Source organism: Enhydra lutris, unplaced genomic scaffold (genome assembly GCF_002288905.1).
Source record: "Enhydra lutris kenyoni isolate GAN:26980312 unplaced genomic scaffold, ASM228890v2 scaffoldscaffold26, whole genome shotgun sequence".
Taxonomy (NCBI): Eukaryota; Metazoa; Chordata; class Mammalia; order Carnivora; family Mustelidae; genus Enhydra; species Enhydra lutris.
This window is the reverse complement of record NW_019154110.1, coordinates 25,902,651-25,974,739: the sequence shown is the minus strand read 5'-3', so window position 1 is coordinate 25,974,739 and position 72,089 is coordinate 25,902,651. Positions and strand designations below refer to the sequence as shown.

The following is a 72,089-nucleotide window of genomic DNA, read 5'->3' as shown; positions in this document are numbered from 1 at the left end:
TGTCCTTATCCTACAATCTTTGAATATGTTAGGCTACATGACAAAGGGGAAGGCCACTAATCAGCTGACATTAAAATAGAAGATTATCCTAGATGATATGCATGGGCCCAATATAATCACAAGGTCCTTAAGTGTGGAAGAGGGAAGCAGAAGAGTCAGTGTCAGAGTCATGCCATGTGAAAAAGATCTGCCACATGCTGGCTTTGAAGATGGAAGGGGCCACGAGCTAAGGAGCATGGGCAGCCTCTAGAAGCTGGAAAAGTCAAGGAAATTATTCTCTCCTAGAGCCTCCATAAAGGATCAGGAACAAATAACTTTCTTCAGAAAATGCTGAGAAGGTATTCTTGAGAAAGAAAACACATGCCTTTCAACTGATCATGTTTAAATAGCAAATATAAGTCAACACCATGATAAATTTTTAGCTAACATAATTCCACAAGCAAACACTGAGTGCTAGAAATGTCATAAAATGTCATAAAATTTCCAAGAAATTTCTTGTTAGCAATCAAACCCTACCTGGAAAACTGAAACAGGAATCTAACAATGACCTTTAAGAAGTGTCTTATTTAAAACTAACAATTTAACCCATACTCACAATGTCTGAACAATGAAAATGGGAAAATCAGTGGGGCAGAACAAAATAAAACACTGATTTCTGAGTTCTCCAATAATTATTAGATATTAATAGATTCCCTTTCCTAGAGAAGAAAGGAAAAGAAGGATGAACTCATTCCAGATTCAAGCTTAATGCCAGGTGGAGAGGTCAATAAGGATTTAATGAACTTAATATACTCACACCTACTTAATAATGGATGCTGTTAGAACTGTGACGACAGTTCCTTTTGAAGACTTCATGTGAAGCTCTGGATCCAATGACAAGTAGTAGTTGTGATGGGTCATAACTTAGTAACAGCCTCAATGCACATTTTTATGAGACAAGTAACTATTCTCAGGCAAGTAAAAAGCAGACTAATGAGATGTTCCTGTGGGATTTGATATAAACATTAGAAAGGAAAACATCCTGTCAGCTGTGACCCCACCTAGAGCAAAGGCTATATAAGCACTTCAAAGAGGAAATAGCCGAGAAGCTTGGAAATCAGACACAGTCGAGGTTGCTTGAGCTTTCCATCCGGACCACGGACTAAAATAAACCAAAACTGGGTACACACGATGGAAACCAATGGTTGTACAACAACAATGATTTCTTGTTCAACGCCACACCAAAACTGCTCTAGGATTACACATTTTCGGACCATTTCTTCTAACGCCAGCTGCCAACATGATGGTCTTAAAGCCAACAGCTGCCAACAAGCTGGCCATGTTCCGAGGACTGCCAGATCCACTCCTTGCTTTTATTTCACACCCATCTGCTTAATAAGCAACTTCAATGCCTGTCCCCTTCTGGATGACTGTGGCTGGTGTGGTGAAGGCATCAACAGCCATGAGAAAGAGACCATGCAAATCTTGAATGAGCGCCTTGCTAACTACCTTGAGAAGGTGCGGATCTTGGAACAAGAGAATGCTGAACTGGAGTGCAAAATCCAGGAGGAGTGTAACAAAGAGCTCTGTGTTGTATGTCCTGACTACGCGTCCTACTATGCTACCATAGAGGAGCTCCAGAGGAAGGTAAGATTCTTAGGAATGTGTATAATTGGGTTGTGTCATGACACTCTCCAAGCAATAGCCATTTGCTAACCCTTAATATTTTTAGTTCATCTTATGTTGGAAAAAATATTTTGTAGAATAAGAGAATCTCTTGAATGGAATTGTCATCTGGAGGCAATATTCAGAGTTTTATATTTGTTCGTCTTCCAGAGATACATTCTGCTGTGCCAGAAGTGTGTCAACATGTGTCAAAATGTGTCAACAACCTATTGCTGTCATTTCTTTAGCAAAAATAAGAAAACAGGGATCTGAGAAAGGGCATTGTGTTTTAATAAGTTCCCAATAGTTTAGGAATTATTATATGTTTTATCCATTTTGCTACCATCACCACTGTTTCCCCCTTTTATGCTCATTTCATTATCTCCAAATTATTTCAGTGGTTTCTTCCAACACCAAGCCTATCTCCTAATCAGAGCAATGTGTTGCTGTTACTGCACATGCCAGATTTATTCCATTTTATTTCTTCAACAAGTGTTTACTGAACACCACCACCAACACACCAGACATTACTCCAGGCTCTGGGAAAATATTTGTGTACTAAAAAGTCCTTGCCCTCATGGTGGTTACATTCCAGAGGATGCAAATTGAGGGCAGATTTTATATTTTATTTTATTTTTTTAAAGATTTTATTTATTTATTAGACAGAAATCACAGGTATACAGAGAGGGAGGCGGGTGGGCGGGGAAGCAGGCTCCCTGCTGAGCAGAGACCCCCCCCCCATGCGGGGCTCAATCCCAGGACCCTGAGATCACGACCTGAGCCGAAGGCAGAGGTTTTAGCCCACTGAGCCACCCAAGCACCCCAGATTTTATAATTTAATGGTAAAACATATACAGAAGTTTTTATTGGTGTGGGTTTTGTTGATTTCTTAGGAAAATAACAAAAACTCAGACTTTCCTGGGGTGCCTAGGTGACTTAGTCGTTAAGCGTCTGCTTTCGGCTCAGGTCCTGATCCCAGCATCCTGGGATCGAGCCCCGCATCGGGCTTCCCACTCTGCGGCAAGCCTGCTTCTCCTTCTCCCACTCCCCCTGCTGTGTTCCCTCTCTCTGTGTGTCTCTGTCAAATAAATAAAATCTTAAAAAAAAGAAAAACTCAGACTTTCCAAAGCTTCCCAAACTTCCTAAGCATAGCTATGAAAAGCCTAACCCCCCCCCCACCCACTGTTAATTGCAATACACACAAGCCATTGGTTTTTAAAGAAGGAGATCCTGGTGTTTGTCTCATTTGTGTGTACAATTTCTTAATTCTAGATCTTGTGCACCAAGGCTGAGAATTCCAGACTGGTCTCACAAATTGACAACACCAAACTGGCTGCTGATGACATGAGAGCCAAGTAAGCCCACCCAGCACTGTCATTCGCGACAGAATTCACCCGCCTCTGACTCTATACACTCCTGAGAAGATTATCCCCAAATCTGCTAAACCTGCTCCACACCATACCAGCACGAGCCCAGGGAAAACCTTCACATTCAATAAATGGAAACAGTACTTGGAGATTCTAACATATGAACCCATCTGATCACCTGTACAGTAATTCAGGAAAATGGGTCAATAAATAGTTGCCTTGTTTAAGTCGAGAAAACTGTGGTTTGAGGGGGGGGTCTGTCACATCCAAAGACATACAGCTAGGACAAGAAATAGCTAAAACATGCCTCCAAGTTTTCTAACTCCTCATCCACAGCTCTTTCTCCGTCGACTGCATTGCCTCTTGGAGCAGGAGAAAGAGGACAAATTTCCTTATCTCAAAGAACAGCAATATGGCCTCATCCCAGCAAACTGATTAAGGAATAATAATTACGTGGTGATGTTTATCAAGTGGTCTCACCTCTAATGAGAATAAAACTGACACAGAAATATACTAAATGAAAGGCCCATAGGAAAATGCGGAAGGAGAGTTCTGCTTGGCTTGATTTACACTATCTGATTTTAATGCCTTTCTTTTTGTGTCTCATTTTTAAAGGTATGAAGCTGAGATGTCTATACGCCAGCTAGTGGAGGCAGACGCCAAAGGCCTACAGCAGATCCTCAATGCACTGACCCTGGCCCAGGCTGACCTGGAGACGCAAGTCCAGTCTCTGAAGGAGGAGCTCCTCTGCCTCAAAAACAACCATGGAGAGGTTAGAGAAAAACCAAGAGAGTCATTACAAGCTAAGCCTCTAAAAATAGCAGCAATTCCTTTGACTTGAACTGGGCAATAGGTGTCTCCAAAAAGTAGATACTACTCTGCTTTTCAGCCCCGAAAGTACCTACCGCTACTACCATGGGAATCCATCACCTATAACACAGTATCTGAGGCCTCCATTGTCCTTCCCGCTTTTTCAGGAGAAGGAAGCAACACTTTTCCTGTCCTCACAGCTTTCCTCTCTGTTTGTAGGATCCCTACACAGACTTCTGCCACTATTGCTATAAGTCTGTATTAGTAAAAGCCCATATTGGCGTCATAGAGGCTATGGTCTCTTATTATAAATTCTACCTCTCTGCTGCTTCACCATTACCCATCGCTGGAAATGATCTAAATTCTTTAAGACTCTGATCTTGCTGATTGATTCCTTTTAATGTTCTACATATTTGAACACAGAGTCATATCTGAACTAGCCTGAAGTCATTTTATAGCATCTCAATAGCACCTATAAATCATCTATGTCTTTATTGTGAGCTATATTTCAGATACAATTAAGCTAAATCATTGCTATTAGACAAACAAGAACACAAGGGTGTCATCTGTTCACCAAATGACCTCCCATTCTTTTTCTTTCCATAGGAAATAAATTCCTTACAGAGCCAGCTTGGGGACAGACTCAACATTGAAGTGACCGCTGCTCCTTCTGTTGATCTAAACCAGGTTCTACAAGAAATGAGATGTCAGTATGAGTCCATCATGGAGACAAACCGCAGAGAAGTGGAACAATGGTTCAACACGCAGGTGGGGGAGGGTAGAAAAGTCAAAACCAAAAAGTTGACATTGCATTTCCAGGTGCCCGTTAATCAAAGTCATGTTTTCCTTCATAATAGTCATGGTCTTTGTGTTTCAGATGGAGGGGCTGAACCAGCAGGTGGTAACCAGCTCTGAACAGCAGCAGTGCTGCCTGAAGGAGGTCACTGGACTGAGACGCACTGTGAATGCTCTGGAGATTGAACTGCAGGCCCAACACCAAATGGTACCCAGCAAGCTGACCAAGCCTAACACAGCAGTGATGGCAATAGCCCCAGACACCTGCATGTTGCAATGTTTCTCAAATTGTGTCCCTCAGAAGTTCCTCTGTTTGCTAAAGGGCCTATGGCCAAAAAAAGGGCCTGTGGTCAAAAAAGCCTGGGAAATGCTGGAGTAAACACAGGTTCAACAGGGTACCTTCCTGCAGGCCTTCAATAAGCTAATATGCTCTATGGCTCTCCCAGAAGGAGATATATGGTATTCAGCTTTCCAAACTTATTTGGCTCTGGACCCCCTTTTTTAAGATCCTCTCATGGCAATAATGATCTATGGAATACACTTTGGGAAACATTAAGAGGGCATTTTATTACATGCAAAACATTTTTACAAACTATCAAATTTATAAAATAATCTTATAAAGGAGGTAGCATAATTATTGAGCCAATTTTACAGTTGAGACTCAGGCAGCTAAAGTGATTTTCCCACGCCAAATCCCAGGTGAGTTCCATCTTGCCTATTTTATAGAGATGGAGACACTGAGATCCTGAGGCATTAAGTAACTTGTTAAAGGTCACAAAAGAAATGAGTCTGAGCCGGAATTCAGGTTCCAAAGCTGGAACCACTTCTGCTTCATTGTACTGCCTCTCTGAAGTAAGAAGTTAGTTAGTTAGTTAGTTAGTTAGTTAGTTATTTGACAGAGAGAGAGAGATCACAAATAGGCAGGCAGAGAGAGAGAGAGGGAAGCAGGATTCCCACTGAGCAGAGAGCCTGATGCAGGACTCGATCCCAGGACCCTGAGATCATGACCTAAGCCAGAGGCTTAGCCCACTGAGCCAACCAGGCGCCCCGTAAGGAGTTATTTAAATGGCTCTGATGTGAAGGGTACTTGGAAGAGCCTGCCCCAAAGCTGGTTTTGTCACCAGCTAATCATGTGACCATGGGCAACCCACTTAACCCCTTGAACCTCAGTTTTCTCCTCTCTAAAAATTGGGAAAACCATGCAAATGATGGGTTATTCAACCCTAAAATTCCATTGTCCGTAGACTTACAGAATGATGGAGCAGGAAAGAACTTTAATCATCAAAGTTTCAATTCTCATGTTTTAGATATGCTGCGTTAGATGCTGCTAACTTCTTTAAGGTATAAATATTCATAGAATGAGGTGCCATAGTAACAGGTTCTTATAGCCCAGGTGTAAAATAAGTTGGAATCTTTTTTTGTGCCACTGCCTTGTGGAAGAACACCATGCCAGGAGTTAACGAGAGTAGGAGAGTGTGGTAGGATATTATCAGGTGATTGAGAAAGAAGTAAATACTTAAGAGGGCAAAAATAAGTTAAGAGTATAAAGGGAAGCGAGCTTTAGCATAGTTGATAATTTTGGTTTTGAATTTATTTGGTTAGGAAGTAATAAGAGGGTTGGAGATTCATTAGTACCTGTCCCAAAGAAACCATTGTTTAAAATGATGCAGTTTACAAGTGACCTAGGCTCCAACGAGTCATCGTTATAAATCCTACTTTCCTCCTCCGTGGTAGAGAGATTCCCAGGAATGCATCCTGGTGGAGACAGAGGCCCGATATACAGCCTTACTGGCCCAGATCCAGTGTCTGATCGATAATGTGGAGGCTCAGCTGGCAGACATCCGGTGTGCCCTGGAGAGACAGAACCAAGAATACGAGGTTCTGCTGGATGTCAAGTCCCAGCTGGAGTGTGAGATTGCCACATACCGCAGCCTTCTGGAGAGTTCGGATGTCAAGTAAGTAAAATAAAAACAGCTCCTACTAGAAAATATGCTCACCTACATGTGTTACTGCCACTGGCAACAGGGGGCGTGAGCTTTGATCTTCTTGCCAGTGATGGGAACTTGCGATACATGGTCTCAAGCTGTGCTGTTCGGAGACCTACAACTGTAACCTGGTCCAAACTTGAGGTCTTAGCTGAGCTGAGTCATTCTGAAGAGCCAGTGTGCCAGGTTAATTGCTTATATGTTGAGTTTTTTTTTAAGTACAAGGGAAAAAATGGTTTTCCCAAATATTCGAATATTCCTGGCCACTTATAGATTTTCCCCCACTGAGATGAACTTTCATGAGATTGAATAGGATGACCCTGTTCCATTTGGCAGAACATTCTGCTCAGGCTGAAATGCCCATCCCTGTCCGGCCACTTGTCCTTGATGCCAACAGCAGCATGTAGATATGTACTTTAGCATCTTTTTTTAAAAGTAGAAATTGTAAGGTTTTTCAATAAGAAGCCAACCAACTCATAAGGAACTGACCTAGATAGAACACAACCTCTTCAGAGGAAGCAGCTCCTTCCAATGAATGCCCCAGGTGGGTGCGGACTCTGTTAAAATTGCTACAGAGACCTTCTTCCCCAAAATAGCCACTGAATTCTGTTCCCAGCATTCTTTTAAGTTGCACATTTTAACTGCCACATTATACTAGCATAAAGTTAACCATAGCTAGTCCCTATGAGGAGCTACAAGGCACCAAAGTGCCTTGAATCATCAAAGAAAGATGATGCTTTCTATAAAGAGCTCTGTTAATTGCTTCCAACTCCAATTCCGTAAAGTTTCATTTAAATACATCCAAAGGCACTTTAAAGCTTCTTGATAAAGACTGAGCACTCTTCCATAGATGGGGCTCAGGCCACCAGTAGTATTATGACTCTCTGATAAGAAAAATATCTGAACTAATTTCTTGTCCTCAGATAATAAGCCCCTCAGCTTGTCCCGTATCACTACTGACCCTGTAAATTTAGTTCCAATTATACCCAGCCTGGAGATGAAGAACTAAAGCTCAGGAGGCTTCACTGACTTATTTGAGGTCACCAGCTAGTAAACGACAGAGCTGGGCTGCACCCTGGTCATTAACTCCTGGCATGGTGTTCTTCCACAAGGCAGTGGCATTGTGCATAATGGCAGCTTACGTAATCTAACGCTTCCAAACCAAGGATGCTGCTTTCCCATGGATCTGCTTTCATTCTTCTTCTTTCACTAATGATAGGACAAAATGAATGAATAAGCTTTTGGGAGTCCTTGTTTTGAGTGGCCCATGTTGACACCACCCCATCACCATCGTTAGCTTCCCTCAGTCACAGGTAAAATTCTGTTTTTTCTAGGCTTCCCTGTAGCCCATGTGCCACCAAATGTGAGCCTTCCAGTAAGGCCAGTGCCATGGAATGCACAGCCTCAGTTGACAACGCATCATCCTCAGCTTCCCACTGGACACACGGGCCCTGCTGTGCCTACAGATGCCTGCCCCGAATACTGGTTAAAATCTGCACCATCACTCAGGAGATTCAGGATGGCAAAATCATTTCTTCTCACGAGCATGTACAGCCTTGCTTCATCATCAGAACTGTCAGAGTCTAACATCCAAGGTGATGAAAATGACCCTCATTCATGAAAGAAAGGCCAATACTTGCTCCTACCAGAAAGGCTTAAAAAGTCCCCAGCCCCTTAAGGTACCTAGTTTCTTACTACCACAGTGGGTCTACATTGCTAGATAGAATACCTTGCATTCTGATCCTTCCCTAAGTTGCCACTATCAACAGGATAACAAATGACATTTCTCAGGAAGCACATCACCCATTTCTCTGAGAGACGAGCACTGATTTATAAGTGCCTGGGAAGGTGCCCTACATTACTTGACTCCACAGGTGATAGGCAGGTTTCTCTCTTGTTTACTCAGATCTTGTTTATGTATATTGCTCACTAGATCCAGTCAGACAAGTTCTAAGATTGGTTTTGGCCATGGTACATGAGGTGAAAAGCTGCGACCTTCCCTCCTAAAATCCTTCCTTGGCTGTAGAAAGAAGCCTATATAGGAATAGCATGAATAGGGGGAAAGATCTTTAATGTTGTGTTTCCTTTAATAGTTGTGAGTCTGACTCCTGTTGAACTGGGCTGTCTGTTAACCATAGGCACATACTTTATATTCCCCAAGGCATTTTTGAAGATGTCTGTGTTCTCCAAAACTTTGTAACCATTGGGTTCTCCAAATATTTTCATCGAGAGTCAGGAATGGCTGTGGGGAGTGAATCTAGAGCATTTTGAAGGAATATATGGATCCTTTTATTAAATGTTTGCTATTTCTCTTTCCACTCTATAGGGAATGGAAATTGTTTCTGACTGTTTAACAAGGAACATGGAGCTGGAACTCTCACGCCATAATCCTGTTCCTCCATCTCCCTGGGACTGATGACCATGAAAACATAGCTTAGCTTCCTTCAATTTATCCATTACAGAGAAATGGACTTGATTCCACAAACTTTGCAGAAAAGTAATCATTTAGTAATTGCTGATTCAGAGCATGAGACAGTCTCAAGTGAGAAGATACCATGTATGTACCGGCCATTATCAGAGCTTCTCATAAGTAGGGTCACAGAGGGTTTCAGTCAATCCCTACAAAGTATTTGACATTTCCAGAAGTTCTCATAAATAATTACAAATCAAATACAGAATGTGGAGTCAAAAGACCTGAAGTCCTAAACTAGTCTCTTGGGACCCTGGGCAAAACCTTTAGCCTTTATCAAACTTAATTTCCTTATTTGTTAAGAGAACCATAGCTACTTTACAGGTTTGCTGTGCAGATCAAATGAAATTGTTTATGTCATGTACTTGGTACACTGAAGAGCATGATGCAAATGTTATTTTTACATAAGCTTTGCCTTTAACTACAGCCCTGGACTTAACTGTGTTATTATCCCATGTCAAAATTCTTTCTCCATAAATGTAGTTATCCACTCATGATTTGGAGAGTTTTAATAGTGCCCGGCTTTGAGGGTGAAAAAAGAACAGAACAATATCTTCCTGTCATCAAGCCTGCAATTCTACTCAGTAAAGCATTTCTGAATCTTCAGGTCTATATCAGATATCAGCTGATAGCTAGTGCCCACAGCAAAAACAGAAGCATCATTTAACTCAGAGCTCAGCAGCCACTTCCTCCATACAAGTAGCAACTTATACTGAGCAAGAGGAATGGGAAACTCTCAAAGTCATCTTCTTCCTCCCAATAACTTCTTTCCCATCTGAATGCCCAGCTTACCCCTGGTAGCACTTCACAGCATACTATCTCAGACTGAAGGATGGAAATGTGGGAAGAGCAGGGGGTTGCCTCAGAAGCCCTAGGAGAAAGTCTCATCCCAGTCTGTGTGTATGACCTTGAGTAAAAGGAACATAACAATGTAGGTCCTGACACACTGGAGGGATTAAATGGAATAATAACACTAAAAGGGTTGTGTAAGCTATATAAGGCCAGGCAGAAGAGAGGTTTGTCCCCTAACTGGAACCAGGCATTTGTCATTTCACAAACTTCTTCCTTTGTATCTGGTTCAGTGATGGTCCCCAGTGGACCCCATACGTACTATCAACAGTAACTGAAAAACCAGTTGGTGAGAAGCCAGAGTTGCTCAGTCTGCTCTGAGTTTTGATTCCAACATGATTCAGGGTTTAGGAACCTCGATGGATTCAGGCTAACCTTGGGTTGATATGGCAATGCCATTCTCAATTTATTCCCAAAATAGGATCTCTTCCTCCCTTTCCATTCAAGGATATCCCATCCCATGTGCCAAACTCACACTCATACATACTAGGCTGAATTATAGATATTTGAAACCAAAAAGACTGTGAATCCCAGTCCTGTAAGGCAATATAATGCCAGGTTCCTTTCTCTAGAAGTCTATAAAGTACTAGTAAGACATAATCTTAAGAAGGATTGACTCCAAGAGCAATATGGCCTTTTGATTGGTAGAACCTGTCTCAGAGCAGGAAAGAGTATCAAAACCCATTTGGTGGTCTGCAATTATATTTCCCAACAAAGGAGGTTTAAGGATATATTTTTTCTAGATTTTGTCTTTTTTCATGTTGACCTTACCTTAATATATGACAACTGGTTTAAACACTTCCAAATGCAGGGGTAACCATGCTTCCCTCTTCCCCTTTGTCTCTCAACCATTAACTACACCCCCAGTCCCTATAGATGGCTCACAGCCTCTCCATCCTCATCCTCTATGATCAACTCCACCAATTCATGCTTAGAAGAAGTGGCCTGAAAATTTTTCCTCAAGAGTTTAGTCAGTGGTAACCCATTACATTACTTGCCACCAGGATTTCTCTAGTTGACTCAGAAACCACTTATATCCAAAATCCCGAGAAACCTATAAAATTTAGATTCTTTGGCCGTACTATAGACATCCTGCATCAGCATCTCCAGGTGTGGGACCTAGGCATCCAAATTTTAAAAGATTCTCACTTGAAGCATGCGAGCTGAATTATAAAAGCCACTGCTTTCTAACTGACAAATGCCTTTTGCTTTAAAGATCTGGATGACCTACTATCTTAGGGAATTATCTTTTAGGTTTTGACACTAGCTTGATAGATGACCACACTTGCAGACAATTCCTCCTCTACATATCCATCGACCTATTTATGAAGTAGGGTTAATTAAAAAGCTAGTAAGTAACTCATTTAATAACTAATTCATTTAATCCTTACTACCATGAAGGAGCTACCCCTAATATTTCCATTTAATAGATAGAGGAACTAATGGATAGAGTGGTTCAATGACTATCACACAATATTGTGACTATCACCCAGTGTCACAAAATAATAAGATTGAATGTTAAGTACTTTGATTTCCTTAATAGGGTTAAAATAGCACCAGATACATTCTGTAATCAGTCTCCAAGAATGGAAAGAATTCACAGTAGCAAGAGATTATTTTTTTCAACTCTTCAAAGAACTATTTTCTAGCTTGCTTGTCTCTGCTTCTAGTGAGAGACCATCCAAGGAGTCTATGGTATTAGCATTAGTCTATAAATAGTCTTAAATAGTCTATAAATAGTCTATATAGTCTTTTTATCTATAAATTCATAGACTGAGATTTATTTTTTAACTTTATTTTTTAACTTTTAACTTTTTAAATTTAAACTTTAACTTTATTTTTAACTTTAACTTTTTTTAAGATTTTTTATTTATTTATTAAATAAATAGACAGACAGAGATCACAAGTAGGTAGAGAAGCAGGCAGAGAGAGGGGGAAGCAGGCTCCCTGCCGAGCAGAGAGCCCAATGCAGGGCTCGATCCCAGTACCCTAAGATCATGACCTGAGCCAAAGGCAGAGGCTTAACCCACTGAGCCACCCAGGCACCCCTAACTTTAACTTTTTAACTGTGGTAAGAATGCTTAACATGAGATCTAGTCTTTTAACAGATAATTAAGTGAACAATAAAGTATGGTTAGCTACATACACAATGTTGTCCAGAATATCTCTAGAACTCATTTTATTTTATTTTTTTACCCTTTGATTAGCAACTTTCCCTTTACCCTCCCCCCAAGCAACCTCCTTCCATGGCAACTACCTTTCTATATTTTGCTTCTATGAGTTGATTATTTTAGATATATCTCATGTACCATGTAAGTGGAATCATATCATATCTCATATAAATGGAATTATGCATTATTTTTCTGTGACTGACTTATTTCACTACTATAATGTCTTCAAGCTTCATTTATGTTGTCACTTACTGCAAGATGTCCTTCTTCTTACATTCTGAATAACATTCCATTACATGTTTATGTGGTGCGCATATATATATATATATATATACCACATTCTTTTTTATCCATTCTTCATCAAACAATCCATTTAGATTGTTTCCACCTCTTGGCTATTGTGAATAATGCCTCAATAAACATGGGAGTGCCTATAATTCTCTGAAAATTAGAAAGATTTTTGATGGCATCTAATAGCTTTTTCCATATCAGAGGTGGAGAAACGGGGGCCCAGAGAGAAAGGGGATTGGTCCATGACTACACAGTCAGTGAGAGAACCCAGTGCTCTTTCTTCTACTTCTCATTCCCCACATCTGGAGTAGATAGTGCTGAAACTTGGGTTGATAGAAAACAACCTTGGACCAGCAGGCAGTGACCTTCCATTCTAGTTCTTAGGGGCATCATTTGACTTCTCTGCTTTAGGCCCAGAGATTTTTCTGATCTAATATCTTCAACTTCTCTTACAATCCCTAATGTTACTCGCCTTATTGTGTCTTGCCTTCTGTGTAAATAGGAAATAACACTAGAGATAACACCCTTCAGTTCCTTCTTTCTCTGATGTCTTTTTAAAAAGGCAATTAGATGCTATTAATAAGATATTTAAGTTCTTTAGAAGCTAATGATTATATGTTCTTCTTATTAATGCCCATAATTTCCATTTATCAAATGATGGAGAAAAATTACTTGTTGCCTGAGTAAATCTATACTAAGTCTGTCCATTTTGACTTAAAATACAAGTTCGGATAATAAAAATCATTTTAAAAGCAAGTGCCCTCTCCAAATAAGAAGGGGGGAAAAGAGATGAAAATTCAGGAGAAACAGAAAGTGTCCCAGAAGAGAAGCGAAGAACACCATCCACGCTAGGAAGAATTTGTAGGCTGAGGCAACCAGCACCCATGACACAATGCCCTGCTTAGTATCAATGCAAGCAAGCCTGGAATGCACTGTTTCAACACTGTAATCAATGCCTTTATAGGAAATGAATCCTTTGGCTGGTTGGATAGCTGGAAATCTCTGGTGTGTTCATGAATGATTCACAAGCTTCATGGGAACAACCCACACACCCAGTTCAAATGTGAACAACCAACCCTATTTGGCAACACTAGAAAGGTTTATGTAGTCAAATGATCATTTCAGCTTGAGAATTACACTTGGAGAGTTTTCTTATGTGATGCTTTTAAACCACAGGCTACCACGTATATGCACATAGGAAAATATGTAATATGCTGTTTCTATATGATGTTTCTAAGTATTCCAGTTCAGGTGTCACCAGTAGCAAAGTTTCTGAACATACGTTCTTCTGTTCCCACCCCTCCCCTCTGCTCTCTCCTCCCTATCTGTCTGGAACAACATAAAAATCGGAGTGGACATATTGGTGGTACCTGAAGGAAAACACCTGAGATTAAAGTTTATCTTACTATTTCCTAGAAAGGAAGCAGGTTTGTGGCTCCCTTCTTTGGGTCTTTCTATAAAGAAAAAAAAAAATCAAAAAGGCCTTCTAAGCCAGGGGTAAAACCCTCTGCTTTATAGCTCATTGTGGTGGCCCAATGGGCCCAGCAAGTGCTTGAGAGTTACTTGAGAGTATGTACCTACTTGATATTTGTGACTCTTAGAGAAGCAACACAACTCTACCAGAAGACCTAGAGAAACCACATTTTCGGCTGAATTTCTCCAAATCCATATTGCTGGTTACAGAGAACTGCCTATCCCAAACTTGTATGTAAGGATAGAAAGGTCTTCTCTTTCATATTTGTTAGCTCATTTGCCACTAACCAATCAGAAAAACATAACTGTGCCCTCCTCCATCACTGCCACTCTCCAAGAGACCACCTCCCTGCCCCCAGCATAGATTTTGTGGGTGCAGAGAAAAGTCTCACAGTGAAAGGCAAGTAAAAATCATATCCCATTTAAGAGAACACTGTAACTTGAGGGAGAAAAGGAGACTAAGGTGAAAATTTAGAACAAGTCGTGCCTACCATGGCATTAGAAAGAGCCAGAAGAGGGCGCCTAGGTAGCTAAGTCATTAAGCATCTGCCTTTGGCTCAGGTCATGATCAGGGGGCCTGGTACAGCAGGCTCCCTGCTCAGTGGGAAGCCCGCTTCTCCCTCTCCCACTCCCCCGCTTGTAGTCCCTCTCTCACTGTGTCTCTCTCTGTCAAATAAAATCTGAAAGAAAGAAAAGAAGAGAAGAGAAGAGAAAAGAAAAGAAATGAAATGAAAAGAAAGAGGGAGGGAGGGAAGAAAGGACCAGAAGAAAACATTGGCTACTTGAGGCCAAGAAACACAATCACGTGATGATTTAGAACAGATTCATGAAGCCAGACCAGGGGTCTGATTCTCAGCCCTGCCACCTACTGTGAGATCTTGGGCAAGTTACTGAACCTCTGTATCTCCACTTCCTCGTCTTTAAAATGGGGCTTCATAGGGTTGAGAGGATCACATTAATGAATGCATGCAAAGCTCTTAGGCATGCCTGGCACCCAGTAACACTGTGAGTATGATTTCACTGTTGCTCTGAGACACATTCCACTGCCAAACAGTCACACTCAAGCTAAGGAAGTATTTCACTGGAACTGACAAGTGATGCTGTCAAGCCAAGTCATCCCAATAACTTAATGAGGGCACCAGATTAAGCCTGGAACCTTTCTTTCTTTCTTTTCTTTTTTTTTTTTTTTTTTACTATTTTTTAAGGTAAAAATTATATCTATTTAAGATGTTTTTACATACATTTACCTAGGGAAATGATTACCGCATGCAGGCCCAACTCTTCAATTTTCTGGAATGTTATGGATCTCAGCTGGAAAGGACCTCCCCATAATATATCAACCTTCATACTCTTTGGCAGCCAACAGGAAGACGATGGCCCAGGAGGAGGAGCAAGAACAATATGAAGCCAGCCCTATAAACAGGATCACTTTTGTGAAGATTAGACGTGACAGGGCAGCCCAGATAGGACTGGTGGCCCTTCTCCGAGAACAGATTCTGCTGCCCTTGTCTCTCCGGACCCCAGTGTTCCCTGGAGTCAGGTTATGGGCTCAATAGAGAAAGCAGCAGGAAGCCTCCAAAACACCTGTCCCAGTTAACACGGAACAATCAACATGTAATGAAAGCACTGAGATCCACGCAGAAGCCACAGAGCCTCCTATGGTGAACAAGTAGAAAGTAAGGCTTCTTCCAGTCAACCAAAAGTTGAAAGCTCCTTGTCAGACACTGTGCTAAGTGCTTTGCCTGCATTTCCTTGCTCAATCCTCACAACAACCTTACCACACTATTATTATTCCCACTTCACTAATAAGTGAAAAGGCTTACAGAAGTTAACTAAGTTGCTCAGCACCACACAGTGAGTAATGACCAAGTTGAACAAATTTGTGTCTTCTGTACTCTAAATGCCCTGGTTCTAATCACTCAGATTTGGCCATCTATCTGTATCCCAATCAAAGATACAAACTGTTAAGGAAATGTGTTTGTCATGGAGTCCTGAAGAAGGTGAACCCAAAAAGCAACTCGACAGTGTTTGTACCCAGCCCAGTCCAGGAAGGAGTGACGCTGCATGCAAATCACATGAGCGCATGGAGAGTAAGGGCAGTTCCTCAGGCTGAGTTCCTTAAGACCCCACATCTCTCTTCTGGTCCCGTGTTTACCAACCAGCTTCCATATCACCGTCTGTTTTCTCTAATACCCCGATACAACACAGATGGGAATTTCCTGGTTGCAGAATGGCTCATCTCTCAATGTTAAATTACTAAGTTTGTGTTCTGGCTCATTCACCTGGCACCTAAGAATTAGGTGAGTGAGCTCCTGAGAACCCCTTTGGTTCTGGTGCACTAATAAAATGGAGCTTTCAAACCCACCAGCCTAAGAAGAGACTCAGACCACAGGGACTGCATGAAGGAGTGTCACCCTGTGAAGCCCTTTCTCAGAGAACAGACAGCCCAACTAGATGGCGCTTCCAGCTCATCTCATTCTAAATACAGGAGTTAGGTGGTTGAGTTCATGTGAGGTTTACTGTTTGAGGACGGGCACAGAATGGCACAGCTCTATACCAGACATAAAACCAAGAGGTCTTGATTTGGAGAAGCATCAGGAAAGCACAGATCTCATTTCTAACCCTGTCCATAGTCATGGTGGGCCCAAGGTCGAAACAACAGCTGCCAATCAGCCATGTTTCCAACAGATGGCCTTTAGCTTCAACATCAGTCATGAGCTGCTGAAGCTGTGGAGGACTTTCTGGTTGTGACCCTGAGATTAAAAGGATACGGGGTAACAGGAAAGGATGTCAAAAATCCCCCCCCTGAATCCCTTTTAATATAGGCTACAAATTATTGGGGGATAGCACTAAGAAGTGAAATCAAATGTACTGGGTTTAGATAGTAAAAGTAGAAGATGCTATGACTGGCAAATTCAGGGGAGATTCTGGGCGGCACAGACAAAATAAGAAGGAAGAAGGGGGAAGATAGGTATGCTCTTGTGGCCACACAGCGAGCTAAGACAAGAGGTCATTTGCAGCTCACACAAACAGAACAGAATGCTTGGTGGGAATGGATTGCAGGCATCACGTCTAGCACCGCAGTTACAGCCCCGCCTCTTCATATTAATGATATGAAGCCCATGCAGTAAACAGCAATTACTGATAAACAAACCTGTGGTTCGGGTAGCTCTGTCTGAGAGGAAGGTCCACAGAGGAGCTCAGGAGCTATGGCCAGAGGAGGAGATCGCGTGGGACGTAGCCTTGGGGTGTAATTGAAAACAAATATTCACATCCACCCTAATGATGGTACCCATGGATGTCCTGGCTCTTCAAGAAAACCCCTGGTTTTTGTAATTTTACACTTTTCAGTAAAAATCATTTTTGAAATGTTTCAGTAAATGTTTAAATGTTTAAAAGTTTAAATGCTTTAATTTTGTGAGATATATACATTAACTTGCAAATTAAAAATCTGCCTGTAATTTGGATAATGTGGAGTTTATTAAATAGTTCTGCAACTATCTCTACTATTCTGCTAACAATTAAAAATCCATATGATACCTACAAAAATGTACATTTTACAAATGACATGGAAACTATTCTATTTACCTTAATTTAATCTTCAGCAAAAATCCATCACAAGAGTTTCTATTTGTATCTGTCTCTCACACACACATACACTTGCTATGTTAATCTGCTATTGCCACTGAAACAAATTAGCACAAACTGAATGGCTCAAAATAACACAAATTTATTATCTTATTTCAGAAGTCTGACACAGGTCCCACTGAGCTGAAACAAGGTGTTGGCAGAACTGTGCTCCCTCCTGGAGGTCCTGGAGAAGAACCTGTTTCCTTGCCTCTTTTAGCCTCCCACATTCCTTGGCTTGGGCTCCCCTTCCACCTTTGAAGCCAGCAACCTCATCATTCCCACTCTGCCTTTTCCATATTCCTTCCCAGATGTGGACTTTCTTCTACCTCCGTCTTCTACTTCTAAAGACACAGCCCCACCTGAATCATTCAAGATAATCTCCCCATTTTTAGGCCAGTTTATTAGCAACCTTAACTCTGTCTGCAACACTAACTCCCCATTGCCACATACCATAACATATTCACAGGTTCTAGATATTAGGAGACAGACATGCTGGGGGGGTGGGGGGAGGACATTATTCTGCCTGTCACACTCTCCTACAACTAAACCAAAAGAAAACCAGAGAGAGAGGTCATTTCCTCTCCATAAAGCACTAAGACCCAAACTGTAGATTGATGCGTATGGTAACAAAGTCATGAGTGTTTAAGTCTACCAACCAACCAAGTTCCATATTGCACTTCAAGCCTCAGGGAACACAAGTGATGTAAAGAGAGTGTATACTTAGGCTCATCCCTTAACTCATAGTTTGAAGATGTAAACATACTCCATAACCTTCTGGGGGGTCACCTTTTTATAGCAACAATAACAACAATTAACATTTACTGAGTCCTTCCAATGTGCCAAACAAAGTGTTCAGTGTTCTTCATGTGCATTTCCTACACACCCACTCATCTTTGAGGAGCCTCAGGCAAGAGACACTCTTAACTTACCAGAGTCTCACGGAAACTTAGTGTGAAGAGACAGTATTCAAATCCCAGACTGTGTGACTTCACACCCTGCACTTTAAACCATCACGCAAAAGTCCATCTTCTTTTTTTTAACCCACATACATTTTGCAAGAATTCATTCCCTAATTGACTGTTATGATTTCAGGGTTAAAGAAAAAGGGCAACTAGCTGGAATGATCCCGTCCCTCCAGCCAATCTTGCCACTCTCCTGATCTCTCCTCTCTGGGAGAGAATAGAGAAAACAAAGGGGAGAGGAAGAGTCATGGTCCATGAGAGAAACGAGAGAGACAGAGATGGAAAGAAAGAATGGAAGTGAGATCTAACAAAAGGTGTTCAGGAATGGCTTTCACTTGCTCAAAGGAAGCAGGACAAATTAAAGCCTTCCTAGGGAAGAACTGTAAGACCGGTTCATTGCGCTTCATGCTACCTTAAACCCCAGTTGTCATAACACAATGTAAGATAGAGAATGCTCTGGTAACTTCCTCTGAGTGCAAAAAGTGTCCGTCCTAAAATACAAATAACTCTAAACAGATAACACAGTAGGAGTAAGAATAAAATACACCAAAAAAAAGAAATTGGGATATAATTAATTGAAAAGTGAGAATTTAAGACACCAAGGATACTGAAACAATGTCTGAGTTTAGCGCATTCTATAAAAAATGTATAACTCCCAGGAAACTGTCTAAAGCCAGAACAGAGAGTGATGAAGGCTTATTTTATCTGACCAGAATGGACTATCCTAACACAGACACACACACACACACACACACACACACACACACACACACACACACATTTTAATAAGTACCACTGAGCACTTCTTAGGTGCAGTACATGAACTATTTAATTTAATCTCCACAATAACCCCTATCCATCAGAGTGAGTATTAAGCTCAGTTCACATTTGTGGGAATTGAGGCCTGAGGGTTGGCAGCAGATGGCAGAAGCAAAATCTGAACTTGAAGCTGTTAACTAAAACATTCATCAGCATAAATGTAGACTAATCTTCGCATGGACTGTATCTATAAAATGTAAAGTCTTGCAATTAATGTTTATTTCTGAGTTCATCTAGGGACAGAAGTATCCCTGTTAGGCAAGGCTTTTTTATTGAGCCCTTGTGACCTCCTAACAACCCCATTGGTCTCCCCTCTCTCAAGACCTGTGGGATCATGGCTGAGGGTAGACATGGAGTGTTTACAACCACCACTACCCTCTACCCTCAATTGTGCACTGAAGCTTATAGATTATGAAGCTCATATGAGCACATTATATGCCAATTCCACAGCTCATGGAGGTACACTGTACCCAGATTACATAGTTTGTGTGCATATAGCATGCAGATTACATAGTTCATGTATGTACATTACATACAGATTATACAGGTCACATATGTACATTAACTCATTCACTCCCAACAATAGCCCTATTAATTACAGGTAAGATTGTTAGCCCCATTTTAATGATAAGAAAATTGAGACCAAGAAATTGAGACCAAGAGGTTAAGATTGCCTAGAGTGTTAGTAGCAAAGCAGGGTCTTTAACACCCCGGGCCAAAGTCCCTTCCACTAATTCACACCGTAACAAAGATGTGGAAAAGGTACAACATCGTCAGGGTGATTTTTAAAAGGGGCACGGAAACTAGAAGCATAGAAAAAGCAATAATTCCTGGGGTGCCTGGGTGGCTCAGTCAGTGAAGCGCCTGCCTTTAGCTCAGGTCATGGTCCTGGGATCCTGGGATTAAGTCCTGCTCAATGGGGAGTCTGCTTTTCCCTCTTCCTCTGCCCCTTTCCCCTGCTTGTGCTCTTTCTCCTGCTTTCTCTCTCTCTCAAGTAAATAAATAAAATCTTTAAAAAAAAAAAAAAAGAAAGAAAGAAAGAAGGAAAGGAAAGGAAAAGCAATCATTCCTAACCAAAAGAAAGGAGAGAATACAGAAAGAATAAATCCAATTTTCCTAAACCAAAAGCCAAGCCATGAATAGTAAATAAGCAAGAAAATATGTAAGAAGAACATCACCCACAAAGGGAATGCAAGTTGGTGCAGCTTCTTTGGAGAACAGTGTGGAGATTCCTCAAGAAATTAAAAATAGAACTTCCCTATGACCCTGCAATTGCACTACTGGGTATTTACCCCAAAGATACAGATGTAGTGAAAAGAAGGGCCATCTGTACCCCAATGTTTATAGCAGCAATGGCCACGGTCGCCAAACTGTGGAAAGAACCAAGATGCCCTTCAACGGACGAATGGATAAGGAAGATGTGGTCCATATACACTATGGAGTATTATGCCTCCATCAGAAAGGATGAATACCCAAGTTTTGTAGCAACATGAACGGGACTGGAAGAGATTATGCTGAGTGAAATAAGTCAAGCAGAGAGTCAATTATCATATGGTTTCACTTATTTGTGGAGCATAACAAATAGCATGGAGGACATGGGGAGTTAGGAGAAGGGAGTTGGGGGAAATTGGAAGGGGAGGTGAACAATGAGAGACTATGGACTCTGAAAAACAATCTGAAGGGTTTGAAGAGGTGGGGGGTGGGAGGTTGGGGGAACCAGGTGGTGGGTATTAGAGAGGGCACGGATTGCATGGAGCACTGGGCGTGGTACAAAAACAATGAATACTGTTATGCTGAAAATAAATTTTAAAAAATGATTTAAAAAAAAGAAGGAGAACATCACCCACAAATATTAAGAGGAGCAACCTAGTAATAAATTTGCAAAGATACTACAAATGCACATGAAGCCATGTTAATACATGTGTGAAATCTGCAGCCAGTGGTTAAGTAGGGGATGGCCCCCGGGCCCCTGTGCCACTGACACTGGACAACCTCAGGCAAATCTATCTCCTTTTACTGTGTAAATTCTTTTAGCTGTAATAGAGATTCCATCATAGTACTTACTTGTCCATAAAAAAGGTTAAGAGCCTTGAACAAAAGAATATTTTAGCCACCTATATGATTGGTCTACTTCCTGTCTAAAATCAGACTGATTAGGACATGTATCAAACATGCATGGTCTAAGACAGCATACTCAACACTGTGCTAATAATAAAAGCCTGTAGAAAAGGTCAACGCAGCACATGTGTACTGAGGACACCATAAGAATAAAAAATAAACTGAATTTTATGACAATATCTTCTTTTACATGGCAGAAAACCATCACTGTGCTACTCCTCAAATATCCTTGCGTATTTCATAAAATCATTCTTCTGCAAAAAAAAATAATAATAATAATGAGTAAACCACCATTGTCTCTCTTCTAGACCAGCTGACCCCTACACATTTATTCTTACTCTCATGCATCTTCCACAAGGCATGGCACGGCACTCCCCCACTTAAAATCTTTCTGTAAGAAACTCTTATGTTTCAGATCAAAATACTCAGGGTCGGGAAAGCCCAGAACATACCAGTACCTGAGTGCATCCAACTTCATCTCATCACCATTCCCCCTTGCTCTCTCGGCTCCTATCCCTTAAAGCAAGTATACGTTAAGGTGTTTTTTGTTTTTTGTTTTTTTTAAACAGGAAGCATTATTCTGGTGAACCAAACAAATAAATGGTTGGATTTCAGGCACCAAAAACTGTCAAGTGGGAAAGAATCCTGGAGCACAAGGACCTTCCCTCAACCCTCCGTACACTGACCATGTCACAACATGAACCACACTGCACTAGAGGTAAAAGCTACCAAGACAGACTTCAGCAAAAGGCATGACATGAGGTCTCAGCAAACCAACATCACAGTTACTCAAAACATCTCCTTAAATGGCCAAAGAAAGGAATGCCCCACGAGCACTGAAACTAATGTGCAGGTTGATTCGAGGATTATCAATGACAACAACCTTTGTATGAGGGATTTATCTGTTACCTATCATGTTCATCAGACTAAGATGATAAAAAGGAGGAAAAAATGAAATCGTTTCAGTCTTACACTAGCATTCCCCACCCAGTGGTGAGATCTGTTTGTCTTCCGCAGCCTTAAATGAACAAAATCCCCTCAACAGGCCCGGTGGACTGCCAAAGGCAGGGCAGGAGGACTTGGGGATCTGTCTAAAGCCAGACTTAGCCCAGATTGTCCTGGCACTCCTTTCTAAGAAGCTATCTGGCTGGATCATCTCTTAACTGCTCAGAGAGGTTTGGTGGCAGCTGGAAAAGGAAACTGGGAAAAGGGAGGGGATGGGCCTCCTTTTTTGAAACGTGATAGTGATGAGACTGAACTCCCAGTATCATGGGACAGGCCAACCTATTCTCCCCAAGCTCCACGATGAGGGACTGAATGACAAATCTGTCACTCAAATGAGGATGACTTCATCGCTACCGGGTGAAAAGATCCCAGCCTCCAGGAAAACATGGCTTTCTTTGTTGGTGGTAACGCTGAACTGTTCCATGTCTCCCTGAGATCTGGCAACTCTGAATTCAGGGTCTAAATGAGTAAAGGTCAGTAACTGCTTCTAAGAACCCCCAGCACAGACCCTCACATAACAGTCTGCGTCACTGGCAGAGTGACTGCAGTGACCCAGACAGTGCAGACTACAAAACACAAAGCAAAACAAAACCTTCATATCCATAGGCTGAAGGATGCTTGAAGGCAGGAGCTGTGTCTTATCGGTCTAGTCCAGAGCACCTCTAAAGGGAACTCTCAATAAAATAAGTAATTACATTAATTAAATTAGGGGATTCTTAATGCTAATTATGTGTGGCTATGGAGTTTAAGTAGCAATGGAATCAGATAGGTCAAGGGTGGGAGGAAAAAAGGAACAGAAACGTTTTAAACATAGCTGGCTATTCGCAGACAAACAAATGCATGAACTGACATCCCACAAGTGCAAAAATGTTAGTGAATCCCAAGCATCAGCTTTATGATTTAAAAAAAAAAAAAAAAAACAGAAAAAGTAGAAACGCTAAGGAGCTGTACAACAATGTCATGGAATCCTTCTGGTAGTCCTGGCTCTGCTATTAGCTGGCCAAGGGCCCTTGCTCCAAGTACTCCCCTTCTTTATTTTCCTGTCTCTAAAGTGATGGGTATGAGACAGGTGATAAATATGGTTCATTTTGAAGTCCAATGTTGTGTCCCTACAAAACATGAAAATCCTACACATCTTACTGGTAACTAAAGGCCAATGAGAGAATGAACCACCATTGGATCCTAACTTTTTCTATTTATATGCTCCTTTAGCGAGCTAATGAAAGCTTAACTTCCTCTCTGAAGAGTAAACATAGGAACGTGCAGAGACTATTCTGCACACACTTTCAGCGATGTTTACTAACTTCCACTAAACTCTCCATTGAATTCCAAGTGAAAAATCTCAGCTTAGAATGAAGCATTGTCTTGTTTTTTCACCTGGGTAATTTTCACCTGGGATACGGAAGCTTTAAGAGCTTCAGCATCGATGGTGAAGCAAGGCTGACATAAGGCATTTTGTTACAGGATGAACAAGAAGAAGAACACCACACTCCTTGGGAAGCATTCTTGCCAAAAGTGTCAGACATGAATCTAATTAAGCCTATAGCTCAAACTACTACCTTACAAGACATACAGGGGTCAGGGAGAACATTTTTTTTAAAAAACACCATGGGGATGCGATCAGCACAATCTAGAATTTGGGGGGGTGCCTGGGTGGCTCAGTGGGTTAAGCCTCTGCCTTCGGCTCAGGTCATGATCTCAGGGTCTTAGGATCAAGCTCCGCGTCGGGTTCTCTGCTCAGCAGGGAGCCTGCTTCCTCCCTCTCTCTCTGCCTGCCTCTCTGCCTACTTGTGATCTCTGTCTACCAAATAAATAAATAAAATCTTTAAAAAAAAAAAAAAAGAATCTAGAATTTGGGAACTTCTACAGGATTTGTCTTTCCTTTCCAGCCATTCTTTCTGACTCCATTACTTGGGACCACCTGGTCCCTCTCAATCATGACAGCCCCTCAAGTATCCACTCCATTAGAGAGCTTATTTTTAACCAGACCCCGCCACCGTCATCTTCCTTCTTCTTCTCTGTATCTCACATAGTCTGTTTGACATAATCCATAGAGCAGTAGTGGAACTTCCCAAGACCAAGGTTAATAAACATTTATGGAAGGTCCACCACAGCCCTCTATAAACTGAAAATAGTATTGAAGACTTAAAGGTGAGCAGGCCAGAGCCTGGGCCTTTCAGCTTCCTTACTATTAAGTCCTGGGGTAACCAGGCAGTTGCTTGACGTGCAGTAAATGCGCCAAGCATGTCTTTTGTTTCTTATATTCTTATATAACGAAATTGCTCAGGAATATGCTAATACGGAGTAAGACCTCAATGAATACTTATGACCAGATTTTACTGAATTGAAATCTGCTTTCTCTTTCTTTATTCTGCTCTCTTCTCTTCAAATTTCCTAACGCTGCCCATAAGGCCACACATGCTCTTTGTCTGTGGTCACTATGAGGCTCTGTCTACCTCTGCATCCTCATCTAATTCTTTGTTGCTTTTCAAAATCAGATCATGAAGAGTTTCCAACAAGGTGGTCTTATCACCTACCATTTGAGAAAACTTCCTTCGATGACCCTGAAATTCTTTTTGCCTGTGTGTATTTTTATTATTTCTCCTTGTACATCAGTCAATACATACACATATTATTTGGAAGCACCTTACACTGGCTTGCCTTCCCCTCCTAGTCTAGAATACTATATGGAATACTTCTTCACTTAAACCTTCTACCTGTTGGCCATGTTTTCCTGGAAAAGTCAAAATATGAAAAAACTTTATTTTTATTTGGCCACAGTTTGATAAACTTAGGTACTTCTAGGATGTCTGGTCTGCCTGCACAGCAGGCACTATGTTTTATTTCTATAAGTGTCTAATCTTGTTATGTAGCCCTCCAAGTCACAGGATAATGACATAGCAATTTTGCCTGAAGATCTACTCATTTGTTCTGAAGTGCCATGCAGAGTCAAATTTCTATTTGGGGATTGTTCTGGCCGTACTTCTCTCAATCTAAAGAAAAGGTGCCTAGGGAAAATCTCAGTGATGGAATGATTGTCTTTAAAAGGCACACACACACTGTGCTCCCAGAAAATGACAGCCAATGGCTGTCAGGCTCCCTTCTGATCCCCTAATGCCCACATGCAATCCCCTTCATTCACTCTCTGCCCAAGCTCTCCTGCAAAATATCCATCCCCTTTAGCAACTACATCTCAGTTCATCAGAAAGATGAACCAAATGCGAAAGTTACAAATCTTTTAGCTGTCAAGTCATACAAAGAAGAATAATTTAGAAACAGTTTGAACCCCATAGAAATACAAAAAATATTCATGAAACTGGATCATAGGTGAAATGCTCATTGATCAGAAAAATGAGTAGGTGTTGGGCATCTATTAAGAAGACGATTGAGGGGCACCTGGGTGGCTCAGTGGGTTAAAGCCTCTGCCTTCGGCTCAGGTCATGATCCCGGGGTCCTGGGATCGAGCCCCACATCGGGCTCCCTGCTCAGCAGGGAGCCTGCTTCCCTTCCTCTCTCTCTGCCTATCTCTCCACCTACTTGTGATCTCTGTCTGTCAACAAATAAATAAAATCTTTAAAAAAAAAAAAGAAGGAGATTGAGCCTTTATCGCTTGAGTTCTTTAAAAATCAGTTTAAGGAGAGGAGTCAAGATGGCGAAGTAGCAGGCTGAGACTACTTCAGGTAGCCGGAGATCAGCTAGATAGCTTATCTAAAGATTGCAAACACCTACAAATCCAATGGGAGATCGAAGAGAAGAAGAACAACAACTCTAGAAACAGAAAATCAACCACTTTCTGAAAGGTAGGACTGGCGGAGAAGTGAATCCAAAGCGACAGGAAGATAGACCGCGGGGGGAGGGGCCGGCTCCCGGCAAGCGGCGGAGCAACGGAGCACAAAATTGGGACTTTTAAAAGTCTGTTCCGCTGAGGGACATCGCTCCAGAGGCTTAACCGGGGTGAAGCCCACGCGGGGTCAGCGCGGCCTCAGGTCCCGCAGGGTCACAGAAGGATCGGGGGTGTCTGAGTGTCGCAGAGCTTACAGGTATTAGAACGGGGAAGCTGGCTACAGAGACAGAGCCGAGGAGTGAGCTCTCAGCTCGGCGTTACCTTGAACCGGTCGCAGGCTCGGTCAGCTCGGAGCGCGGCCGGAGGCCAGGGTGACGGGAGTAATTGGGCGCTGTTCTCTGAGGGTGCACTGAGGAGTGGGGCCCCGGGCTCTCGGCTCCTCCGGGCCAGAGACCGGGAGGCCGCCATCTTCATTCCCGCCCTCCGGAACTCTACAGAAAGCGCTCAGGGAACAAAAGCTCCCGAAAGCAAACCCTGCAAACCCGAGCGGATTACTCAGCCTGGCCCCGAGTAAGGGCGGTGCAACTCCGCCTGGGGCAAAGACACTTGAGAATCACTACAACAGGCCCCTCCCCCAGAAGATCAACAAGAAACCCAGCCAGCACCAAGTTCACCTACCAAGGAGTGCAGTTTCAATACCAAGGAGTGCAGCGGAATTCCAGAGGAGGAGAAAGCAAAGCACGGAACTCATGGATTTCTCCCCATGATTCTTTAGCCTTGCAGTTAATTTAATTTTTTTTTCTTTTTCAATTTTTTTTTCTCTTCTTCTGCTAAATTTTTTTAACTTTTACCGTTTTCTTTTTTAACGTTTTTTAAATAGTTTATCTAATATATATATATTTTTTTTCCTTTTTATATTTTTTCTTTATTGGTTTTCTTTTTTTAATTGTTTCTTTTTTTTTTTTTCTTTCTGAACCTCTTTTTATCCCCTTTCCCCCCCCCCTCACGATTTGGGATCTCTTCTGATTTGGCTGAAGCATATTTTCCTGGGGTTGTTGCCACCCTTTTAGTATTTTACTTGCTCCTTCATATACTCTTATCTGGACAAAATGACAAGGCGGAAAAATTCACCACAAAAAAAAGAACAAGAAGCAGTACCAAAGGCTAGGGACCTAATCAATACAGACATTGGTAATATGTCAGATATAGAGTTCAGAATGATGATTCTCAAGGTTCTAGCCGGGCTCGAAAAAGGCATGGAAGATATTAAAGCAACCCTCTCAGGAGATATAAAAGCCCTTTCTGGAGAAATAAAAGAACTAAAATCTAACCAAGTTGAAATCAAAAAAGCTATTAATGAGGTGCAATCAAAAATGGAGGCTCTCACTGCTAGGATAAATGAGGCAGAAGAAAGAATTAGCGATATAGAAGACCAAATGACAGAGAATAAAGAAGCTGAGCAAAAGAGGGACAAACAGCTACTGGACCACGAGGGGAGAATTCGAGAGATAAGTGACACCATAAGACGAAACAACATTAGAATAATTGAGATTCCAGAAGAAGAGGAAACAGAGAGGGGAGCAGAAGGTATATTGGAGAGAATTATTGGAGAGAATTTCCCCAATATGGCAAAGGGAACAAGCATCAAAATCCAGGAGGTTCAGAGAACCCCCCTCAAAATCAATAAGAATAGGTCCACACCCTGTCACCTAATAGTAAAATTTACAAGTCTTAGTGACAAAGAAAAGATCCTGAAAACAGCCCAGGAAAAGAAGTCTGTAACGTACAATGGTAAAAATATTAGATTGGCAGCAGACTTATCCACAGAGACCTGGCAGGCCAGAAAGAGCTGGCATGATATATTCAGAGTACTAAACGAGAAAAGCATGCAGCCAAGAATACTATATCCAGCTAGGCTATCATTGAAAATAGAAGGAGAGATTAAAAGCTTCCAGGACAAACAAAAACTGAAAGAATTTGCAAATACCAAACCAGCTCTACAGGAAATATTGAAAGGGGTCCTCTAAGCAAAGAGAGACCCTAAAAGTAGTAGATCAGAAAGGAACAGAGACAATATACAGTAACAGTCACCTTACAGGCAATACAATGGCACTAAATTCATATCTCTCAATACTTACCCTGAATGTTAATGGGCTAAATGCCCCAGTCAAAAGACACAGGGTATCAGAATGGATAAAAAAACAAAACCCATCTATATGTTGCCTCCAAGAAACTCATCTTAAACCCGAAGACACCTCCAGGTTTAAAGTGAGGGGGTGGAAAAGAATTTACCATGCTAATGGACATCAGAAGAAAGCAGGAGTGGCAATCCTTATATCAGATCAATTAGATTTTAAGCCAAAGACTATAATAAGAGATGAGGAAGGACACTATATCATACTCAAAGGAACTGTCCAACAAGAAGATCTAACAATTTTAAATATCTATGCCCCTAACGTGGGAGCAGCCAACTATATAAACCAATTAATAACAAAATCAAAGAAACACATCGACAATAATACAATAATAGTAGGGGACTTTAACACTCCCCTCACTGAAATGGACAGATCATCCAAGCAAAAGATCAACAAGGAAATAAAGGCCTTAAATGACACACTGGACCAGATGGACATCACAGATATATTCAGAACATTTCATCCCAAAGCAACAGAATACACATTCTTCTCTAGTGCACATGGAACATTCTCCAGAATAGATCACATTCTTGGTCCTAAATCAGGTCTCAACCAGAATCAAAAGATTGGGATCATTCCCTGCATATTTTCAGACCACAATGCTCTGAAGCTAGAACTCAATCACAAGAGGAAATTTGGAAAGAACCCAAATACATGGAGACTAAACAGCATCCTTCTAAAGAATGAATGGGTCAACCAGGAAATTAAAGAAGAATTGAAAAAATTCATGGAAACAAATGATAATGAAAACACAATGGTTCAGAATCTGTGGGACACAACAAAGGCAGTCCTGAGAGGAAAATATATAGTGGTACAAGCCTTTCTCAAGAAACAAGAAAGGTCTCAGGTACACAACCTAACCCTACACCTAAAGGAGCTGGAGAAAGAACAAGAAAGAAACCCTAAACCCAGCAGGAGAAGAGAAATCATAAAGATCAGAGCGGAAATCAATGAAATAGAAACCAAAAAAAACAATAGAACAAATCAACGAAACTAGGAGCTGGTTCTTTGAAAGAATTAATAAGATCGATAAACCCCTGGCCAGACTTATCAAAAAGAAAAGAGAAAGGACCCAAATAAATAAAATCATGAAGGAAAGAGGAGAGATCACAACGAACACCAAAGAAATACAGACAATTATACGAACATACTATGAGCAACTCTACGCCAACAAATTTGACAATCTGGAAGAAATGGATGCATTCCTAGAGACATATAAACTACCACAACTGAACCAGGAAGAAATAGAAAGCCTGAACAGACCCATAACCAGTAAGGAGATTGAAACAGTCATCAAAAATCTCCAAACAAACAAAAGCCCAGGGCCAGATGGCTTCCCGGGGGAATTCTACCAAACATTTAAAGAAGAACTAATTCCTATTCTCTTGAAACTGTTCCAAAAAATAGAAATGGAAGGAAAACTTCCAAACTCATTTTATGAGGCCAGCATCACCTTGATCCCAAAACCAGACAAGGATCCCATCAAAAAAGAGAACTACAGACCAATATCCTTGATGAACACAGATGCAAAAATTCTTGCCAAAATACTAGCCAATAGGATTCAACAGTACATTAAAAGGATTATTCACCACGACCAAGTGGGATTTATTCCAGGGCTGCAAGGTTGGTTCAACATCCGCAAATCAATCAATGTGATACAACACATTAATAAAAGAAAGAACAAGAACCATATGATACTCTCCATAGATGCTGAAAAAGCATTTGACAAAGTACAGCATCCCTTCCTGATCAAAACTCTTCAAAGTGTAGGGATAGACAGCACATACCTCAATATTATCAAAGCCATCTATGAAAAACCCACCACAAATATCATTCTCAATGGAGAAAAACTGAAAGCTTTTCCGCTAAGATCAGGAACACGGCAGGGATGTCCGTTATCACCACTGCTATTCAACATAGTACTAGAAGTCCTAGCCTCAGCAATCAGACAACAAAAGGAAATTAAAGGCATCCAAATAGGCAAAGAAGAATTCAAACTATCACTCTTCGCAGATGATATGATACTATATGTGGAACACCCAAAACACTCCACTCCAAAACTGCTAGAACTTGTACAGGAATTCAGTAAAGTGTCAGGATATAAAATCAATGCACAGAAATCAGTTGCATTTCTCTACACCAACAACAAGACAGAAGAAAGAGAAATTAAGGAGTCCATCCCATTTACAATTGCACCCAAAACTATAAGATACCTAGGAATAAACCTAACCAAAGAGACTAAGAATCTATACACAGAAAACTATAAAGTACTCATGAAAGAAATTGAGGAAGACACAAAGAAATGGAAAAATGTTCCATGCTCCTGGATTGGAAGAATAAATATTGTGAAAATGTCTATGCTACCTAAAGCAATCTACACATTTAATGCAATTCCTATCAAAGTACCATCCATTTTTTTCAAAGAAATGGAACAAATAATCCTAAAATTTATATGGAACCAGAAAAGACCTCGAATAGCCAAAGCAATATTGAAAAAGAAAGCCAAAGTTGGTGGCATCACAATTCCGGACTTCAAGCTCTATTACAAAGCTGTCATCATCAAGACAGCATGGTACTGGCACAAAAACAGACACATAGATCAATGGAACAGAATAGAGAGCCCAGAAATAGACCCTCAACTCTATGGGAAAATTGGACAGCCACATGCGGAAAAATGAAATTGGATCATTTCCTTACACCACACACGAAAATAGACTCAAAACGGATGAAGGATCTCAATGTGAGAAGGAATCCATCAAAATCCTTGAGGAGAACACAGGCAGCAACCTCTTCAACCTCAGCCTCAGCAACATCTTCCTAGGAACATCACCAAAGGCAAGGGAAGCAAGGGCAAAAATTAACTATTGGGATTTTATCAAGATCAAAAGCTTTTGCACAGCAAAGGAAACAGTTATCACAACCAAAAGACAACTGACAGAATGGGAGAAGATATTTGCAAATGACATATCAGATAAAGGGCTAGTGTCCAAAATCTATAAGGAACTTAGCAAACTCAACACCCAAAGAACAAATAATCCAATCAAGAAATGGGCAGAGGACATGAACAGACATTTCTGCAAAGAAGACATCCAGATGGCCAACAGACACATGAAAAAGTGCTCCATATCACTCGGCATCAGGGAAATACAAATCAAAACCACAATGAGATACCACCTCACACCAGTCAGAATGGCTAAAATTAACAAGTCAGGAAATGACAGATGCTGGCGAGGATGCGGAGAAAGGGGAACCCTCCTACACTGTTGGTGGGAATGCAAGCTGGTGCAACCACTCTGGAAAACAGCATGGAGGTTCCTCAAAATGTTGAAAATAGAACTACCCTATGACCCAGCAATTGCACTGCTGGGTATTTACCCTAAAGATAGAAACGTAGTGATCTGAAGGGGCACGTGCATCCAAATGTTTATAGCAGCAATGTCTACAATAGCCAAACTATGGAAAGAACCTAGATGTCCATCAACAGATGAATGGATAAAGAAGATGTGGTATGGAATACTATGCAGCCATCAAAAGAAATGAAATCTTGCCATTTGCGACGACGTGGATGGAACTAGAGGGTATCATGCTTAGCGAAATAAGTCAATCGGAGAAAGACAACTATCATATGATCTCCCTGATATGAGGGAGAGGAGATGCAACATGGGGGGTTAAGGGGGTAGGAGAAGAGTAAATGAAACAAGATGGGATTGGGAGGGAGACAAACCATAAGTGACTCTTAATCTCACAAAACAAACTGAGGGTTAATGGGGGGAGGGGGGTTGGGGGGGTGGGATTATGGACATTGGGGAGGGTATGTGCTATGGTGAGTGCTGTGAAGTGTGTAAACCTGGCGATTCACAGACCTGTACCCCTGGGGATAAAAATATATTATATGTTTATTAAAAAAAAATCAGTTTAAAAATAAGCTCAGCAATTTGCAGTTGACCTCAGTAGAAGCAGAAAGCTGCAACAGATGACCTGTTCTTGCCCTTCTCTCCTACTCTGTGATTCCACAAATTTACAGGTCATTTTATTCCCCTTAAAAATTGCAAAAAGAATATGATGAAAAGTCTAAAAATCCTATAGAAAACATGTAACTAAAGAGAACTCATTTTAGCTTATTTGTCAACTAAATTTTTAAAATTTAATTCTTCTACAATAGAATACACTGTATGAGCTCATTTTTCTAAAATTCTTCTAGTCACCCATATGTCTATAATATATAGAGATCGAGAGTATCTGAAATAATGTTCACTAATTTACCAATGTTGTCTGTGTGGTAGAATCTTTTTTTCTTATACTTTCATGTATTACTTGAGTATTTTTTATAATAAGCAGGTATCATTTTTACCAACCTACCAACCAACAAACAAAAATCCACCATTTCTTTTAAAATCTTTCTTTTAAAATTTCTTTTAAAAAGTGTAGTGGAGCACTACAGATTGGGAGCTACAAGGAAAATCTTTGCATAATAGTTCTAGAAGAAGTGACCTCTCTCAAAAAAAAAAAAGTGACCTCTCTCCAGTCTTCTCAGGTGGCACTACCAATTTTTCCCTACCCTGGTCCTGCTGGATATAACACAAGAAGTACTTTGCTTCGGGTTAACTCCTGTAAATCCCAACTCCCACACACTGATGTAAAATGACGCATGGGCCAATTCACAAGGCTAATAGGTCATGGCTACTTCAGACATGCCTGCAAAGTGCAGTGAAGTGATCATTCCCATCACCAGTCACTGAGAGGGAGTTTCAGGAGACAGCGCACAGACTGGCCCTTTACACAACCTGGGTGTTGTCATTTGTGAGGCTGGGTCCATGTGAACACTATCCAGAGCTGACCCAAACCTTGAGTCAATAAGTGATCAGGCAGCATCCACATATCCAAACAAGTCTCTGCTTCCCTCATTTGCCCCCTTTTCATCTTGTTTCCCTTTTGTCTCTTTCTAGTGTTCAGAGATATAAGTGACCATAGAACACTTTTAAAGGGTACTCCCCCTAAGCACCCTCAAGGCTACCTTTAGTCTTGACTAAATTTTTCCATCTTGCCCACAGTAAGATGAAGAAATCCAGAGAACTTTTGCAAGGTTTTGTTGCCAGGGTGGATAAGCAGAGCTGGTGTGCTTTAAATGATTTTATTCGCAAAATAAGGAATGAGGTTGCCTTTATGGCTAGCTATTTCACCTCTTGGAGTGGCTTTCTCTTACTATCTGATTTTACAACTCACACTTCTCAAAGGGGCAGGAGGCAATGACATCAGAGGAGCAGAGTTAAAATCCTAACTCTAGAAAATTCATTACCAAGTTAACACACATTTATGAAATGCCTATAAGAAGCCAGACTCTGGGGAGCCTGGGTGGCTCAGTTGGTTGAGCATCTGCCTTCGGCTCAGGTCATGATCCCAGGGTCTTGGGATCGAGTCCTTCACTGGACTCCCTGCTCAGTGGGAAGTCTGCCTCTCCCTCTGCCCTTCACTCCACTTGTGCTCGCTCTCTCTCTCTCTCTTTCAAATAAATAAATAAAATCTTAAAAAAAAAAAAAGAAGCCAAACTGGTGTTTGAGAGATGGAAGACATAATCCCAGCTTTCAAGATGCCTGCGGTCCCAGAGGAGTGTGACAAATGCAGAGTGATGAGTGAAAGAACAGGGGTGGAGTCAGTTCCGGGGAGGCAGCTGGGCCCAGTTGAGGGGCTTCCGGTTTCCATGGTGGGGTGGGGATACAAAGCTGTTTGCCCCTCCAGAGGGTCTTAGGATCCAGAAAATGTGGTTTCTTCATAGAAGGGGCACCCAACTCATGCAGGAAAAATCAGTTAATGATCTTATGGAGGGAGGTAACCCTTGAACTACATCTGGAAGTCAGGGGAGTGGGTGCGGGCAGTCAGGCAGTGAGTATCCCAGCAGGTAGGAACAGCACAGACCAAGGCAGTGACGCCTACGCATTCATGTGCTGAATTACATTGCACATGCAAATCAGCTCTGAATCAGTCACCTCCATGAGCCCCTGATGCTTTATCTATAAAATGGGGACACTAACCCTTGCGTGGCTACCTCAAGAGTGGTCGAGCACCTTTAATAACGACCATCAAAGGGCTGTGTAACCTGGGAAGTCCCATTACCACCATGATGGAAGAGAATCTTTACAGGGCTCTGTCAAGATTCAACTCAATGATGACAGTGCTGTGTGATGGAAAGAATCTCACCGTGGCTTTGCCTCTAACCCACGATCTGTCCTCTGCCATGCCCTACTACCCCTCACCCAGGCCAGGTTTCCACGTCTGTAAGATTAGTGGTTTGAATGGAGGTATACTAAAGTCCCTTCCAGTGTTGCCATTTTATTTCAAAGTCCCCTTTAAATCTAATTGCTGGTAACCAGCACGTGGCTCCCCACCCCCAGACTATTTCTTTATCCATTTCTAACCTTTACCTTGGCAGATAAAGCCTAAGATTCATCAAGCATGTTAGACAGCCCATGGCACAATTCCTGTGTTCCTCCATCCCCTCTGCAGGTCACAGACACACAGAAGCCAGCCTGTTCAAGGCTCAGCCGGGACAGGGCCGCTGGCCAGTTACCAAAGGCTACATTCCTGCCAGGGGCCAAGGAAGTCCTGGTGCAGGCTGGGTTGTTTGGTTTTGAGGTGTGCTGGGGATGAAAGGCACCCTAGAAGTGGAAGGCTCGGTCATTCATTAATTAATTATAATTGAGGGTTTGTTCTTAAGAATGATCCTTTGAAATTACTTTCCATCAAACAGTAACTGCCACAAAGGCATCAGATGTTCAGAACATTCTCCATCTCCTCAGCATGAGTATTTTTATTCTAGAACTTGAGATTCTGATCTGGCTCTTCCCTTGGGAGTCTCTCCCACCCTCACTTTAGAGCTGGGGTGTGTTTGGGGCTGGGGAAGGCATGTGTGTGTACTTAAGGTCTACTTTTTAAAAGGAAATCTGTACCACACCAAATAGCCTTTTTGTCAACTTCAGTCTGATCCTTTTCAGATAAATGGTCAAAGAAAAAAATCCCACAGAAAGATTAGAAAGACACCTGAGACTAATACCCACCTCATACGGTGGGCCGCACCTCCCGGTTACAACAAGAAGGGAGAAGCAAACTGGTGTATTGATGTGGCTCTAAACAACAACAGTGTGTATGAAGGCCCAAGGGCACTTCAGGATTGACCAAGAGGAAACACCTGTTGCACAATGATACGATCTTGTTGGTGCAGTTGTCAGGAAAGGGAACTCCCACAGTGAAGCGCATAAAACCATCCAGGGCAGTTTGGGGCTGCTCAGTTCTGCAGGGCCAGGGAGCGGAGCAGAACCCAGCCCTGCACCAAACACAGATGGGACCATGAACTCCAGCCACAGCTTCAGCCAGACCCCCTCTGGCTCCCTCCGTGGCACGGGAGGCAGCTGGGGTCAGCTGGGGAGCTTCCCTCGGGCTCCCAGTGTCCATGGGGGCGCCGGGGGTGTCCGCATCTCCCTTTCCTTCAGCTCACCAAGGTGCCTGCCTCCCGGAGGCCCTTGGGGATCTAGAAGAGGCAATTCCCTTCCTGCTGCAAGTGGGAAGGAGGTGATGCAGAACCTCAATGATCGCCTGGCTTCCTACCTGGACAAGGTGCGCGCCCTGGAGGAGGCCAACGAGAAGCTCGAACGTCGCATCCTGAAGTGGCATGAGCAGAGAGATCCTGGCAGTAAGCAAAATTACTCCAAGTATGAGGAAAACATCAGCCACCTGCAGGAGCAGGTAAGATCATGGGTGACCCTGGAACTCAAGAGGGGGGGTGCATTTCCAGACAGTCGTGGGAGGAGAAATCAGTACAAAAGACGGTTTCCAGGAAAAATGGCAAAAGACCTGAAAGTAATTGTAAACAAAGGTATTTGAGGATATTTTCTTGTTATACCTTTTGGACTTGGGAAAGCCTATTTTGTGTATTTCGTCCTCTATACATAAATTTTATGGAAAATCCCAAAAAATGTAAGGTAACCAGGTGCTGCCTTGTGTCACTTGTGATACGGGAATGTTACAGTAACAATAAGGCCAATATTCATCCCTCATGCTCAGGGCACAAGAGGCACAAGAGGCACAAGAGAGCGTTTGCTTTCTCATTACTTCAGTTCTGCTCCATCTCAAAAGTCCTGGCAACAGCATGATTACCCACAGGAAGAAAGGCCAAGCTCACAATTCTGGAGATCATACCTAAAGGCTGTCACTCCACTAACAGATACATCATTCTGACATTCCTGAGTATTTCCTCTTGAGGGCTGCTAGAAGTTCTGAGTTCTGCTGCTCCCAGTTCTAAAAAGGCATATTGCTAGAAAAAAAATAATAAAATGAGCACAATTCTTGGAATCTTGGAGTTGGGATGGGTTATAGAGACTTCTTTAAAACAAAAAAATTTTTCAACCAAAAAAAAAAAAAAAAAGCTGAGCTTATACCTTCTGGAACATCTCACAACATTGGCTAGAAGTGGAGGGAATCCAGTCGGCTCATAAATTATTTTTTAAAGCTATATAGCTTCTCTCTTATGTAAAGTGGTCCCAGAAAATTCCCTGTAAGATCACCGTTTTACCCATCCTCGAAAGGGCATCACAGGTTTCCAATATTTATACAGTATGATTTCTCAACCCTCAGTCGTCCTTGCTTGAATGTAGGAAAGACCAATCAAGATAATATAAATCTGTCCTCATAATGAACCCTAATTATTGAATAATCAACCTAATAACTGACTGCATAATTACCCTAACTATATAGTACATGGTTGTCTTTATGGAAAAAACAAGGTGACTCAACAAACCACATCATATTTTTTTCATTAATAAAGTTGCTTTTGTGTTAGAATGGAGAGAATAGAAGATTTTTGCAAAGGGACCGCTGAGAACCTAACTCCCGAAAGAAACATGAGGTCAGACCTGGTCAAACAATTCACTAACTGACAGCAGAAAAAAGGGAAGAGGGAGGAAAACATTTATTAAGCCCTTATTGTATGCCAGCCTTCATGTTGGATTTTTTAATACACATTAGCAGAAAGCAGAAAGCTTTCTGCGCTGATGGAAACATTCAACGTTACCTGATTCAATTCTTACAATGACCCTGTAAAGAGACAGAAGCTCAGAGAGGTGAGATAGTCACCAAAAGCCACCAGCAAGAGGCGGACATGGGATTCTAACTCAGATCTGTTTCTAAAGGCTTCACAATTTCCACACAGCATGGTGCTCACTAGCCTATGTCCTACAAAAACGGTACTGCTTGTGGTAGAAATACTGCATTACAGTTGCATTGCTAATCATACGACACACATTTCATACACATTATCTCATTCTGCGAAGCAAATATTCTTACCCCAGATTTATAGATGAGGAGACTGAGACTGAGTGGTTGCCCAAATTCTTTGGAACAGAACTGAGTGAAGTGAGCGAGGGCAATGCCAAGAAGTGGGTGGCTTGCCCACTCTCTAAGCCTACTCTCTAAGCCCACTCTCTAAGCCTGGGATTCTGGATTCTGACTTTAAATTCTGGGCTATATATTAAATTCAGGTTTGAATTCCACTCGTTTCTGGATTACTTATTTTAGTTGTACTTTTTTCATGATTGAAGAAAACAGTTCTTTGAAGTTGAGGTTGTACTATCCCCCACTCACAGGCAAGAAAACAGAGTCACAAGAGTACAACAACCCACAACAAGCAGGGGCTGACCCCTTCCCAGGCCTCGATGAAATGCTATCAGTAGATATAGTGTTCTTCCACCCCCACTGTAGGGATCTTAAGTATTACTCAAAAAGTCTGTAAGAAAATGAGTTCAAAAATTAATCCAATCCTTTTGAAACACCGAGTTGGACTTTGTCATAAGGATATGTGTATTTTAGAATGGCTCTCAATAGTACCATATTTTGGCACTGTGGTTTATGATTAGAAAATTCTATTTTCTTCTTCCTGGAACAAGATTACACACCCTGGAGCAACAATGCTATACGATACACCAACTCAAGTGTTTTAAAAGAATGAACTCAGAGCCTTGAAGGAGAATCCAGGTGATTAATGACAACACACAATGCAAAACCTATGCTTCACAAATTATTTCTCAACCCATCCTCATCATCCATTCATTACTGTGAAGGATGTCTCAGAAAGAGTGGCTGTATCATAATATTGCATCAAGTAAGCCTGAACAGGGGAAATAATTTTGGTTTTTAAATGTGCTCTGTATCAAATTCATTTCAGAACTCACCATTCATGTACTCTGAGAAGAACGCTGACTGGGGGAATCAGATTCATTTTTTTTTTTAAGATTTTACTTATTTATTTGACAGACAGAGAGCGTGAGAGAGGGAACCCACCAGAGGGAGTGGGAGAAGGAGAAGCAGGCTCCCCGCACAGCAGGGAGCGTGATGCGGGGCTCCATCCCAGGGTCCTAGGATGGCAGGTCCGAAGGCAGACACTTAACCGCTGAGCTACCCAGGCGCCCCAGCATCAGATTCTTGATGCGGGTTTTACAACAGATAAATTACCAATTTAACTCAGAAAAGCCAAATAGGCCCACAGATTGTATTTTTTATTTTTCTGATTCCACAGAGGGAATACTGTTTGGTTTCTCTGGATGTCAGTCAAAACCTCAGCGCACAGGGTCCCCAGGCTTTCGAGGATGGAGCTGCTTAGATAACGGAATGAATAAAAAGCCTGGAAGGGAAAAGCATTGGTATGAAAGTCCCTAAGCAGCACTGCAGTGGGGAGACTAGGAAATATCCACAGAATCCTTTTTTAGAGCAAAGGAAGTAGTCATAGTACTTTTTGGAATCCACCAAAGGAAGAAAGGAGTCGAGCAGGGCAGCAACCTGGTTATCTCCCACCATGAAGAGCAGAAGTTTGAGGATGTCTGTCAACATACAGAATCTGGGCTTTATCGAGTACAGACTTTGGCTCTAATTACAAAAGTGCTGGCTTTTTTCCTTCTTTTTTTTTCCCACTATATTCCCTACACTGTACACTTATTTATTTATTTATTTATTTATTTATATTTATTTCTTTTCGGCGTAACAGAATTCATTGTTTAATGCACCACACCCAGTGCTCCATGCAATACGTGCCCTCCATAATACCCACCACCTGGCTCCCCCAACCTTCCCCACCCCCCACTGTACTTTTTATTCCCATGCCTCATTTATTTTGTAACTGGAAGTTTGCATCTCTTGATCCCATTTTCCTATTTCACCCACTTCCCTCCACTCATCCTCTGGCAACCACCAGTTTGTTCCTTGCATTTATAAGTTCATTTCTGTCTGTTTGTTGGTCCATTTATTTTGTTTTTTTTGGATTCCATATATAAGTGAAATCATATAGTATTTGTCTTTCTGACTTATTTCTTGTCTCTGTGGTATTTTTCTGACTTATTTCAACCAGTATATACCCCCTAGGTCCATCCATGTGGTTGCAAATGGTAGAATCTTTTTTTTTTTTATGGCTTGGTAGTAGGATTCCATTATGTGTGTACATATGTATGTGTGTATACATATATATCTCTCACATCTTTTGTATCCATTCATCTATTGATGGACACTTAAGTTGGTTCCCTATCTTGGCTCCTATCAGTAATGCTGCAATGAACACAGGGGTGCATACATGCTTTCAAATTGGTGAGGTTCTTTCTTCAGGTAAATACCCAAAAGTGTAATTATTGGGTCATTTGGCAGTTCTATTTCTAATTTTTTGAGAAACCTCCATACTGTTTTTCCACAGTGGCTGTACCAATTTACATTCCCACCAACAATGTATAAGGGTTCCCTCTTCCCCATATCCTCTCCAACACTTACTATATCTTATCTTTTTGCTACTAGCCAATTCTGACTTGTGTGAAGTGTTATCTTATTGTGATTTTCATTTGCTGTTCCCAGATGATGAGTGACCCTGAGCATCTTTTCATGTGTCTTTTGGCAATCTGTATATCTTCTCAAAAGTTCTTTTATAAAAGAAAATTAAGGGGTCACCTGGGTGGCTCATTGGGTTAAAGCCTCTGCCTTCAGCTCAGGTAGTGATTCTGGGGTCCTGGGATCGAATCCTGCATTGGGCTCTCTGCTCAGCAGGGAGCCTGCTTCCCTTCCTTTCTCTCTGCCTGCTTCTCTGCCTACTTGTGATCTCTGTCTGTCAAATAAATAATTAAAATCTTTTAAAAAAAAAAAGAAAATTAAGCACTCTACAGTTTTCTAAGTTAATATAGTTTCAACTAATTCTTCTGAGTGTCTACAGTGTGCCCAGAATATGCTAAGTATGTTACAATGTTATTGTGTTTAACCTCTTCTAATATAATTCTCGTAACTCTCTGATGAAGTGGCTACTATTATTATTACTATTGCCATTTTATGGATGAAGAAACTGAGACTCAACAAGCTCACTCAGCTAGTAGGTGCAATGCAGGACCCCAGGCTCTGCCTTTTGGGTTCCAGACCCAGAGTTACTACCACCTCTGAATCCTGCTATTGTGCATTCATGATAACAGATTCCAAGTAATCAGGGAAGCTTTGAATGGGAGCAGATCTTGAAACGGTGCCTTTGTATTGTGCTATAAATTTGTGCTAAGGAAATCCTTTCCAAATAAAGGAATTATCTGTTCAAATGTGATGGCAATGTCACAGGATTCTCTGCCTCCAGCTAAATCATGAAGTTTAGAGCTAGGACCTCTAGTAGTTTCTACTACAAACTCCTTACTTAACAGATGATGAAATCGAAACCCAGGAAATAGGGTGACTGACCCAAGTTCATGCCAATGGCCAGTAAGGAAGTAAAGAAGAAAAATCCCCAGTTCCTGGTTCAGCACAATACTTGGCACAAAAGTAAGTAGTACTATACTTTTGATGTTGAGACATCTTCCATCTAATTTTCCTGAAGACAGGGACATATATCAAATGAACACTACTCTGGTTACAACTACCTAGAAGAATTAACAAATCAGGGACGCCTGGGTGGCTCAGTTGGTTGGACGACTGCCTTCGGCTCAGGTCGTGATCCTGGAGTCCCGGGATCGAGTCCCGCATCGGGCTCCCGGCTCCGCGGGGAGTCTGCTTCTCTCTCTGACCTTCTCCTCGCTCATGATCTCTCTCACTGTCTCTCTCTCAAATAAATAAATAGAATCTTTAAAAAAAAAAAGAATTAACAAATCATGTACGTAAACACAACTGCTCAAATAGAAACTTTCAATAGTAGTTTTCATGTTAAGGTTAAAAAACACATAAACATCTAGTAAAAGTCTTAACCAGAGGCTTTATCACAGTTAAAGTTTACTAAGCTCCCAAAAAGTTACTTCAGTTAATATTTCAACAGCCACAATTTGGGCATTCTCATCATGGAATAATTTACAAACACTTACACATACCTATAAGTTATGTGAATGGTTATAGTCACTATGGACAAAAAATAATTATGGCATGTGATGACTCTTATGAAATTCATTTAAAATCAGTTTGACGAACTAGTATCAGTGATATTTTGATACTTTGTTCAGTATCACTGATCAGAAACATGAATGCTACTGCAGGGAAGAATTATGTTCATCTAAAATAACTATTGCACTTGAAGGGAGCCAAACTAATAGTCACAATAAAAATAGAACTAGAACTTAAAACTCTTATAACATCATCAGACGTGGGTGACTTGAAACAAAACAGTAAGATATGTGCACAGCACTAGAAAGCCAGAAGGCCCTTTGAACGATGATTCTCTTTCCTCTTCCAATGTCATTCTTTCAGCATTACCATCAATCCTAGCCTGTCAAACTGAATGTGAAGAAAGACAGTGAAGTGGCTGCAGACCACGTTCTTACTTTAAAAACCATTATGATGCTTTGTACCTAGTAAGTGCTCAGCATTTACTGGTTTGATTATTTGTTGTTCCACTGCCAGAAAAGAAGTCAGCTATGCTAAGAAGTCATATACCCAGGAAATACAGTCTTTGGAAATGCAGCTCTCCCATGGGAGTGTGTCTGACTTAAATGACTCTTGATATGTGTTTTACAGATCATGGATGGTAAGATGACGAATGCTCAGATCATTCTTCTCATTGACAATGCCAGGATGGCAGTGGATGACTTTGGCCTCAAGTAAGTTGCTTCCTCACCCTATTGTAGGCAGTTTTCATTTGCTGTTTTTCTTTTGCTTTGTTTTGGGGGTTCCTCTTGTTTTTATTTTGCTAAAGAAAAACTTATTTCACCATTAGCCACATGTAATATCTTTAAAAAATATAATCAAAAAGCATAATATGAACAAATACTTGACTGGACCCTACTTTAAACAAACTAGATATAAAATACAAATACACCTTATAGCATGGGGAAATTTGAATACGAACCAAGCATTAGATGATTTTGAAGAGTTATTATCAGCTCTTTAGGGGTGATAATGTTATTATGCTTATTTAGAAAACTCCTGTTTTTATTTTTTTCTTATTTTATTTTAATTCCAGTATAGTTAACATACAGTGTTATTATTTGTGTGTTGTTACACCTGTCAGGTGTACAATATAGTGATTCAGCACTTGCATACATCACCCAGTGCTCATCACAAGTACACTCCTTAATCCCCATCACCTCTTTCCCCCAGCCCCTACCCATTTCCCCTCAGGTAATCATCAGTTTGTTCTCCATAGTTAAAAGTATGTCCATCACTTAGATTTAACAGCTGTTAACATTTTGCTTCTTTTTTTTTTAAGATTTATTTACTTATTTGAGAGAGAGAGAGCACATGGAGGGAAATTCAGAGGGAGAGGAAAAGTAAGAATCCTAAGTAGACTCCACAGTGAGCACAGAGCCCAACATGGGGCTTGGTCTCAGGACACTGAGATCATGACCCAAGCCAAAACCAAGAGTCAGACGCTTAACCAACTGAGCCACCCAGGTGTCCCCATTTTGCTTCATTCTTAACAAAAAAAAAATTTTTAACAATGTATCCCTAAGTATTTAGGGGGAAAATGTCATAATGTCTATAATTTAGTTTAAAATACAAAATAGAGATGAAGCAAAATTTTAACAGTTAGTAAGTCTAAGCAATGGGCATATGACTGTTTATTAGTAAACAGTCCTCTCTAATTAAAAACAACAACAACATTGAGTCACCATCAGAAAATCATATGGTTTCACTTATTTTAGAGCATAACAAATAACATGGAGGACAAGGGGAGTTAGAGAGGAGAAGGGAGTTGGGGGAAATTGGAAGGGGAGGTGAACCATGAGAGACTATGGACTCTGAAAAACAATCTGAGGGTTTTGAAGGGGCAGGGGGTGGGAGGTTGGGGGAACCAGGTGGTGGGTATTGGAGAGGACACGGATTGCATGGAGCACTGGGTGTGGTGCAAAAACAAGGAATACTGTTATGCTGAAAAAAAAATAAAAATAAGTCAAAAATAATAATAATAATAAAGAAGAAAGGAGGAGGAGAAATCATTTACTTACACTGTCAAGAGTATAAATGATGGCTGTAATTTATTCACTTGTAACATATTGAAAAACAAACTCAAGGTAATTTATGAGCAAATCATCTTCCAGTGGGCTATCAGCAGTGTCTGTGTTATGGATTAATGTCCATATTTCTACCTCCTTTCCATTTGCAGCACTAGGAAAGCATTGTTGTGGGGAAGAGGAGGGCCTGACCACAAAATTTGCTGGCATGGTACTCTTCTCAATTCATGATAAAAGCCTGTTATGGTCAAAATAAAAACGATAAAGTTGACAAATGATTTTTTTCATTTGTCCTACTAGTAAAAAAGAAAAGAAAAGGAAAACCTGCGTGAAACAGACATATGAGGGATTCATGATGTGTTCATTTGCCCCTAACCTAAAAAGTACAAATTTCATCTCTAAAGTAAGGCGAATCCTTACAAGGCCATGGCCTTCCAACAACAGGTGTATTCTTCTCTTCCTTCCAACCAAAGGTATGAAAATGAACACTCCTTCAAGAAAGATCTGGAAATTGAAGTTGAAGGTCTCCGAAAGAGCTTAGATGATCTGACCATTGTTACAACAGATCTGGAACAGGAGGTTGAGGGGATGAGGAAAGAGCTCATCCTTATGAAGAAGCGACATGAGCAGGTAGGACTCCCCAGGAGCTCCTGGTAACCAGCACAGCTCTTAATCTGTACCTTCAGATGATTCAATAGCCCAGAAGAAACAACCATCTAAATGTCAGTCTTAGTTTCCTTCAACCTAAGTAATTATAAGGAACCATATAAACATCTAATTTTTCCATCTTCAAGGTTATCTATACAGTGTCAAATCCAATAGCCAAAATATGATCAAAATTAATGATGAATTAGTCAACAATTTTGCTAATCAACTAATGCTAATCAACATTTGCTAATGTTTACTTAGACTAGTTTATGAATATGATACTGCAAGAATAAATGCATGAGATTGAACTTCCTTCATTGACCCAATGTGCAGCAAATTGGGAGACAGTAGAATAAAGAGAATTTGCCACTAACCAAGGTAAATAAAACTAGTGGCAAAAATGAAGAATCTTAAAAAGGAAGAAGGAGGAGGAGGAGGAGGAGAAGAAGAACCTTAATTTCCATAAGCATTTAACTGACTTTGAAAAAGGTACCATCAATCTAAATTCCCTGAAACTCTGATGCAGTAAGAGAAAAGCAATCCCCGTTTTAGGCAAATAAAATTACTTATGAACATCAAAGAACCTCAATTCTGAACAGTTGGTTAGACAGTGATTGTTAATTATACTTTTCCTATGGTTTCTTGATTTTCTTTTTTTTTAAGATTTTATTTGAGAGAGAAACAGAAATAGCAACAGAGACAGAGAGAGAGAGAGAGCATGAGCAGGAAGGAGAGGGAGAAGTAGGCTCCCTGCTGAGCAGGGACCACCCCCCCTCCACTTGGGGCTCAATCCCAGGACTCCAGGAGCATGACCTGAGCCAAAGGCAGACACTTAACCAACTGAGCCACCCAAGCGCCCCTCTTGATTTTCATGACATCCTATGGGTGTCAGCCCTACAGAGTCATAATGCATTGACAAGATATTAAAAGTCTTTATACTTTTTGGCTTTGGGTTGCTGAACTGCCTCCCAAAAGCTTTGGCCTCTAACCTAAAATGTTCAACTGTTGAATTGTGCCACCACTTCACCCATGAACATGTGCCGGAGTACTTTACATGCTACGGAAGCATAATTCTTTGTGAAACATTTTCAACCAGGGATTAAGTCAGTAATCACAGAGGTCATTTTATACCTATCTAGTGTGATTTTTTTTACTTTATAAACTTACAAAAGAAAAAAACATACAGTGTTTTGCCATCAACAAATAACTGAGAAACCAAACCACACCAGTAAAAGCAAAACAACCACAAAAGCTGAATTTTTAAAAGATCTGTTAACTGCTGTCAATCAACACACCTCTGGCCTTCTGATTATCACAGCCAATTCGTTTTCTTTCTGTTATTAAACAGGAAATGGAGGAGCATCATGTACCAAATGACTTCAAGGTCAGTGTGAAGGTGGATACAACCCCAGGAGAAGATCTGATCAAGGTCCTGGAGGATATGAGGCAGGAATATGAGTATATAATAAAGAAGAAGCATCAAGACCTGGACACTTGGTATAAAGAGCAGGTAAAGGAAAGGAGTTCAAACTTCCCAAAGTTTCCATTGCCATGTGGTCCCAATGCCAATGCCTCTCTCCTTCTCTTGGTCTCCTAGTCAGCTGCCATGGCCCAGGAGGTGGCCAGCCCAGCAGCTGTGCAGAGCAGCCAAAGTGACATCCATGAGCTGAAGCGCACTTTCCAGGCCCTGGAGATAGACCTGCAGGCACAGCGCAACAGGGTGAGTCTGAGATAGGGTCAGGTACCACCTCCTCCATGAAGCCTCTCTTGACATCTCTCCTGGGTTCCTCTCCCCAACTCCCTTGGGAGTTCCCACTTCTCATCCAAACTGTTCGTGGTGAGAAAGATAATAAGTGCTGTCATTTATTGAGGTGTCCACAATGTGCCACATTGTGTGCCAGGGGGTTCATTAATGTTAACTGCCATCAAACCTCACTTTAGCCTTTCCAGGTAGGTCTTTGTGTTCTTACTTTAGGGATGAGGAAACCAAAGCTCTAGACAGTTAAGTAAATTTGGCCAAGGTCACAGAGATAGTAAGTGGCCAGCGGCAAAGCCAGCTGGTGTTTAGGAAAAGGTGTGAGGGTCTAGTAGGCCCTCATAATTGCTACCAGTGCTCTCCCCACTTACAACCAGGCTGCCCCCTGAGACCCCAATACAAAAAAATTCTGGTGTCAACATGAATTGGTGGCAAATCCAGGCCAGCTGACTCCAAAGTACTGCTCTGTCCATCATGTAGATGGTTTATCACCCAGTAAATTATAAATTCTTATATCTAAATCATTTCTATACTTTTCATGGTTTTTAGTAAAATGCTCTGTATGAGTGTCACAAGCACTCAAAATTCATTAAATGATATCTATGATTTGATTCCCTTTGTAGCCTATCTGAAGCTTCTAATCATTCATCAATATTATTTCCAAGTGCTACTCTGACATTGATCTTGAGAAGTAATTGGTTCATTCTGTTGCCAGGTACACATGGTAAATTACTGTTATGCTTTAGGAATAAGTGATAGTGAACAGACATTTAAAATGTACACTGCCAAGGTGATAATAATGAGCACAGAAATAATTACAGTGTTTTATGGTTTTCAAAACATTTGGACATACAGTATTTCACAACAACCCTGTGAGGTCAGCAAGACATTTACATTCATTTTCATGCATTCTACTATCTGACATTATTCTAAGTACTAAGGATTTTATAATAAGGGAATTTACATTCTAGGGTGGATGATAGATCATCAAAATATATAATATGTGAGATGGAGAAAAGGGCTACCAAGAAATGGAACATGGAGTGGGGAAGTCAGGCATGCTGGAGTGCAGAGCTGCATTTTAAACAAGGTGGTCAGGAAAGGTTTTTACTGTCGAGATGACAGTTGAGCAAAAACCTAGAAGTGGTAAAGAAGTGCATTATGTGGCTAGAGAGAGGGGATTCCAGGGGGAGGGGACAATAAACGCAAAATTCCTGAGGCATGGGTGTTTCAGATGGGTTGGAGGAAGAGCAGGGAAGCCAATGTTTCTGTAGTGAGCGTACCAAGAGAAGAAAGATGAGAAGAGGGAAGGGAAGAGGAGACCCTTGGGGTAATGATGGGAGTCAGACTCTGTATCTTGGTCCCTGGAGGGAGGTCCAGAGGAATTTGGAACAGCAGGTATGGACAACTCTTTGAGGAGCTTTGCTGTAGGTGAAGGAGAGCAGAGAAACTGGATGACAACTGAAGGTGGATATGGATTCAAGAGTGAAATATTTTAAAGTGGGAGAAATTATTCTATTTGAAAGCCGATGGGAAGAATCTGGTAGAGAGGAAAATATGAATGATGCAAGAAGGCACGCAGTTGCTAAAATGACTGGAGCACAGACAGCTCATGCACAGGAACAGGAGGGAAACAAGAACCTGGACCCAGGTTCACGTATGTGGGTGGACTTAATGGTGGGAGCTTGTGGGAATTGTCTCCTGATGGCTTTGATTTCCTCCGTAACACAGGAAGCAAGGCCATGGGCTTAGAAAAAGGGGAGGGAAAAGGGCGTCTGAGGACAGAGGAGAAGGAATGCAGTAGCCCTCTGGGAGAACAGGAGAGTAATGAGCGCAGGCCAGGCAACATGAAGTGCCCCCCTGAAAGTCAGCAGCCATCATCAAGGGAGAGTACCCAGCACAGTTATGAGTTTCTCCTGAAGGTTAAAATTACATGCGCCAGAAAGGCAAGTGGGAAATCCAAACAGAACAGGGACTTGAACTCAGTTCTCTGTACCCTAGTGCAGCAACTTCACTGTGCAGCTTTTAGTATTTCCTCAGTAATGACAAGTTGTCACCATTGCCATAATCAACAAGTATTGCTTGGGACGATGGTTGCCAGATTGACCAAATTAAAATATAGGCCATCCAGTTAAATCTGAATTTCAGATACAAAACAAAGGTTTTTGTTGTTGTTGTTGTTTATTTGGTTTTTCTTTTCTTTTTTTTTTTTTTTTTTTTTACTATAAGTATGTCCCATGCAATACTGAGGCAATTTTTAGGACATACTTGTACTAAAAAATTACTCATTGCTCATTTGAAATTCAAATTTAACAAGGCGCTATTTTATCCAGGACTCCTACTTGAAACCCTACTCTGAAGATATAAAGAGACAGCAGTCCAGTTACTGTTTCCCCCAGCAGTTTTCCATCTGGGTACAGACAAAATGTAAGCATGAGGAGGTGAGGAACAGATCAGGGCAAGGCAGCATACACCCAATCCCAAATGAGTAGCATACACAACAAACACTGCAGGAATGTAACGAAGTTGCCAAGAGCTCCCCAACACAAAGAAATGCCCAGAAAATGGGCTTCAAAAGTCCTGACTCTGGTCCACTTGTCACTGCCCAAGCCCCAAACCTGTAAGTTGGCCAGCTGCCCACCTTTGCATCCCAGGAGCCGCCAAGACACCTAGCAGAGTGGTTGGTGTATTGTAACTACTCAACAAGCCCACATTTTGAAGCAATCAAGCCATCAGTCAATTAATAGAAGAAACATCGTTTCCTCTTTCAGAAATCTGCTTTAGAGAACATGTTATCAGAGACCCAGTCTCGGTACTCCTGCCAGCTCCAGGACATGCAACGGGTCATCTCCCACTATGAGGAAGAACTGATGCAGCTCCGCCATGACCTGGAGCGTCAGCACAATGAATACAAGGTCCTCCTGGGCATCAAGACCCACCTAGAGAAGGAAATTGCCACCTACCACCAGCTCCTGGAGGGAGAGAGTGAGGGGTAAGGCAAAGGCTGGCAGGGGAGGAAGATGGAAAGAGCATCAAGTTTTTGCGGGTGCATTCATATACCTCAGGGTTCTGTTAGCAATCCTCATTCTAGAGAAAGAAAGGTTTATGTTGAATTTCTTCTGGACATTTATTTTTTTTTAAAGATTTTATTTATTTATTTGACAGAGATCACAAGTAGGCAGAGAAGCAGGCAGAGAGAGATAGGAGGAAGCAGACTCTCTGCTGAGCAGAGAGCCCAAAGCGGGGCTCGATCCCAGGACCCTGGGATCATGACCTGAGCCGAAAGCAGAGGCTTTAACCCACTGAACCACCCAGGCGCCCCTCTTCTGGACATTTAGATCAGGTTAAATTTCATTAAGTAGCAAGTATGAATTAATCAATTGTTATTCCCACAGCACTAAGATTTGAGGTCAATAGTGAAAATTAATATAATAAAGTCTCTAGAAAGAAACAACTAGGAAGGTTTGGCTATAGTGTTTCCCACAGGGAATGCACACAATTTTGGCTAAACACATACACACCACCACCACCACCACCACCAACACAACAACAACAACAACAGAAGGAAATATTTTAGCCTGACAGCAGGAAAAGAGTCCTAAGAAATTGAGAAATCTAGATTCTTCAATCTGGTATTTCTGACCAACTTGTCCAGGAAGAAAAAAAAAGGGGGGGAGGGGGGCACATATATTCTATGACCCAAGAGAAAGGGTTAGAAAGTTTTTTAAAAGATACATAAATAGGGGTACCTGGTTGGCTCAGTCAGCAGAGCATGTGGCTCTTAATCTTAGGGTCATGAGTTCAAACCCCACATTGAGTGTAGAGATTGTTTAAATAAACTTTAAAAAACAAAATAAAATAAATAAATATACATAAATAAAAGACTGTCAGACCAAATCCTGAACAGTCTGAAAATCCCAGGGATTCCAGACTTCAAACCCAGATCCTGGAAAGGATCCCAGTGGAGGCAAAGCCTGGAGCCAGCTGAAATAATGGAGGTGGTATGACAGACTTCCCTTGACCCCAGGGTCAGTTGGAGGCGGTACTCACTTCCTTCTGGATCCAGGAAGGGTTTCCCATGAACTCATGACCTTGAGACTACACAGCTCAATTATCCTTATTAAAGAGCTATGAATTTACAAGCAGGCAAAGGAGGTTAGTTCACCTTAACGAGTTTTTATGATTGTTGCTAACACTAGAATGAGCTGTAACTCTTATCATTTTTATAGGACAATGGAGGAATCAAAGTCAAGTGTGGAAGGTAAAAAAAATTTCTTTCGTTGTTGGAATCTACTTTTTAAAAATGAATCAACATGTTTATTCATTCTATAGTACTCACATCATCTATAGTACTCATAATCCTTAGTGTACTCCCAAGTATCCCGTGTTCGATTTTTATTTTACTTGCAGATGTCCAGGAATTTTTAATTAACTTAAAGTAGATAAAAAAGAAAAAAGCGTGCTCTCAGTGTTGTCTTCAATAATATATATGCAAGTTCTCTGCCAGCAGTAAAGCAGATAGCAATGATCATTCATACTATTAGATCTCTGTTAAGTTATAGAGTCTGTTTACTAAACTCCTAGGAGATTACAAGAAAACAATTTCACATAATTTCCCAAACTACATTTTGTTGAACATTAGTGTTCCATAAGACTTTGTGTATTACAAAAGATATGTTCCATGGACAGAAATGGTTGAAATACTAGGTTCTACCATCATCTTCATGAACAGTCATGCATTTCAGTAAGTTAAAGATGGACCAGCCACCTCACTGCTGTGAGGAAGAAAAGGAACAGGAAAGACAAAGAAACATCAAAAGTTTTACTTTGCTTAACTCGGTGTCATCCAGTGTCTTTGACTTAGGAACCCTACTATCTGAGATTTTCTTTAAGGTCTCACAGAAAAGTTCTAAGAAACCACAGGCTGGGACAAATGGCACTTTTCTGATTAGTTTGTGGTAAAAATGTTCTAAGGCATTAGAGATTCAGAGAATCAGGGTTCCAGGCACCATCAAGGGCAGCTTGTCTAACTGCTACCCCTCTATAAGATATCAACAAATGATCGATCCTTCAGTCTCTCCTTACACATGTCCAGGAACGGGGAACCCATTACTTGAAGGAGTGGCCCAATCTACTGTTGGAAAGTTTGATTTTAACAAAGTTCTCCCTGTATCTCTCTTAATGTCAAGTCTTCCCTTTGGTCTGAATCAGTGTCCTGGTATGTCGACAAAACACATATTCAAATAAACCATAACTTCGAAATGATAAATATCCCTGGCCTCTCACCCATCCTTCATGCTTTCTAGATGTTTAAATGATGTGCCCAGAATGGCATTTAGTTCTCTGTTAGCTCACAGAATCTATGATACAAGTGCAACAAAGCCTCCATAAGCAGGAAGACCTCCTTAAGAGTAGGTACTCAGAGCCTAGATTCTGTATCAAGCAAGCCTAGGATGCCCGTCTTGGCCTCTAGAAGATAACACTATTCACACACCCTCATTTCCTGGAGGGTGAGAGGAAAAACCCTCCTTGGTGAGATCTCTTCACTCCAGCAAAGCCCACCATATTGCTGAGTGATCATTTTGGAAGGGACAGAGAAGCTTCAGGTACTGAGAGCAGGGAACTAAAAATGAGTATTTTAGATGGTGGGAGAAGCATGGCAGTGACCTGTTCATTGCTTTTTCCCTCAGCTCCAAAGATCAAGGCCATCACACAGGAGAGTGTCAACGGAAGAATAATTCTTTCTCAAGTGAATGAGATCCAAAAGTGTGCCTAAGGCCAGTAAAAGTTTCTGCCTATTGTAAGAACTACTTTTCTCCAATGAAAATCCTTGCCCAGACACAACTGGGTGAGTCCTAAGATATATCCTTGGAGTTATCAAACTCAGAATCTTTTTTTTTTCCTCTGTAACAATCTCACCAGATATTCTATAATGATCTTAATATATTGCTGCACTTTTTGAATCAAATTATGAGTTCATGAGCTTTTTCAAGCTCTACTTTCCTACTACAATCTTCAGATTGCCATCACTACATATCTGTTTTGTAGCCAATAAAATGCTATGTCAGCTGCATCATGTCTCTGTTTATATCACATCATATTCATGTCATTTTTATATCAAGGTCTCATCCTAGCAAGGGATTCTCAGGGTACTGTTCATGAAAGAAAGGGACCTTAATGCTTGGAACTATTCCACAGCAGCCAAACGCTGGGCAGAATTGTTACCTAGCAGCCATGCAACCTAGGGACAAGATGTAGCTCATGAGGCTCTCCAGACCTCTGCCAGCAGGAAGGGGGGAGACACAGAGGAGGGGAGGCCTGGAAATCTTCACTGAGAATGTGAGATGACCAAAAATTATTCTAGTTCACATACATACATAACCTTAAGGGCCTAAAAGAAAGCTAAAGCTAGAAAAGGGAATTCGGTGGGGGGGACCCTTATTACAAACAGACACTAAGCCCCTAAAAGGGGAAGTGACTTGTCCAAGACCCATAATGCAAATATTGGGATCCTGAGTATTATGTTGAGGTGGAGTAGGGGCTGAAGCACAGAGACTATGCACCTCTGTTCTCTCAAAAAGATGCATTTTTCTCAAACTGTAGCAGTGTGAGCCACTGTTCCAGGGCTGGGACAGAGGAGGAATGTTGGAGAAAAGGAAGCTAGAAATCCATATATCTGGTAAGGCCTCATCAGAATGCTGTATACCGAATTATAGGTTGTTCACAATTTAAGGGACCACAAGCACAGGCTAGTCAAACTCTCCCATTTTACAGACAAATAAATTGAGGCCCAGAACATTAAAGGCGTTTACTCAAACACTTACTGGATTGTTGCTAGTCTAGATCCAGCTCTCTCAAGTCCATTAACAGTTATTAAACTTAAAATGGTGTAATGTTATCATCTAACACATTGGCAATGCCCCATTTGTCTTTTGTCTCCGTGTTTTAATACTTTCTTGGAAAGGATTGCTTTTGATGTTTTCTGAACTGAGCATCTGTCAAAACTGAATTGGTCTTTCCTTTAAGGCAATTAATCAGTGTTTCTGATTCTTAATGCCCAAAGAATGGAAAACCAACCCATACCATCTGAAATTAGGCAAAAGGAACCCAAGATAATTACATCATTGCAAAAATGTGTTATTGGTTTCACTGAAATACACTAGTTCTCTGGAGTATAATTATAAATTTATCTGTACTATGTGGTTACTTCAGAGAATCTCAAAAATAACCAATGCACCAACAACTTTAGTGAGTTTTCTTTGTGCAGTATTTGTCTGTGGAGAAGTTTGATGTTTTGAGGTACAAGAGGAGACCCGTATTAGACTCCATTATTTCTCTTTTTCTATTTCACTTCACTACAAGAACTTCCTTACATTAATGAGATACTAGAATCTTAAGGCAGATCTAAAAATTAAATTGTTTCCATTTTAGCACCAATTTACTCTGCAATTTTAGACATTATTATCTCCTTCTTAAAATCTAGAAATTATGCATTAAATGTACATATTTTCTCAAGGTGAAGTTTGAGCATTGCTAGCAAAATCTTTTGAAGTACATTTAAAAAAATATGATAAGCTGAAGGGAAAGTTACAATACTATGCCCAGAAAATAATCACTAATCTTCCATTTACCATCATAATTTATATATGATTTGGTAACAGGAAATCATAACATAATGAATAACTTTTCAGTCAAGGGGATAAATATCCTTAACGTGTTATTAATTTTCACTGTATTGATTAAGGTGATCAATTCATCCCAGTTTGCCCAGGAAACCCCTCAGTCCTAGGCAAACTGGGGTGTTTGGTCACCCTAGTAATAATTAATTGCTCTTGCCTCAGCCCATTTAAGTAACTATAACTCTGGTTATAGTTACTTAAAGCCTCTGGTGAAGGCTTTCATCCTGGCTCACAGCTTGTGTCCTTGAATGGGAGAAGAAGCCAGGGAGATCTTGGGGTCTCTTTTGTAAGAAAACCCATTCATGAGGGCTCTATTATCATGACCTAAGCACCTTCCAAATGTCTCACCTACTAAAACCATCACATGTAGGGGTTAAGATTTTAATTAAGATTTAATTAAGATTAAGATTTTAATATATGAATTTTTTAGGCCATACCATCTCTATTTCACTAAGTAGAGAAAGCAGAAAAATTAAACAATTTGCCTGAATAAAGAGGTGGAGCACCTGAGTGGCTCGGCTGGTTGAGCATCTGACTCTTCATTTCAGCTCAGGTTATGGTCTCAGAGTTGTGGGATCGAGCCCCATGTCAGGCCCCATGTTTAGCATGGAGTCTGCTAGAGATTCTCTCTCTCTTCTTCTCCCTCTACCCCTCCCCCTGCTCTCTCTCTCTTTCTCTCTCTCTCTCTCTCTCTCTAAAATAAATAAATCTTTAAGAAAAAAAGACAATTGCATGCGAGGCAACACAGAATAACTTCTCCCCTGCATCTAAATCACCTCGAAAATATTTCAAAATACACATTGCAAATTGATTAGTGCCTACATGTTTTGGTGAGTTACTAACCACAAACGTTTTCATTTGTATTTGGTTTTGACCAACACACACCCAAACCACATAAAGCAGTTAGTAATAAGTTACATTGTTTTCATTCTAGAAACACTTTAAGCAAATAGCACCTATTCTATTACCCAAGACCCAACTAAACAAATAGTTGGCTAACCCAGAGAAATATAAAGTACTGCTTCAGAATTTAATATTTATGGCAACATATTTTCCAACAGTACCATAACATGGTTGAGTGGATTGATCCATCTAATGGATGCCCAGCCAATCAAATACATGCCTTTACTTAATGTTTATTTTTCCATTAATGCTTTTATACACCTACCCTGTTAATGATGCGTGAAATTAAGAACTAAACTTATAAAAATTTATTATTGAGGAATGTAGCAATTGTACAGCGGGGGAAGAGGTCATAAAGTTGATAAGATGGCAAGGACCATAGGAAAAAATGATAAGAGAAAGAGATCCCAGAAAATTTCTTTAGGGCAGAGGTCCTCAAACTCAGCTGCATTTCAGGATCTCCTGGGAGATTTAAAAATTCTAATGGCCAGGTCATGATGGATCAATTAAATCATGGTTTTTGAAGGTCAGGACCCAGGCAAATACATTTGAAAGATCCCCAAATAATTACAACATATAGACAAATTTGAGAACCTATTGCTTCTCAAGTAGCTTCAGGTGTGTGCTTCTATATTTGTATTTTTCCCATATTACTAATTGTTTAATACTGTTGTAAGAATGAATGACAGCTAATTGGAAAGTAAAAGCTTCCAAATGCTTGTGAAGATAAGACTTTCATTTTACCAGACTGGAAGTTCCTTCCAGAAGGACAGCTGAATAAAAACTTAGAGGTAAGACAAATACTGAAATGTATTCCACAAAACTCCGCAAATTACTTCCACCTAATCTTAGTAAAATCCCTTTCAGTTGCTTAATCAAATATTTTCCCAAGGTGTTATGCTCCTGTAATGCATTTCTATGATAAAAATTTGCCATGTTATTTTAGCCTCTTCATTTCCTTTACCTCTTTTTTTTTTAATTTAATTTCTTTTCAGTGTAACAGAATTCATTGTTTTTGCACCACACCCAGTGCTCCATGCAATCCGTGCCCTCTCTAATACCTACCACCAGGCTCCCCCAACCTCCCACCCCCCGCCCCTTCAAAACCCTCAGATTGTTTTTCAGAGTCCATAGTCTCTCATGGTTCATCTCCCCCTCCAATTTCCCTCAGCTCCCTTCTTCTCTCCATTTCCCCATGTCCTCCATGTTATTTCTTATGCTCCACAAAAAAGTGAAACCATATGATAATTGACTTTCTCTGCTTGACTTATTTCACTCAGCATAATCTCTTCCAGTCCTGTCCATGTTGATAAAAAAGTTGGGTATTCATCATTTCTGATGGAGGCGTAATACTCCATAGTGTATATGGACCACATCTTCCTTATCCATTCATCCGTTGAAGGGCATCTTGGTTCTTTCCACAGCTTGGCAATCTTGGCCATTACTGCTATGAACATTGGAGTACAGATGGCCCTTCTTTTCACTACGTCTGTATCTTTGGGGTAAATACCCAGACAAAAGGCTGATATCCAGGATCTATAAAGAACTTCTCAAACTCAAAACACACAAAACAGATAATCATGTCAAAAAATGGGCAGAAGACATGAACAGACACTTCTCCAATGAAGACATACAAATGGCTATCAGACGCATGAAAAAATGTTCATCATCTTACTTTTTTTTTAATAGCAAAGCAAAATAGTAACATATGCAGGTAAGAGATTCATGGGGAAAACATCCCTAAGCCAAGTGACTAAAAAATTTAATTTTTAGGAACACCTAAGTAAATCTTTCCTTAAGGTAATATCAGATTATTTTAGTATTTCCCAAATGCACATTTTACATTTCTCTAATAATCAAGTTAATCAGGCATCGCATGGAGGCCAAAAAAAAAAAAATAGCAGCATTAGAAGAAAACAGCAATCAATTGATTGAACCTTCTTGTTAAAAAGATGAAGAAGCTAAAGTCTAGAAAAGTTAGCCCAGCTCTCCTGGGACTCATATCTCATTCTTACCTATATGTAGCATCCCTGACATATGGAAACATCAGAATTGAAAAAAAGCACCATATAATTTTTAAAACTCATAGCAAATTAAAAATAATAACTCTAAATGTATGAAAAATTGAAAAACCAAAATAATTAAGGTATGAGCTTTTAAGGGAACCAATTTGTAAAAATGGTAATAATTGCCAGAGAAAAGTAAGCCTGTGCAATAGGTACTAAAGTTTAAATATTTTTATTTTCTATACAGATGATCTTAAATATAAATTATTTAGAGGTGTCTGGGTGGCTCAGTGGGTTAAAGCCTCTGCCTTTGGCTCAGGTCATAATCCCAGGATCCTGGGATCGAGCCCCACATCAGGTTCTCTGCTCGGTAGGGAGCCTGCTTCTCCATCTCTCTTTCTGCCTGCCTCTCTGCCTACCTGTGATCTCTCTGTCAAATAAATAAATGAAATCTTTAAATATATATATATGTAAATTATTTAATGATAGCTTTACATAGCATGGAGATTTCTTAAGGTTTACATTGTATCAAATAATACAGCATACCATTTCTTTGGAATTAAAAATAACATAATTCTAAAAATACATTTTATGGACATTAAGCAACACCATACCATAGTTACATATACACTTCTCTAGCCTTTCACAATAGAACATGGATACTAAATAGTAGCATCATTTTCTGGCTATGTAGTGGATACTGGTGGCCCCAGTGAACCCACACCACCAGGTCTCAGGCCTTTCTGTAGTCTTTCCCACATAGATTCTGAGCTTGACCATGTGGCTTGATTTGGCCAATGGAATATCAACAAGCAAGACACAAGCAGAGATTTAATAAATGCTTACACATGAGGCTTATATCTTCTTAGAATTTCCCTCTAGGAAGCCAGCTGCCATATGAGAAGTTCATTTACCCTGATAGTACCACACTGTGAGGAGGTCTAAGCTAGCCTCACAGAGAGGCCACATGGAAAACTGAGGAACACAGCCAAGAGTCATAACTGATGGTCCAGATGTATGACTCTGCTCCAACCATTCCAGCTGGTTTCCAGCCATTCAAGCCAAACAGGCTGAGGCCCCAGACATCATGGAGCAGAGATAAGTCAGCCCCAATATTCTGAATCTGAAATTCTGAACCACAAAATTACAAACAAATAAAATGGTTGTTGTTTTAAGCCAGTAAGTTTGGGAGAAGTTTTTCACATGACCATGGATAACAAAACACAGTATTTAAAATAAGAGACCATTATTTGTTCCATGACAATTGCTCATTTAAGTCTGGTCTCAACATTTAAACCAGGATTTTAGTCATTTTAACAGTGAAATTGATCTGTATGGAAGTCCTGGTCCAATAACCATAGATGAAACACCAAAGCATCTAAGAGAAAAGTCAAAATTCTCACTCTCCAGAGACAGCAGAGAGTAAAGCCATTGCCCATGTATGTATGTTTACAGCTCTCCTCTCTGCCTCTTCACAATGGGGACCAAGCAGTGTAACTCCAACCCAAAAAGCAGGGACATCCTCTGCTCTTCCCTCAAGCACACCAGAATGCCCACGTAAATTCTCCTTCTTCTTATCTTTGAGTTTTGATTCCTTCTGACTCTGTCTTTAAGTTCCCCATTCCAGGGACATTAACAACTTCTCTATAAATATGCTAATGGTAAGTATCACGCAGATCAAGAGCTTCACTGAAAGGTGATCTGTTTTCAATGTAGGCGAGCAATGTTCTCCTTCCCTTAGAAACTATAAGGCCTCTTACAAATTAAGATGATCATGATTATCAGGTAGCTCTTAGTTATAACTTTTAACTTTTTAAGTCATTATGACCCTTGACCATTGTCCATTCATTCTAGGCATGTCTCTTTAGTATACTATTATAGCAATAAATGCTTTCAAGATTTTTGGTGTTTGTATACACCCTCTGAAGTGTTTTGTTGGTTATTTGTATATCAAAACAATGTTGGTTTCTCTTCCTCACTACATGACTGAGATCATTCCCATGTGGGCGAGTCATTCACCATCTCATTTATGCTATCACAACATCTATATGTCACCTTATTTCTGAAGAGGATGAGTGCATTTCTAAAATATATTTGCAGTGAGGTCATGCAGAAAGGAAAAGATGACAGTGCCTCTGATATACTTCATGATCTGACCTAAATTGGGAGTTTTACTGAAAAACTCTTGAGTATATGTGTCTGTGTATGTGTCTGTGTCTGTGTGTGTGTGTGTGTGTGTGTGTGTGTGTGTTTGTTATACCAGTACTTGGACTGTCCTATGCACCAAAACTCTTTAAAATTTAAATTAGAAACCATCTAATAAAATTATGAGTCACTGAAAAAAACTCTATGCCAATTTTTGCTAGTTTTAAAGTATGCATACACAACGGGCAGAAGACATGAACAGGCACTTCTCCAAAGAAGACATACAAATGGCTAACGGACACATGGATAAATGTTCATCATCATTAGCCATCAGGGAAATTCAAATCAAAATTTGAAAAGGTGAAATACCACCTTACACCAGTTAGAATGGCAAAACTTGACAAAGCAAGAAACAACAAATGTTGGAGAGGTTGTGGAGAAAGGGGAAGACTCTTACACTGTTGGTGGGAATGCAAGGTTGTACAGCCACTTTGAAAAACAGTGTGGAGGTTCCTCAAAAATAGAGGAATATAGATAAATAGAGGAATATAGAATATAGGAAAATAGAGCTACCCTATGACCCAGCAATTGCACTACTGGGCATTTAACCCAAGATACAGTTGTAGTGAAAAGAAGGGCCACATGCACCCCGATGTTCAGAGCAGCAATGCCAACAACAGCCGAACTATAGAAGAGCCGAGATGCCCTTCAACAGACAAATGGATAAAGAAGATGAAAGAAGATGTGGTACATATATACAATGGAAAATTAATCAGCCATCAGAAAGGATGAATACCCAAATTTTGCATCAACATGGATGGGACTGGAAGAGATGATGCTAAGTGAAATAATTCAAGTAAAGAAAGTCAATTATATGGTTTCACTTATTTGTTGAACATAAGAAATAGCATGGAGTACATTAGGAGAAGGAAGGGAAAAATGAAGGGGGGATGGGAATCAGAGGGGTAGATAAACCATGAGAGACTATGGACTCTGAAAAACAAACTGAGGGTTTTAGAGGGAAGGGGGGTGGGTGGGTTAGCCCGGTAATGGGTATTAAGGAGGGCACAGATTGCATGGAGCACTGGGTGTCACACACACACAAAATAAAAGTAAGAAGCATTAAAAAAAATAAAAGTGGGGGTCAGAAATTGGGTGGCCTGGTAACCCTCTGTGTCCACCAAATTATCTAAACAACTTACAGCTCAGGGGAAAAGTAATGAGGAGAAGGGGCACTTGAGACTGCTCTGGAATTCAAAACAATCACATCTTCATCACAGAGCAGACAGTAGTGTCCACAGGCTCTCAATGGGGATTTTAATTTTTCTTAGAGACAAAACAAAAATGTATTTAAAATAATGAAGATTAACACAGGCAACACGTTCTTATGAACTCTTGCTGACGATCTTTATCTAAGGTGAGAGTCCAGAATGTAGTGTGAAATCTGAATGTATACTCTACTAGAATAATACAAAGGAATCAGAAATACGCACTCAGGACTAGAGAGGGACAGGCTTTTATGACTAAAAGCTACCTTCCCATTACCCAAACCTAAGCATTAGATCCTCTGTGCCCAGAGGTCAACACCAGGGAAGGGATTAACAAATTCCAAAACTATAGGACCTCGCCCCTTAGTCTGTCCAGTTAGACCTTACACTCATTTCTATCAGAGTTATCTCCCCCTTACACTCAGAGAATAAGAAAGGAAAAGAAGGACAAAGAGAAGATCATAATGATGGATGAGCCATAGTTACACAAAATATGCTCCAGAGTCATAAATTAGAAATATTTTGTCCAGAGTGTCATCACAAAAATATTGTGAAAGTGTCAATTTATCATTTCCAACATTCTGGGAAGCAGTAGTTTGGGGTCAACATCTAATCCCAAGACTTACATGTTTATCAGTGCTTCTGAAAACTTAATGTGTGTGTATCTGTGTACACACACACACACACACACACACACACACATATATATTAAATCTGATGATCATGTTAAAATTGCAGATTCTGGGTTTCTAGTAGGTCTGGGTTGGAGGTCCAAGAATCTGCATTACTCACAAGCTACCCGATGATGCTGAACCTCTTGATCCAGAAACCACACTTTAAGTAGCAAGATGAGTTCAACTCATTAACCATTGATAAATCCCCTAGACTGAGTGTCTTATCCACAAGCCAGTCTCAATAGATTTGGTGTAGATTGAACTGGAAGAAAAATACAGTAGGAAAGGTGGCATCATTAGAATCTAATTTGCACCGTTTTGCTCAAGGCAAGAGAAACTTGCAAGAGTGCTCCCTGATTAAGGAAAGCCTTCAAGAAGGGGTTTCTTGGTTCTGGTCAAGAGTGGAAATCAGAATGAAGTCAGGAAACCAAGGAGACTGATCACTTTGTCCCAGATTATTCCTGGTCTCACTGCATGAGTACATGACATGAAAATTTCACCACTAACCAGACTTATTGGAGAGGGTGAAAACACCTGTCAGAAGTTGTCCATCATGCTTCTAACATAGCACTAAAAAGTACACCACTATTTACATAGGAGTATTCACCTATAAAATTCTTCCTCAATTCTCTTCAATACCATTTTATTATTCAGTGAACTAAACAATGGCTGAAGTTTTAAGACAAACAAAAATAACTCTGTGAAATTATGTCCCGTTCCACACACACCAGCTTGACCTGGCTGCTTCCATTATGGTTATTAATTTTACCATTCTTTGTTTTCAAGAAATTCACAAATGAGTTGGAATTAAGAACCAATCGGGACACATTTATTAAGCTTCTGACACATGTCTGCTCTGAAGCCAGTCATGATTAGGAAGACAAAATAAGGAAGATCATGAGGTCAGAATTTCTGAGAAGGATATTAAAATGCACAAAACCGTCCCTTTGCCCAACTGTAATTCCTGTCACCCATACACATAGTAAGTAGTCATAATAATTATACCTTTCTTGGTGTTGTGATAAGGAAACTGACTGGAGCTGCAATACAAAAAGAAAGCATGTCTCTCCAGTAAAGCTCTTTCTATCCTTTTGAAATTTTCTCCCACACTCAACAAAAACTGCATAAAGTCATCCATGACCCTGGCCCATTTCCACCAAGTCAACTCCTATGACTGGGCCTCCCACCCTTCTCGAGTATCAAGGCATTACCATATGGCCTTCCTCTCATGAGGCCCAGCTTGTTTTTCCAGAGGGCAACAGTCATTACCTGAATGGCAGGTTTGCAATGCAAGCTGCCTTAATGTAGGGCTTTGTAGACATCACGCCCGGGCTGTCATTAGTGTCCTCTGAAAATAATAATCAACTGGCAGACCGAAAAAGGGCATTCCAAAAAAAACTCATTAATTCAAGTGTTTGGGGAAGCCACTGAAAATCGAAATTTATTTATCTTTCAGTTATTCAAAGAAAGGTCTAACGTACCCACGGCCATAATAGTCACCTAAAAGTTTATGAACCACACTTACTACAATGCTGAGATTTGGGAGAAGTTACACACCTGTGGGCTAGCAGCTCTGAGGAAGGAGGTAGCACCTTTTTATCATTCCTGCCTGGACATCAGGCTGAGCCATATTATGGGGACATGGGTAATTCCATTTCTCACTCTGTCCCCTCTTCTTCCCTCTACCATGTTAGGTGGTATGAAAGTTGTGGAAGAAGCCTCTCTGCAGGAGAGAAGGCATCATCATCTGTCTTCCTCCTCTGCCCCCAGCTCTAATATGGATGCACCTGAGGCCAGTAGGCAAGAGAGGAGATGACAGCACTCAAGTCTTCTCTCTTCCACTCCATCCACACTGTTCCTTGGCCAGCCAGAGGTCAGAGTGACCAGGATGGATTCTGTGTCAGACCATACTGGGGCTGCCTTTGAATACCAGATGTCCAGAGTCTGTTCCCTCCCTGATCACAGGAAGCAGAAGGTAGAAATAAATCCCCCAGGGACAAGCACAGGCCTGCTAACTATTTTACAGCAGGCAAAAGTTAATGTTAAAACCACAGCCTCCAGAAAGGTGCCTACAATGTTTTCAGGCAACTGGCAGAAGGAAGGTGGGAGCCTGCATCTCCGGACAAGCCAGATACCCATATGGGGTCCAGACACTGGGCAGGCTGGGTAGGAGGGACCCACAGGACACCTGAAGTAGGGCAATGATGGAGGGTAGGGTCAGGAGCTGAGTTCAAGACTTTGATACACAAATATGCTCTGCCAGTTTCTTCCTGATAGTCCTTGGAATTAGGAAACCCTCCCCACCTCACCTACCAGGAGCATGTCAAGGGGAGAATTCAGAGCCCATCCTCATAATCCTCTGGAAATAAAAGTTTCTAAGTGGCTCTGCTATGCTTAAAGGATCCAAAAGATATCTAGAGGGCCCTCCTGTGCTTGTGTGAGTCCCACAGCAAGGGGAGGCTTGGAGGCCTCTCAGATATTCCCTTTCTGCCCCCCAGCTTCGTGTTGGTGCTTCGAAGCAACCTCTGGCATTTAGGTATTTACATAGAATCGTCTTGGTATAAAAGCTTCTCCTGCTCTTGGTGTCCTCTAGCTTCCTTCCCCTCTGCAGCAGCCCCAGATGAAGGTTTCTTTGCAGGAGGGAGAGTGGTATGTAGCCTCCACTATCAGAAGCTGGGAGGGGAAGGGGGAGTTTAAGAGGAGGGATTGAAATCACAGGCAGCAACTGTGTTACCTCAGTTTCCCCCAAACCCACTCAAACTTGAAAGAGACAGAATCATTCACAGAAAGAGTACAAAGATGGGTTTGAGATCAGGCAATAGACAAAAAAGTTCCAGCTCCTGCCCTTACACCAATCCCTTCTCTGAACCCTGGCTCCCTCTGCAAGACAACTTGTCAGAGTTTATTTCCATATTGGCATCTGTGTCCTCAAGGCATCCAAGTATCTTGTGTATCTTTCAACAGATCAAAAGGTAGAAAGAAAAATGTTCTTGGCTCAACTCCTAGAAAAACCTTAAACCAGATTTTCCTGGGCTCTTTCAGGCCAGTCAGTGCCTGTTATTCTATATTGTGGCATTTTTCTTTTAAAATATGGATTAAATGGCATGACAAATGAAAAGATTAAAAGTTCGCAAATCCAGCAGTGCTGGTTTCTAAACTTCTGCGTTATTTCCTTATAAACGTCTATGGATTTTTATCAGCATTTCTGCTCTTCGGGGCACTGCCTTGCTTACAGGGAAAACAGAAATTCTGAGCTTTCCAAGCAGAGGAGGACGACACTGGTCAGGAATGTTGTAAGGGGGACCGCCATTAATTCTAAACCGGAGTGGAACCAGATGGCAGACATTTGGGTTTGATTATTCTCTTGTTCCTGAAACTAATATTAAGTGTATTGTTAACTAACTGGAATTTAAATTAAAAGTTAAAAAAAAAATCCTGATTGGGGTGGCTGGGTGGCTCAGTTGGTTAGGCGACTGCCTTCAGCTCGGATCATGATCCTGAAGTCCCAAGATCGAGTCCCGCATCGGGCTCCCTGCTCGGCGGGGAGTCTGCTTCTCCCTTCTGACCCTCTCCCCTCTCATTCTCTCTCTCACACTCTCTCTCTCTCTCTCAAGTAAATAAATAAAACCTTAAAAAATAAACCTGATTATTCTCTTATTCATTAGAAGAGTTCACACTTATAAATATAAAATAACAGATATAGGGAAGATATTAGCTGGTTTTTAAATATCTATAGGTGCCTATAGGTTGGCCAAATTATAAATAAAGTTTCATTAGGACACAGCCACACCCACTTGTTTGCACATTGTCTATGGCTGCTTTGGTCTACGGCAGCAGAGTTGAATAGTTACAACTGAGTTTCTCTGCCCCACAAAGCTTAAAATAGTTACCATCTGGCCTTTACAGAAAGAAATCTGCCAACCTTGCCTACAGACGTTAGACCAGGAGAAAATGAGTTGAAATTACAGCAGAAACAGGCCCAACTATAACAACATCTCTGCCAGGGAAAGGGGACAGATTATTGTACCTTTCTGACAGCTGAGAGTGCTTTGCACTCTTTGCACACTACTAACCAGGAACACGGCCAACTTAAAGAGCACCTGAATAATTTAGGGCTCGTGTAATAACTTAAAGAGATGGGAAAGTATCTGTTCTTCCCCCAGGTAATTCATGCCTAACTGCAAAAATAATATAAAAAATATATTTTGTTTTTTACTTTAAAAGTTGTAGTTTCCCCTGTTTTTCAGGAAGACTGGTCAACTGTTGCTCACCAATGAACAATGCTGTTCTTTGCAAAATGCCAATTTGCACAGAGTGGGAAGGATGGGAATGGTGACTCACAAGCTTAGGTGCCTCCCCTCCCCCACCCTCCACTAGGAGCTTCCGAAAGGTGCCTTTATTGGATAAGAAGGGCAAGGGCACCCCCTGCTGACCAGAGAGGCAACTTGGGCCTGAACTCAATATTCTTTTTCCTGATGGGGGGTCTCAGGTTAGACAAGGATCAATATCCACATAGTCCCGTGAGGGCATAAAAGGATACCAAACGTTCACAATTAATGCCCAAGGCAGCTGTAAATCTCAGTAGTTTGTTTAACATGTACGGTAGCAAAAAAGAAAAACGACCACCAAAACAGATGTTCACGTCTCCTCTTTAAGTTTCCCTCTCCACTAAATATAAACAAAAATACAGCCTTCTACAACAGCTCATTGTACACAAATTCCTTTAACAACAACGAATTTAACTACTTATTTGAAATCAAATGCTGGCCAAGGGTTTTGTTCGAAATAGGCCAAACTATATGAAACTGCTGATATTCCACTTGCTTGACCCACAAAAATGACAATTTCATATGTAATGAGTCCATCAACAACAACTGACAAAGATACACAGAAGTCAGAAGACGGACTTCCCTTTCTGATCAACAGACACAGTAATTGGAGCCTGGGGATACAGGACCTAAATCCTCTGTCCTCACAATTCTCCCCTGGGGCAAACTCGGAATTCCTCTGACCAGTAAAAACAGAGGCTGGGATTTTAAAGTATCTTTCTTGTCATTTAGGCAACCCTCCTCCATATGATACTTTAGCATTTTTTAAAACCAGTCTTCTTTTTTTAACACAAGTGTCCTAATTAAAGAGCTTCAGGGAAGAGGAGGTTGTAAAATCGTGGTCTCGGCATTGCCTCACTCTCTGAGGCTCTACAGGAAAAGGAATGTTGGGCAGCCTGTGAAGTGAAACCCCCACTGACCATGACTGTGGGACGGCAATGGTGTCTACACCGTGCAGACGCCATGTAGTCGAGGACTAGGATCAAGACAGATGCAGACAGTGCCACAGACCAAGTGTCAGGAGGGCAAGGACTTCTGATTTGAAAAAAGAGAATCTGGGAATCAAACATTTAAAAGGTTTGAATACCGGGGCATCTGGGTGACTCAGTGGGTTAAAGCCTCTGCCTTCAGCTCAGGTCATGATCCCAGGGTCCTGGGATCAAGCCCCACATCAGGCTCTCTGCTCAGCAGGGAGCTTGCTTCCCTCCCTCTCTCTGCCTGTCTCTCTGCCTGCTTGTGATCTCTGTCTGTCAAATAAATAAATAAAATCTTTTTTAAAAAATAAAAATAAAAAAATAAAAGTTTTGAATACCAAGCAAATTAGAATGTGGACTCATTAATGCATCTGAGTGTTGCAATAAAAATTGGTGTGGATCTGGATGTCTTAACCACAGCAGCCAAGACAACAATCATTCTTGTGGGCCCGTTTTTCAGCACCCACTGTTAGCTACAAAAACCATAAGAGTTATGGGAAATAATCTGAATTATCTGAAGTAAAATAACAGCGAAAGAAGATGGGCAGGACAGCAACTCAGTCACACAATACTCTTAAAAGAACTTGGTAGGACCTTGAAGGTAAGTTCCAAGTAGACTGATTTGAAGGATCAAGTCAGAAGTAGTATGAATGCCCATACCCTGAGCTAGTTCAAGATTTTGGAACATCCCTTAAAATGTCCATGTTGATGTAAAACAACGGTCCCTAGGTTAAAAACACAAAGGATCGTGGCTTCTGATTTTTTAAATTTGAAAACACTGTGGCCAAATGCCATCCTCTAGGACAAAAACACTGAACACAGTAAAAGCCTGAATTCTGTCCTTAGCTTATGACATCAAGCCCCTTGGAGATTCCAGTGTGCAGCTTAATGACAGAAACCAAAGGATTTCTTGAGTCTAATTATAGTTCAGTATAAGCTTGGGAATTTTTAAGTAAAAAAGAACAAAGAAAATCCCACAGCTACGTAATATAGTCATTACAAGAGCAAAGCACAATGCCAATCGCCCAGCAGAGGGAGCAAGAGATAAATAAATACTTCTTTTAAAGATGCAAGGCGGAGGGCCTCCTGGGTGGTTCAGTTGATTAAGTGTTGGACTTTTTTTTTTTTTTTTTTTTTTTTTTTAGTGCTGGACTTTTGATTTTGGCTGTCATGATCTCAGGCTCTTGAGAGGAAAGCTCATGTGGGGCTCCACGCTTGGGGGGGAATCTGCTTCTCTGCCTCTCCCTCTGCCCCAGTACCCCCCCTACCACCACTCACGCGCACATACGCTCTCTCGCGCGCTTCCTCTATCTAAAATAAATAAATAAGCCTTTGCAGAAAAAAATAAAGTTGAAACATGGAATTTAAGACTTTGGACCCCAAAGGATTCATTTTTATCTTCGATGATACTATTTCCTGAAAAGTGAAGAAACTTGGTCACAGCAACACAGAGCAAAATCCTGTATCTCTTGACTCCAGGTTCTGTGTTCTTTCCCATGACAAAGCTAACATGAAATGATTGTTTTATGTTCATTTACCTACAGAAACACGCAGTCAAAATTCCTTCACTGAATAAGGAACATAGTAAAACACATTTTAATCGGGGGTGGACACCATAAAAACAGAAAGGAGTTTAAAGAAAAATACAGAGAATTGTCTTCCTCTTTAAAAGATAAATTGGTTGGGGCGCCTGGGTGGCTCAGTGGGTTGAGCCTCTGCCTTGGGCTCAGGTCATGATCTCAGGGTCCTGGGATCAAGCCCCGCATCGGGCTCTCTGCTCAGCGGGGAGCCTGCTTCCTCCTCTCTCTCTGCCTGCCTCTCTGCCTGCTTGTGATCTCTGTCAAATAAATAAAATCTTTAAAAAAAAAAAAAAAGATAAATTGGATCCCTCATACTAATTCATTCATTCATTTATTAACTATTAACTGTGCACGTACTATGTTAGACTTTATATCCAGACCTCACCAGAGATCCCTGCACCACCCTGTGTTGAAGCTGGGGATATCTTAGCCCCTCTTCAGGTAGCCCACTTCGTGGGATGCAGTGCTGGGTATTACTGTGCCATGTCCTTACGCAGCTGTCAGTGTCACATTCACGGCTATAGGGTACACTAGTACAGCGGTACTGACAGTGGGGGAGATAAAATACTTCCGGAGGAACATTCCAGAGCCCCTGCATTATATACACTTAGCCATTCAAAGCACTTTTGGTGGCCAAGTTCCATTCCTCAAACTTCAAGGTTGTTGTTCCTCAGACAAACTTTATCAGTCCACTTAAGGTTGAAAAGGAGCTAAGGGAATAGAGTCATATAAACCCCAGTAACAAGAGAACCCCTATTCATTTACAGTGAAAGTGGTGATGGTGTTTGACCACTATCTGGTGTACCTTGTCTTATGACCAATGTGCCTACAAACTACATTAGAGATCAGATAATTGCTTGGTGATCATGGAATAAAGGCAACGACTTTATTCTTTATTATGAATAAGCTCGAAAGGCATTTTTTGAAGGAAAGTGAAAGCGGCTGCTTCAGTACCATGTAACACTCTGTTGGGATGAGAATACTATCTCTGCCAGATGGTGCCTGCTGCATAATATTCTGCTGTCTGTGCCAGACCCCACCTATGTGCCACTTTCTCCAGGTGCTCCCATGTACATCCACTTGCAAGCCCTACGCTAGCCTCTCTGCCTATGCTGTGAATCCTCAGGGGAAAACACGCTTACTCATATTTGTACCTGGATGACACTAGGTTCCCAGAATTCCTAATGATCAGATGGGTGGAAGGAAGGAAGGAAGGAAGGAAAAGGAAAGAAGGAAGGGGTGGGTGCGTGAGTGAAAGGCAACTCCAGTTACCCAGACTCTGCCTCCGTTACCAGAGTCCTTAGCTTCTGACCCCATTTGGGAAGTGTTAGGGGTCTCACTTTGAGTCATTACTAGTTTGTTCTGTAGCTTCAATTTCTTTGCATTCAAATGTGTGTGTGTGTGTGTGTGTGTGTGACCGCTGGAACTACTTCCCCCTCTCAAATGAAGGGGTAAAGAAGAAGTGGTGTGTTGCCTATTCTGCTCATTTAAAATCACTGTTTATAAAGTGAGGCCTGTATGTATCTTTCAAAAGATAATAGGGGATTACTTCACGGGCAAATTTCATTGGCTGCCCATATTATAGAGACTAAAAGCCAGAGTCCTTGCAGGACAAGGCTGTCCGCGCACCATAACCATTTACCTGTGGCCTCCTTTCCCCTTGGTCTTGATCCTTCCATCCCTCAGCACCAGCTTGGGTTGTGAGGGGCCACTGCTCTACCCACACTGGAAGGTCCCTGCCCTATATTTCTACACAGCTCTTGCGGACATTGCTGCTATAAACATTGGAGTGCAAGTGCCCCTTTGGGTCAGTACATTTGTATCCTTGGGGTAAATACCTAGTGTGCAATTTTTGGGTCGTAGGGTAGCTCTATTTTTAACTTTTTGAGGAATCTCCATACTGTTTTCCAGAGTGGCTGCACCAGCTTGCATTCCCACCAACAGTGTAGGAGGGTTCCCCTTGTCTGCATCCTCACTAACATCTGTTGTTTCCTGAGTTATTAATTTTAACCATTCTGAGCACTGTGAGGTGGTATCTCATTGTGGTTTTGATTTCTATTTCCCTAACTCGCCTTGTCCTCCATGCTATTTGTTATGCTCCACAAATAAGTGAAACCATATGATAATTGACTCTCTCTGCTTGACTTATTTCACTCAGCATAATTCTATTTCCCTGATGCTGAGTGATATTGAGCATTTTTTTTCATGTGCCTGTTGGCCATTTTTATGTCTTCTTTGGGAAAATGTCTGTTCATGTCTTCTGCACATTTCTTGACTGGCTTATTTGTTTTTTGGGTCTTGATTTTGGTAAGTTCTTTATAAATTCTGGATACTAGCCCTTTATCTGATAAGTCATTTGCAAATATCTACCCCCCACTCCACAGATTGCCTTTTAGTGTTGCTGACTGTTTACTTTGCTGTGCAAAAGCATCTTATCTTGATGAAGTCCCACTAGTTCATTTTTGTTTTGTTTCCCTGACCTTTGGAGACATGCCTAGCAATAAGCTGCTGTGGCCGAGGTCAAACAGGTTGCTGCCTATGTTCTCCTCTAGGATGTTGATAGATTCCTATCCCGCATTTAGGTCTTCTGTCCATTTTGAGTTTATTTTTGTGTATGGTATAAGAAAGTGGTCTGGTTTCATTCTTCTGCATGTGACTGTCCAATGTTCCCAACATCACTTCAACATCTAGTTAAAGAGACTATCTTTTTTCCATTGGGTATTCTTCCCTGCTTCATTGAAGATTAACTGACCATAGAGTTGAGGGTCCACTTTTTTTTTTTTAATTCAATTAATTAACATATAGTATATTATTAGTTTCAGAGAGGGAGCTCAGTGACTCATCAGTTGCATATAACACCCAGTGCTCATTATATCACATGCCCTCCTTAATGCCCATTATGCAGTTCCCCCAACCCCCAACCCCCTCCCCCCATTCATCCCCTCATCCAGCTTTCAGTTTCTTTACTATAGTTAAGAGTGTTTTATGGTTTGTCTTCCTCTCTGATTTCATCTTATTTTATTTTTCCCTCCCTTCCCCTATTATCCTGTGTTTTGTTTCTTTTTTTTTTAATTTAAATTTTATTTTTTATAAACATATAATATATTTTTATCCCCAGGGGTACAGGTCTGTGAATCGCCAGGTTTACACACTTCACAGCACTCACCATAGCACATACCCTCCCCAATGTCCATAACCCCACCCCCCTTCTCCCAACCCCCCTCCCCCCATCAGCCCTCAGTTTGTTTTGTGAGATTAAGAGTCACTTATGGTTTGTCTCCCTCCCAATACCCAACTTTTGTACCCAACCCACTTCTGGGTTCTCCACCCTGTTCCATTGATCTATAATGGCTGTTTTCATGCCAGTACTGTACTGTCATGATGATGACAGCTTTGTGATAGAGCTTGAAGTTCAGAATTGTGATGCCACCAGCTTTGCTTTTTCAACATTACCTTGGCTATTCAGGGTCTTTTCTGGTTCATACAAATTTTAGGATTGTTTATACCAGCTCTGTGAAAAATGCTGATGGTATTTTGATAGGGATTGCATTGAATGTGTAGCTTGCTTTAGGTAGCATAGACATTTTAACAATATTTGTTCTTCCAGTCCATGAACATAGAATGTTTTTCCATTTCTTTGTGTCTTCCTCAATTCCTTTCATAAGTGTTACATAGTTTTCAGAATACCTTCTGAATCTTCTACCTCTTTGGTTAGGTTTATTCCTATGTATTTTGTGGTTTTTGGTACAATTGTAAATGGGATCAATCCCTTGATTTCTCTTTCTTCTGTTTCATTGCTAGTGTATAGAAATGCAACTGACTTCTGTGCATAGCAACTTTGCTGAAAGCCTGTTATCAGTTCTAGCAATTTTTTGGCAGAGTCTTTAGATTTTCTACATTGAGTATCATGTTGTGTCCAAAGAGTGAAAGTTTAACTTCTTTGCCAGCTTGGATGACTTTTATTTCTTTTCCTCGTCGATTGCTGAGGCAAGGACTTGTACTGCCGTGTTGAACAACAGTGGTGAGAGTGGACATACCTGTCTTGTTTCTGACCTTAGGGGAGAAGCGCTCAGTTCTTCCCCATTGAGGATAATATTCACTGTGGGTCTTTCATATCCAGCTCGCAGGTGAGGCCAGTGTTGCAGCTCCATGGACCAAACTCTGAGTTTAAGGCATTATAAATTAGACCAAGTAGATTAGTATTGAAAATTGAATACTTTGAAGTATTGAAAATTGAAAATTGAAAGCTTTGAGTTAGCTCAAAGCATTTGATTTTGGGTCTGAGCACTAAAACTACCAAAAGCATTTACACTTTATTATTAAAATTGTGAT

General features: G+C 41.0%; 2 protein-coding genes across 3 annotated transcripts; both read left to right on the top strand.

The window, feature by feature from the left end:
- The first annotated feature begins 1,170 nt into the window (after positions 1–1,170).
- On the top strand, positions 1,171–8,188 carry LOC111151540 (keratin 39). Its single transcript, XM_022509602.1, has 7 exons — positions 1,171–1,626; positions 2,917–2,999; positions 3,627–3,783; positions 4,428–4,589; positions 4,699–4,824; positions 6,351–6,571; positions 7,936–8,188. Exons 1-7 carry the CDS (start codon positions 1,171–1,173, stop codon positions 8,186–8,188), a joined length of 1,458 nt encoding a protein of 485 aa, XP_022365310.1.
- A 27,464-nt stretch (positions 8,189–35,652) lies between these two features.
- On the top strand, positions 35,653–52,273 carry LOC111151721 (keratin 23). Of its 2 annotated transcripts, none has more exons than XM_022509885.1 (8): positions 35,653–36,105; positions 42,361–42,443; positions 44,270–44,426; positions 45,793–45,954; positions 46,042–46,164; positions 48,972–49,192; positions 50,430–50,461; positions 51,891–52,273. In XM_022509885.1, the coding sequence occupies exons 1-8, from the start codon at positions 35,710–35,712 to the stop codon at positions 51,974–51,976; spliced, it is 1,260 nt and encodes a 419-aa protein (XP_022365593.1). In that variant the 5' UTR covers positions 35,653–35,709; the 3' UTR covers positions 51,977–52,273. The 2 variants fall into 2 exon arrangements, with proteins under 2 accessions (XP_022365593.1, XP_022365592.1); XM_022509884.1 differs by having other exon boundaries at positions 35,688–36,105; positions 50,430–50,482; positions 51,891–51,976.
- Positions 52,274–72,089: the final 19,816 nt, after the last annotated feature.

Excerpts from the sequence above, each read along its gene's own strand:
- LOC111151540 (XM_022509602.1), top strand. The coding sequence starts at position 1,171 with ATGGAAACCAATGGTTGTACAACAACAATGATTTCTTGTTCAACGCCA. Across the intron at positions 1,627-2,916 it reads TAGAGGAGCTCCAGAGGAAG|ATCTTGTGCACCAAGGCTGA; the intron begins GTAAGATTCTTA and ends TCTTAATTCTAG. Across the intron at positions 3,000-3,626 it reads GCTGATGACATGAGAGCCAA|GTATGAAGCTGAGATGTCTA; the intron begins GTAAGCCCACCC and ends TCATTTTTAAAG.
- LOC111151721 (XM_022509884.1), top strand. The coding sequence starts at position 35,710 with ATGAACTCCAGCCACAGCTTCAGCCAGACCCCCTCTGGCTCCCTCCGT. Across the intron at positions 36,106-42,360 it reads TCAGCCACCTGCAGGAGCAG|ATCATGGATGGTAAGATGAC; the intron begins GTAAGATCATGG and ends TGTGTTTTACAG. Across the intron at positions 45,955-46,041 it reads ACACTTGGTATAAAGAGCAG|TCAGCTGCCATGGCCCAGGA; the intron begins GTAAAGGAAAGG and ends TTGGTCTCCTAG.